This window comes from Miscanthus floridulus, chromosome 1, assembly GCF_019320115.1.
Source record: "Miscanthus floridulus cultivar M001 chromosome 1, ASM1932011v1, whole genome shotgun sequence".
Lineage (NCBI taxonomy): Eukaryota > Viridiplantae > Streptophyta > Magnoliopsida > Poales > Poaceae > Miscanthus > Miscanthus floridulus.
The window spans coordinates 8,436,411-8,508,499 of record NC_089580.1 but is presented as its reverse complement, the minus strand read 5'-3'; the positions used below and the strand labels follow the sequence as shown (position 1 = coordinate 8,508,499).

The following is a 72,089-nucleotide window of genomic DNA, read 5'->3' as shown; positions in this document are numbered from 1 at the left end:
ACCACTACCTAACAAGAGGGCTATATAAACGAAAAGACAGCTTGCAAGTTGTAATGTAGGAGAGTGATCTCCACTAATGGTGTGTTCCATCAAATATGTTGGCGTACGGTACTTGCCACTTGGCTAATATTGCCCACCAAACTCACAAGAACAGGATCATGTTGAAAAGGCAGCTGATACTGTATGTCTGCAATTAAAAAAGGTTATGGTTGCTTCTCCACACTAATGCAGATTCTATTAGAGATCACTTTTTATTATTTTATCATTTTTATTGTGGATATGGCTTGGCATTTGGCGAGATGTATGGCCCATGTGGCCATGCAGTGGCGGCTTTTGAGCTTTTCTGTACTTGCTGTGGCAAGTGCTCAGTGCACAAGTATCAGATGTGTGGACTACTTGTGTTTTCACTTAATAAAATTAAGTTGCATATAAAATTTAAAGTACTTGTGGTTCCTAATGGTTTTATGACACGGCGAGTTTGTATTATATGGGGGAATTTTTTTAATGTGTTCTTATCCGACCCATGGGAAAGATGCAGCTTGGTGTCAATGGTTTCAGGTGACTCTTTTGTCACAATGTCCATGCAAATGGGTCAAGACTAAAAAAAGTGGCTCTTAGTGGAGATTTATATTAATTTCTCTTAATTTTAATGCTTGGTTACACATTTATTTGTCTGGTCGTCCCGTTTTTACCACAAGTTGGTACATCTTTGAAAGAAAGGAGAATGAATAATATTTTACATACAAACATACATACTTCGGAAAAGAGAAGACAAAACTCCCCCTGTCAGGATATCGAGAGTATAACTGTTTCAGTATTGCCACTATATTGGCCCTAATTAAATGCTTTCAAAACCGGAGAAATAGTTGTATCATGTTACTCCTATCTCAAAATGCAGGGGATATTTGAAATTTTGAATTCAAAAAGGTAAAAAATATTAATTGTGATGGTCAAATAGTCAAAATGTGTGTGGAACCATCCAAATTACTCCAATTAAACCGGATTACCATCCTCTAACATGTGCCTCATACAATTCCATGAATAATAACACGCATCTCACTTGTACAATTAAATAATCAATATAGTGATACATGAGAGAGAGAGAGAGAGAGAGCAAATTTTAAAGGTTTATTATGTCTCACATTGCAAGTCAAAAATTAGATCTATACAACTCTAAGGCTAAGGTTTCATGTCCCTATTTTTGAGACGTGGCGTCTTGCAAACTGGCACTAGTACCCAAACAAATTTCACAAACGGCAAGAAACGATTATTAGAGATGGGTGTTGCTTCCGCCTCCATTCTATGGTCATTGTTAATCACAAACTCCAGTGGCAGCTACATTGCCTGCCTCTGTAAATCAGAGGAAAAATAAAAAAATCACGAGCTCATATGCCAGCCCACCGCAGATCGCCAAGCCCGCCTGCGCCACCGCAACTACTGTCGAGCCACGTGCGCTGCTGCACCCGGTGCTGAGCCCCTACACCGCCACACCCGTCGTTGAGGCTCTGCGAGCCCCTACACCGCCACACCCGTTGTTGAGGCTACTGCACTGGCGCAGAGCCCCTACGCCGCCGCGTCACAGAACCTCAACCCACATGTCCACCATCGCCTCGTCCGGTCATGGGGCCGTAACCTGTGGGAGATCCGCTCGTGGAGCCCACGGGCGGTGCCAGAAAGAAGGTGGGAAGCCCACGCACGCAGTCGGGAGCGACATCGGAAGCCCCACTCGCGTCGCCGTCGTTGGAACTTGGGAGAGAGAAGTGAGATTGAGGGGGGTTTAAGTTGTGGGTGTGAGGGAGAGAAGTGAGCTGAGTTAGGGTTTTGCTCGTTTATATAGTACAAGATCCGAAATAGGCTGAGATGGACCATGAGTATTCATAAAGAGGTCTGCCTCTAAAAATAGTGACCTTTTCAGAGACGGGCCTCTTGTTAATTTATTTTAAGAGACGAACTTCTCCATAAATAGTCGGACTGCTTTTGAAAATCGTTGTGTATTTTAGGAGAAAGCCATATTTTTTTGACTGGCTTTGTAAATCAAATTGCACGTCTCTTAAAATCGTTTTTTAGTAGTATGGGATATGAAACAACCTCCCTTAATTCACAGTTTCATTTCACTGTTTTATAGGCTAGTTGCAACATTTAATTCTTACACGGTGTAATGATCAAATGTGACATATGAATAATATAGCCACTTGCAATACTATCAAAATTAAATACTAGTACAAAAATGCAATTAAAGTAGTTTAATTGACTTCAACATTCATATGATATAAAAATGATAGTCACATATATAAAATAAATTGCATATGGCACATGGTAAACATGAGAGGCGCGGTGCACAGCGTGCGAGCCGCGCAAGATCGGACAAAACACCTAGGTATGAAGTTGTAAGCTCTCAATAATGTAGGCTTGGTTGGAGTTTCATTCACTAGAAATATTACCAAGTGGATTTTATGGTGATGAAACTCAACTTCTCTCTCTCTCTCTCTCTCTTAATTTCCCTACCACCTCATCACTTTTGCCGAAGTGACGTTATAATTAATGAGTATGAAACCTCTATTGAGACTAATCTAAATTGAGACTCTTATCTGATCTAAATATGACATGTGAATTGTATGGCTATCAAACCTTATTTCACCTAGGTAAAGAATCCTACTACACGGATTAACACTCAACTAAGTAGCGGGGGCGCCATTGCTTGAGGGCATCAATAACCAGCCTGTTCGTTGGTTAGTTTCTGGGCTGATAAACCCGGCTGGTGCTGATTTGTTGTGAGAGGAAAACACTGTTGGCTGACTGATAAGTTCTCGCTGAAATCAACAAGCGAACAGGCTGAACATACGAGAATGTACATGCATGGGCACATGGCTGCCACTTAATGACAAACACTCTTGAGTAAGAGAATGTACTTCGTAGGTCTTACCCAAATAGTATATAACAAAGGAGAATGCTTTACATTTGCATAAACAAACATTTGAAAATATATAAATTTGAGCCAATGACTCATTCTATTGACATTAAGGTGAGAACATGAATTAAAACTAGCACATCATGATGTACAAGCTGAATCTTTCATGAGCCATCATCTTTGATAATTCTATATTGAGGCCAACAAGATAAGAGTGTGCTCATAAGCCATAACCAAGAATTCGAATTGAGGCTAACAAGATAAGAGCGAGCAAGTATTATTGTTTTCAAGAAATATAAGATTTTGCAACTCCAAACTAAGTGAGTGACGAACTAACAGCCTGTTCGGCAGCTCGTATCTGGCTTATAAGCCTTGGCTTATCAGCCAACGAACAGTATTTTTCTCTCACACCAAACCAGCCAGCAGTACTTTCAGTCATGGCTTATAAACCAATCTAGCCGAAACGAACAGGCTGTAAACGATGGAAGAAGAGGAGTGCCAGCGATAAGGATCAAAGTGAGTGACGGAATAAGAACGATGAAAGTGAGGGACCGAGGGAAGAAATTTTTGTACTTTCATATTATGTATGTATGTAAATAGATAAGGTTAGACCAACACAATTAAATTTAACAAAGCTAGCGTGACCGTTTAACAAGTTGTATCTTTAAATTATGAGATGTTTGTGACTTTTAGATACATTGTCTTTACTATGTATCTAAACAGTAAAATCAATGTCTATAGGACAGCCAAAATATCTTTATAATTGGAACGGAGAGAGCAACAGAGTTTAGCTAGATATAGGTTAAATCCCTCGTGTAACATGCTTCGTCATACAGCAACCGATGATATCAATGAACGGTTCACACGCATCAGCCAATCGTGGCGTCATGTAAACGTGTTGCCGCCGCCATGTAAAAAGGATCCAATAATCCAGCATACAAGGTACAGACACAGATAAACAAAACGAGAGCTCTTCCATGGTTCCTGGGGGGACAGGAGCAGTAACGGCGTAACGCCAACCTCGCCCCCGTCGAACTGCTAGTACATACTCCGTACATGGGGACGGCGACCGCGCGCGCCGCGTGTCGTAGTCCTCTCCCCTGCTGCCGCCCCTCCTTTCCGCGAGCGCGCGAGGGGAGCGTAGGGAAGCAAACAGTCGGCAGGTAGGGCGACCGATTTGGCAAGCGAGCTGCGTCCGGCCCGTCGTGTTCCTGGGAATCTTTACCCAGGTTAGTAGTGTACGGTGGTGACTACAGTGGGCATGGAAATATGGAATCAAGCGTACCACATGCTGCTGCCCTTAAACAAGCAAGGAGAGCCGCCATGGCGACTTCAGAAATAGAAAGAGGGCGGCGCGCAGGATCTTTTTTAAGGACGCTTAAAAAATACGACTCACAAGGACGCTTGTATCTTGCACTCAAGCAGTTCTAGCTAGTGGCGACCTCCATCTTTTTCTCTCTTTTTTTTTCTCAAGTTGGGAGGGGAGGGGAGGGGGGAGAGATGTGAGACGGGAGGGAGACTTTTCCAAGCTTAGCTTGGAGGACCTTCACTCTCTAGTCTGTAGCTGTGTGTGCCCACACTACCATTTGCATTTATTTATATATATTTATATAAATAAAACCTTCTCTCCCTCCCTCTCCTCGCTGTTGTCCTCTTGCGTCCATTATTAGGAGAGGCGGCCTCCTGGTCCCTGGCGCTGCTGGGCTTCCTCGTTCGCTTCGCTCGCTGCCTGCCTGCCTGCCTCCCCTCCTCTCCCCTCTCTCCGCTCATGTGCTGGTCCATCTCCTGCCTCCTCGGTTTGTCCTGAATCCTTGGACTGACCACGCATACACAACCTCAGCTCAGGTAAGGTACCGCCGCCGCGCGCTGCCTTTCCCCGTTGCAAAATCTTTTCGCCCTCTGCACCATCTGGGCTCACCGTCACTACGACGACCGATCTCGCTCGCCACTCGCCAGCGACAGCGAGCGACCCCTCCCTCCCTCTCTTCTTTCCATGCTGATCTCGGCGTGCTTCTTCTCTTCCTCCTCCTCCCCCAGAGCCGGGCCTCGTTGGAAACCGAACTGATTTCCCTTGGTACTTGCTGTTCCTATCCAATCATTCTATTTCCCGTTTTTTTTTCTTTCCTTATTCCTTCCTTGGTTTTGTTTTCTCCATCGACTCTATATTTTCTTGCCTCGCCACTCTCCTCTCTTTGGTTGGTTTGATTGATGGTGCATGTTTCTGTAGCGAGCTTACCTGGTGCCTGACTGATTCTCAGCTCTCCTTTTTGTTTATTTTATTTTTTTCATCCGAATCATGTTCTTCAGTTCTTGTTTCCTTGTGCCCTGTGAGATTCCGCTCTTGCGGATTCTCCAACTTGTGTTTTATGTCCCCGCCTACATTTTCTTGTCTGTTGCCGCCAACTCACCTAGCAAAGTAGCAATCATTTTAATAATAGCATTTCCACATCAAGCTCTCTAATTAATCTGCTGTTTAATTAACTATTCGCCCACTGCCCACAGGCTGTGGCTGGATTCTTTGGTGTTCCATCCGGCCAAGAATCCTGCAAGAGCTTTGGAGCCAGTCAAGCCTGCTGCCGTCGTCGTCGTCGTCTCGGGTGAGGCAGCCTTCAGCGTCAGTCTCCTTGACGAGGCAAGCAGAAGCAGGCCGCCGCCGCCGTCGCCGCCATGATGAGCTTCAAGGGCCACGAGGGGTTTGGTCAGGTGGCCGCCGCCGCCACCACAGGTGCCGGGAGCCAGGCGGTCTCCCATGGCGCTGCGCCTGCCTGGAGCAGCCCCACTTCCGTGGTGGGCGGGGCCCCAGCTGCTGTTCGGCGAGCCGGCGCCCCTGTCGACCGAGGAAGACGCGCCGGGACGCCCAGTTCCAGGTCGTGCCGGGGGCTCAGGGCACGCCGGATCCAGCTCCAGCGCCGCCCAAGAGAGGGACACCTGAGGTCCTCAAATTCTCTGTCTTCCAAGGTGACTTCTAGTTTATTTATTTATTTCTTTATCTTCTGCTGCTCCACTAACTAAAGAGAATTTCTTTCCCTTTTTTCTGAACACAAAAAATGATTGAATGCGAGAATTTGGCACGTTAATATTGGATCTGTGCATGCTAGTACTATATATTCTAACGAAACATCGTCACGTTCGCTTGACTTATAAGTCATATTTTTTCGGCCAACAAATAGTATTTTTTTCTTACGCTAAATCAACCGACAATACCTTCAGTCATGACTTATTAACCAAGCGACATATATATATATATATATATATATATATATATATATATATATATATATATATATATATATATATATATATATATATATATATATATATATATATATATATAAGCGAATGTCAAAAGGTTTAGTAATCATCAAATATCGCCTAAGTGCAAGACGATGTGGTGGTCGATCTGGAGAATAAGCTTCAGGAATTAATCTCTCTTTGTAGCCCTGCTGCTGTAGAACACTAGAACTTGATGGGTATTTTTCTTTCTATATATTTTTTTCCTCCAAGAACTGCAGGCGCCACTTTTTTTTAGGCAAGGACGGCAGAATAGCATGTTCCTTCCCTGTGTTGCTACCTGTATACACTACATAAGATATGTAGGTGAATTTTAATCTAAGATTTTTTTTTATAACTATTTAAGCTTGTATCGATGCAAGTAGCTGGCACGAAGTAGATGTACCTATTTGCATAAACAAAGACAATCTATATGGGGATGTCTGCCAGAGGGTGCAATTAGTTGGATTGTCCATTTGTCCGTCGTTTTGGGCCCATGCCATAGTACCAATTCTCCCCAGTGCTGCCTCCTCTACTTTTGATGCCGCTGCTGCCGACTGTTCTATTATTGGCGCCTCCATTATGATAGCTGCCGCTGTCACTCTCACTACTGCAACACTTTTCTTCTGATGAACAAGAAGAAACCCCACTCTATTTAGATGCAACGAAAATACACAGAAATATGAAGACTGCTGATGGCTGCAGGCTTAACTTAACTGTGGGCATTCTCTGAGAAATAACTTAAGAGTGAATAAACTAATCCCATGAATATGTCGAGGAACAGACAAAATCGGGTAAGCTGTGCTATGCATTGGAGTAGTTAGCGATTGGATTGAGTCCATCTGTGGGTAGATACTAGAATATGCTGCATAGTGCCTCTTGTGTTTGTGGGCTATGCTGCATGACACAATCATTAGGATGGTCTATTTTCATGAAACATAAAAGCATGCTCTACAGGTCTAGCAAAACATATGCATAAACTGCAAGAGATAATATGGGACATAGCACATACTTTATGGTTACTAGAGTCAACAACTATCCACCATGGAATGGCTATTTGCGTGTGTATTACTTAGTAATCATACAGTAGACTAGCGGGGTAGCTTGTGATGGAATTCATAAGTAAAATACATGTCTTTCCAACCATAGGAGTTCATTATATAATTTCTAGCTTGCCATCTACTAGCTCTTTAAACTAAAACTAGACACTAGGATGTGTTGGTATTTTATTAAGGCATAATATTTTTGTCTTTTTTATCGAATACTCTACCACGGAGCCTAGTTCTAAATCAGCTGTGATTTCTTGATCTACGTCATTTGGGATATATGTCATCTTTTAGTGATCGGGAAAAGTACACTGCATGAATGCCAAACTTTTAAGGTTGGGTGACTGGCCACCGGACTTAAAAAATAGGAGTCAAAAGAAAATGGTACTTCTTCAGCTTTTCAGAACTCGGATATACTCTTTGAAGTCTTCAAAATGCAACTCATGTGTTATCTATGATGGGAGTTGGTAATATTTCAATTTTGTTGTGGGTGGGATTTCCAAGCACTCATGAAGAATTTCTACTGTCTAGTATTTTGAAAATGGAAGACTTCTAATGGTTTTCTGATCCTGTGATGTCCAGGGAATTTGGAGTCGGGTGGTAAAGGAGAGAAAAAACCCAAAGAATTCTACCACGATTGCTCTGCAGTCACCATTCCCAGAATACAATGGTCGTTTCGAGATCGGTCTTGGTCAATCTATGGTAATATAAGTTTGTCCTTTTATACTTTCTATTTTGAAATTATTACAGTTCAAAATCATTTCTTTGAATTTCTTCAATGTTGATTTGCCAACTGATTTCTTTGCAAAAGGAGAAAAAATAACTGACCAAGTTTCTTTCCAGATGGCCCCTTCCAATTATTCTTGTGCTGACCAGTGCTATGGCATGCTTACGACTTATGGAATGAGATCGATGGTATGGTTTATTTGTTTTGAGAAAACAGTCTTCTATTTTGTTGCATTATAAGTATTTGCATGAACTTCGTAGTTCCTAGCAAGCTTTTGCACCAAAATTTTCTCGCATCAAATTGCTTAGATCACATGTATTCTGGCTAGAATCACTACTGAATTTGCAATAACATGATGTGTTCTGCTGACCAAACATGCAAAGACAAAGTTCGCCTACTTAATATGCTCTAACTCTTTTGTTCAGTGCTCTCATGCCTTAAGCATTAACCTGAATTGGCGAAAACATTTGACTAATTCAAGGAATTCAGAAATACTATATATTGTACTTTACCTTATATTATTATAGCTTCATTGAGTAAAAGAGCAAGTACAGATTATGAAGCATGATACTGACAGCATCGCTGAAATTTCTAATGATAATGTCAGATCTCTAATGGCCTTGTTTTTTTCCCGTGTAACATAGTCTGGTGGGAGAATGCTGTTGCCACTAAATGCGCCTGCTGATGCACCCATCTATGTGAACCCGAAGCAGTACGAAGGCATCCTCCGTCGTCGCCGTGCTCGCGCTAAGGCGGAGAGCGAGAACAGGCTCGCCAAAGGCAGAAAGGTGACACTCTTCTTGTAGCTGGGCGACCCCTTAACTTTCCCTACGTCCATGGCAGTTGGCAGCTGCCATCTCAAGCAGCATTTGCGATGCTCACATACTTTACTCCCACCATTTTGACCGGTTTCGCTGTGCTGTTCATGCTGTAGCCCTATCTCCATGAGTCGCGCCACCTCCATGCGATGCGTCGGGTGAGAGGCTCCTGCGGGCGCTTCCTCAACACGAAGAAAGAAGGAGGGCATGGCACGGACGTTGCTGCGAACGGGGGCAGCAAGATGGCAGCAGCGGCACCATCACGCCTCGCTATGCCCCCTAGCTCCGAGCCTCCACGGCCACCAGGGCTCAGCAACATTAGCAACCCGCGCTGCCACTCCCAGAGTAGCGTGTCCAGTTTGTCTGGCTCCGATGTGTCAAACATCTACGGAGGTTTGGAGCAGCCCCCTCGAGCGCCGCCCTTCTTCACCGCGCTGCCACCCATCATGGACGGCGACCATGGCGGCGCCACCCACATCTCTTCCTTCAAGTGGGCAGCCAGCGACGGCTGCTGCGAGCTCCTCAAGGCATGAACCGAGGAGGAGGGGATGGCTACTCAGACGAACGGTCTTCTCTCCCGATGGCTGGTTGTCTGTAGGCAAATCATTCTTGGCTGTTCTGCATTGAGGTGCAACCTCCACATCATCTACCTACCTACCTACCTACCTACCCACTCCCTGTCCCTGAAATTCCACAGTGCTTGGGTTACAGGGGTGTTGTGTGATGATGTGGCTCACCCATATGCCTTTGCTGTAACATAGTGTACCCAAACCACTGCTGCTTGGTACTTTCTCGCTATCATTGTCTCAGTATGGACTCTCCGTTGTCACAGTGTCTGAATAATCGAGGAGTCAGACTTCACGGTCTCTCCAGTTCTTGGAGATGTGTCTGGGTCTGGGTCTATTTGAAGCTTGCTTGGAGGTCTGAAACTTTGTGATGGTGAAGGTGCTGTGTTATTGTAGTATGAATATGTAAGTTTTGGACCAACATTCAGTTCTTGCAGTTGACGCATGGCTTGTATTTTAGGTAGCATCTGTCTGTGCTCTGGTGACAAGGTGTTCGTTCTGAATATTTGGGTCAATTCAAAATCTTCGGCTAAGTTACTACTGGGACACAGAAAGTTTAGTTTTTTTTCCTTTCGCAATATTTTCAATACACAGAAAGTTTAGTTTTTCCTTTTGCAATATTTTCAAATGTTTTTTTGAAACATACAATATTTTCAAATGTCGCAGTATCCGAAAGCACTGCAACTTAGTACTGCTCCAGCTCCACCAGTGTGGCAATATGAATCCTGTGCTGTTTTGGTCGGTGCATGTCTGAATTATATGAATTGTCAAACTTCAGTATTTGTAAGTTCGGGGTCGCTTATCTTTGCGTTGTCGTAAATGTTGTAGCTGATGCATGGCTTGCAAATTTGTAGTGATGGTGGCTGGTGATTGGCGTTCAGGTAGCATTCTATGTTTAGGTGACACCGTGTTGGTTCTGAAGATTTGTAGGGTTAGGCTTTTAGAGTTGTGAGTTCTTATCAAGTTTTGGTCACTATCTATCAAATACATCTCCGCTGCCTGAAAACACATAATGTTACGAATTCAAAAACATGAATTGAGATTTTATGACAATTGGAAAACACATCCTTGCAAGTTAGGGGTTTGAGTCAGATTACCCATGGTTGGTCAGCCAACATGAAACTTGTCTAGCCCCTACTCCCTCCATCCCTAAATAACTGTCACCTGTTGGTATGCGTGCCGCAAGTTTGACTCGATTTGTATAAAATAGTGCAACAATTGTATCTCCAAATAAATTTATTAAAAAAATTAGATTCAAATATCTTTCCAATGATACTAATTATTTAACATAAATATTAATATTTTTAATATATATTTAGTCAAAGTTGTTTCTCGGAAAAACAAAAACGAAAGATATTTAGGGACAAAAGGAGTAGGTGTTAAGTGGGACCAATATTTGACTGTAGTACTCCAGTTTTCTTGATTTATTTGCAACCGTAGCAATTCATTTAGTAATTTGCCTGATAGTAACTCGTAGTTCTCAATTTGTAGATGCAAAATTGCACTACCGTCCCTCAGTCCCTACCTCTTGTTAGTCAAGCTTATGTCTGCGTTGCCATGCTGAGCTTTTCATTCTTTTTTTTATTAAGAAAAGGCTATATCTCTAAAGATCTAATGACCGATTTCAATATTCTCCCCTCATAAGCAAATCATTTTGGTCAATCTGTATAGCTAGCATTGATTTGAAGTAATACCAATATACCATGTAGCTATTACAGTTGCAATGCTAGATATTCAGAAAAAAAAATCGTACATAAAGTTCCATCAGATGAATAGATGCTCTTTTTTGGGTACCAATTTTCTAATTGTTTTGCATTGGCTTGCTAGAACCACCAATGCCTTCTCTGCTAGGCAGTTGGCATCCCTGTTTCAAAGGAAGGTGTCGCCTAGACGTCCAGGCGTAGCCAGCTCGCCTTGGGAAAGTGGCGCCAGTTGAAACCATGGTTGGCATCCCCTTTTTTGTGTATAGCTAGCATTGATTTGAAGTAATACCAATATACCATGTAGCTCCCCTCACAAAGGAGGCCAACACAGGGTTTAACCAATGCAGTACGAGTACATGAATGACGAATTCCAAATCCAAGAAAATATAAAACATAGAATGCAAAGCATTCGATTAAAACATGGCAACAACCTGATCGTTGTAGACAGTTGCAATTGAAAGTTTCAACAACACAGCTAATCCAAACAAGCTTTGCCCTCGTGCTCAAATCTGATCATAGAACAGGTGAAGTTGCCAAAGGAAAACAGCTGAAATAAAAAAAATGGCCAGAACAACACCAAGAACGTTAGACAATTACAATTGAAAGTTTCAAAAACACAGCTAATCCAAACAGTATTTGCCCTCATGCTCACAAAACAGGTGAAGTTTTGCCATCACGATGACAGACAAGATGAACGGAATGTTCAGAAACACAGTTAATTCAAACAGTATTTGCCCTCATGCTCACAAAACAGGTGAAGTTTTGCCAGTCATGATGAACAGACAAGATGAAGGGAATGTATAACAATTGGATGTAGCGAGCTAGCGATTGGCAATTATCACTCATCGCTGGCCTCAGCCACTGGCCATCATTATCTAAGCAGAAGCTTTCGTTTCAGCATCGATGCATAGCGAGCAGTTAGTAATTTAGGGTCATCAATTCATCAGACTGTTGAAGAATGAGATGTCTGTATGATTAGCCAGAGTTCAAAGTCATCTGGCAACATGTGTATAATTTGATTTCAATCAAAAGAATCACATGTTCATGTAGACAGAAGAGGGACAGAAATCTATCTCCCTCACTAGTCACCAATCTCTCCTGTCACAACATGTTAATTGATGCTCGAAAGAAGAAAAGGAATTCATATCCTCAAATCCCTCACAAAAAATGAAGATGCCGCTGCCTCTTCGTCTTCGCCCAATCAGGCTGCAGGATCTCTGCTCTCCCCCGAAACTGCCGCCTCAGACACCTGCTTATTCTGGCCTTCGTCTGACGGCGGCTCCGCTGCCTCGGCCGCTGCCTCCTTCTGGCCTTCCTCGGACGCCGACGCTGTGGAGGCGGAGGCAGCTTCTTCAGCCTGAAAGGCCTCGAGGTCCGCAGCCATGGCGCGCTCGGCCCGGAGGATAGGCTCGTAGTAGCCAGCGTGCGCGTCCATGCACTTCCGCAGTGCGGCCGTGACGTCTTGGCACCGCTCCACGACGTCGACGCTGGCACAGGCGGCCTCCGCCTCCTCCACGCACTTCTCCCACGCGACGAACTCGTCCTTGCAGCCGCCGCCCTTCATGAAGAGGCAGAACCCGCACTCCCCTTGCTCCTCCTCCTCCCCCTCCCCTGCTCCGCCGGCCTCCGCGGAGGCATCGATGACCACCGTCTCCGCGGCATCTTCCGCGATGCCTCCACCAGCAGGAGCCGCCGCCGCATCGTCCGCGACGACCGCCGGCGGCGGCGGCGGAGTGCTGGTGATCTTCTTTGGCTGGTGTAGCTGCGGCCTCCGGGGGAGGAGGATGAGGACCGGAGGCGGCGGCGGCGGCTGTCTCTAGAGAAGGCGGGGGAGAAGAAGAAGCGGCGGCTCCCATGGAGCTAGGGTTTTGGGGCTAGCCGATCGCGGCGGCTGCGCGACTGCGACAGTGTGAGGAAGAAAGCAGTATTGTGATTTGTAAAACCCTGCACCGAGGGGGTAAAAAACCGAGCCGTCGACAGGGGTGGGCCTAGATGAGTACAAGAAGGATACCGACCCTATACCCCATCTATTGAAGAAACAAAGCCCAGCCCATATCCATTTGTAACGATCACCACTTTTTTTTTTCTTTTTGCGAATAACGATCACCACGTTCTGATGGAATTGTAAAGGGGCGATTGGTTCATTTTATGCCGGTGTTTGGTTTGCACACGAGGATAAGACGATCCAACTAGAGAAGGTTCCTTTTAAAGGCATGATCAAACCGCTGCCTAGAAATTGGTGGAACGAAGTAGGATGAAGGTCCTATGTTTGGATCTCATTGTCTAAAGATTAGCTCTTGGGGCTCCAAACAATTTGTTTAAAGTTCTATTTAAATTTTATCAGCCAACTTTCACAAAAAAAATCCTTTAGTTCACTAGATCGCACAGATGTCCTAAAATGCTCTAAAGCTAACTAAACTTTACCATGAGATCCAAATAGAGCGTGCGGGAGGGGGGCGCAAGGCAACGACGAGCTACCAAGCGAGGTCAGAGAGAGAGAGCAAGAAGAAGAGGAGTGGACTACCATGCTCGATGGGTCACAAGCATGTCTACCGCGCGGGGGAAGAGGGTGGAGATGTCTACCACACGAGGACCACCTCATGGTGGGCGACTCGGTGCCTCATGGAGGCGATCGAGGTTGAAGGGACAAGTGGTGGTTAGAGCCATGGTGGAGTATATCAATTTTGATGGTGACCAGCCTTGACGATGGTGCCGAAGTAGGTATATACGATGTCCATGGTGCTCGAGACTCAGTGTTCCCAGTTTGTTCCTTTTTCTTCCTCCTTCTATGTTCCCAGTTTGTTCTTGTTCTTCTCATCTGTTATCGGCAAATTAGAGAGTTACTCTCGAACTCAGTGTAGAACTTCTTGATTCCGAGTCACTCTTGCTTCGGTTGTTGAGAACCTTAGAGAGAGCAATATTGTTGATAACATGTTCAATGTAAAGAGAACCAGAACAAAAAAATGCATGAGCTACATGCACTCTTGATCCATGGATGAAACCACTCCAATCTAACTGGTTCTTAACAGTTATGTGTTGATTAAGGGCGCGTTCGCATGCCAGGTCAGTTTTGTCAAGCCTCACTTGCACAAATGTGGCTCACCTCACTAGCCCGAGCGAGCTAAAATCGCTCTTGCTCCCATCATATCAAGCGAAAAGCTTGCCTAGCCTCGCCTGCCACAAGCGAGGCTCACCTATATCTATGGGAGTCAGGGAGGCGAAGCTACACTATATATATGGGTGCACCAAAAACCAAAATCAGTAGATTTAATTAAAATTCCACCATATATGCACTCCCTATAAGACATATTTATGCACTTACAAGACAAGCGCATCCTACTCTAATTTGCTCTAGCTTTGTCACGGGATGGAGGCACAACTGCTGCCCAGCGAAGCAATGGAACTTGGAAGCCAAAAGATGCACAAAGATTGGGCACTGCATGCAAACACTAGATGAGAGCCCAATTGCCCGGCCGACAGCATGTTTTTCCTCCATACAAAATAAGTACTCTAAACTACTATGATAGTTTGCTTAGACATCCGTATCCATACGAAGATTCAACCTAGATAGCTTAATTTAGAGCATCCATATAGTATTTCATAATATATGCGCTGATCACCCGATTGACCGAAGCCGAATCAATGGTCATCAGATTCGTCATCTTCTTCTTCGTCGTCGACTTCTTTGTGGTCCTCGTCTTCGTCCTCGTCATCACCGTCCTTGTCTTCGTCCTCGTCCTCAACTTCTTCTTCGCCGTCCTCATCGTAGTCTTTGTCCTCGTCCTCGTCGTTGGGTGGGTGCGGCCTCACCTGTTAGTTCTATAGGATCATAGGGATCATAGATCTAGCCATAGGGTGATTCTATACTGTATAAGAGACGTAGAACTTCCTAATGCATGTAGAACTAGAGAGAAGGGAGAGGTAGAAGGCGGTCGTGTCAGACCAGAGACCACAGTGGAAGAAGATCCGCTTGTGTCCGCCATGGGGTCAACGTCTGCGCTAAGGCAGCGACGGTCGGTGAAGACGTGTCGAAGATGCGGTGCCGGCGGTGAAGATGACGGCGGCGCAGTGCTGTGGCGGAGGTACTTCCCGTCATAGGCTGCGCCCCTCACTTAGATCGGGTTTAGGGTTTGTCGGTGGGGAGGTCGGCTCAGGTCAACCTCGTGATGAGAGCCGCTGACCCCCACCTCTTTTTATAGCGCAGGGTGACAGGAGCCCTCCAGCCATGGTGGGCTGGGCGCCCCCGATCAGGGCGCAAATCAAAGGCCCAACTGGGCCGTTGGGTCCAGTTAGGTTAGAGATCAATCTAACAATCTCCCCCTTGATCTCTTTTCATCTTTCACTTTCATATCATTTACTTTTGTTCATTCCATTATAGATTAGCGCACAGAGCATGTCTCATCATCACGGTCCATTGCCGATAGATTTAATAGCTACAACACACTACTCTGTTCTGAAATAGATACTTATCTTTGGGCCTTCTTTTGTCTAGGAATTATAGGCTTTTCCTTAAACCCATGTCAGCTACATGTTCTCTGAACACGTTGGGTGGTAAGCCTTTTGTAAGCGGATCCGCGAGCATCTTTACTGTACTTATATGCTCAAGACTTATAACTTGATCCCGGACTTTATCTTTCATAACATAATACTTTATGTCAATGTGTTTGGCAGCACCACTTGACTTATTATTGTGAGCATACTGTACCGCCGGATTATTATCGCAGTATAACTTTAGTGGTCTATAGATGTCGTCAACCACCTTCAAACCAGGTATGAACTTCTTTAGCCAGTTCACCTACCCCGTTGCCTCACAACACGCTACAAACTCGACATACATTGTGGACGATGTAGTGACGGTTTGTTTTGAGCTTTTCCATGAAATAGCTCCCCCTGCAAGAGTGAATACATATCCAGACGTGGATTTTCTATCATCTCCTGCATAATCAGAATCTAAATACCCCACTATATGGAGTGAATCAGATCTTCTATACGTCATCATGAGGCCTTTCGTTTCTTGCAAATAACACAAGACTTTCTTTACTAATTTCTAGTGTTCTATTCCAGGATTACCCTGGAATCTGCCAAGTAACCCGGTAACAAATGTCAAGTCAGGGCGCGTACATACTTGAGCATATTGCAAGCTTCCGACAGCTAAAGCATATGGAACCACTTTCATTTGATCGATCTCATATTGATTCCTGGGGCATTGAAAATCCCCATATCTGTCGCCCTTGACTATAGGAGCAGGTGAGAGACTATATTTGTGCATACTGAATTTCTTTAAGATCTTTTCTATGTATGCCTTTTGTGACAGTCCTAATACCCCTTTACTTCTATCTCGGTGAATCTCGATCCCTAGAACGAACGAAGCTTCACCAAGATCTTTCATATCAAATTTTGAGGATAAAAACTTCTTTGTCTCCAGTAGTAGACTGACATCACTACTAGCAAGTAAGATATCATCCACATACAGGACAAGGAAGATGAACTTCCCATTCTTAAACTTTGTATAGACACAATTGTCCTCTACATTCTCTTTAAACCTAAAATTCTTTATTGTCTGATCAAACTTCAAGTACCACTGTCTTGAAGCTTGTTTTAATCCATAAATGGATTTCTTTAGGCGGCATCCCATTCGTTCTTTTCGTTGCATGACAAAACCTTTCGATTGTGCCATGTAAACATTTTCCTCCAAGTCTCCGTTGAGAAATGCCGTCTTTACATCCATCTGAAGTAATTCTAGATTGTAATGTGCCACTAATGCCATTATGATTCTGAAGGAATCCTTACATGAGACTGGAGAAAAGGTCTCATTGTAATCAATCCCTTCTATTTGTGCAAAGCCTTTTGCCACAAGTTGGGCTTTGTATCTCTCTATATTTCCTTGAGAGTCAAGTTTTGTTTTGTAGACCCATTTACAGCCTACTGTTTTAGCTCCTTTAGGAATTATCTCCAAATCTCAAACTTTATTGGCATTCATAGATTTCATTTCATCTTTCATGGCCTCAAGCCACTTTGATGAATGATCACTTCTCATGGCTTCTTCAAATGAGGTGGAATCATCCTCCATTTGAAATTCCTCATACACTTCATAATCAGCAGGAATAGCTGATTTTCTAACTCTTTGAGACCTTCTAAGGGCCTCCACATTTGGCACATCTTTTGTTTGAGGCTGTTGTTGCTCCCCCTCATTTGTGGCAATAGATTCTACAGGATCCTGAAGAACAGGTTCCTCATCATCATTCATTGTTGCCACAGGCGGGATAACAACAGGTGCTGGCACCACAGTGTCTTGCACTGTCGGTGCAGCGACAGTAGGTAGTGAGAAAATGGCTCATGAATCATCGGAGTGGGTGCATACACCCGCTTCTCTTCAAGGTCAATTTCTCGAGCTACCATGCTCCCCCTCATCATTTCATCCTCTAGGAAGACAGTGTGTCTCGTTTTCACAAACTTTGTATGTCTATCTGGATAGTAGAAACGAAAACCTTTTGACTTTTCTAGGTAGCCAATGAAATGGCAACTTACTGTTTTAGGATCTAGCTTCCCAATGTTTGGGTTAAATACTTTAGCCTCAGCAGGGCTCCCCCACACACGCAAGTAGTTTAGTGAGGGTACTCTTCCTATCCATAACTCATACGGTGTTTTGGGCACCGACTTACTTGGTACTCTATTGAGAATATGAATGGCGGTTTTTAACGCCTCTATCCACAGACTCAAAGGTAAGGTGGAGTAACTCATCATACTGCGCACCATATCTATCAGGGTACGATTGCGTCTTTCAGCTACTCCATTCTGTTGAGGTTCGCCCGGTGTTGAATACTGGACAACTATGTCATTCTCCTGTAAAAACCTTGCAAAAGGTCTAGGAACTTGGCCATATAGGGTATGCCGACCGTAGTATTCCCCCCACGGTCGAACCTGACTATCTTAATCTTTAAATTGTGTTGGTTTTCAACTTTTGCCTTAAATATCTTAAATTTATCCAATGCTTTTGTTCTTTCTTTGATTGGATAAATATAGCCATAACAGGAGTAATCATTTATGAATGTTATGAACTAATCATAACCATCCACACTCTTTACAGGAAATGGACCACAAATGTCTGTGTGAATAATCTATAGAATTCATGTGCTTCATTTAGCATCTTTCTTAATTTTCTTTACATACTTTTCTTTTATGCAATCTCTGCATTGTTCTAAATCTAAGAGCTCTAATGGAGGAAGAATATCATTCTTAACTAGTATTTCTATTCTCCCCCTCGAAATATGGCCTAAACGACAGTGCCATAATTTTGACAACGCATCGTGAGCTCTCTTTCGTTTTCTATTTACATCGGCAGACGAGGATACATTCACATTGTCACACGCAACATTCCCATTATCGCATACAACATTCACATCATTGCGTAGTGATAACAAATATAGCTCATTTTGTAAGATAGCATGACCAACACATGCATCATTATATGTTATCTTACATTTGCCATTTTCAAAATGGCAATCATAACCATCGTTGTCTAAACATAAAACACTAATCAAATTCCTCTGTAGGGAGGGAACATAAAGAACATCTCTAAGTATAAGTTTGAAACCATCAGCAAGCTCTAGAGAAAGATCGCCAATGGCTTCAACTTCTGCTTGGACTCCATTTGCGACTTTAACGTGTCTTTCGCTTCTTTACGTAGTCCTCGTCGAACAGAATCCCTATAAAGAATTAGCAACATGAAATGTTGCACCTGAGTCAATCCACCAAGTAGATTTCGAATATTGTACATACAGGGATTCATTTATGAACATAATAACGTTCTCACCATTCTTTGCCATGATCATCTTTAGGTAATCAGAACAATCTTTCTTATAATGTCCCATCTTCTTATAGTGGAGACATTGATCTTTCTCTACTGTGAACTTGTTTTACTCAGGCTGATGCAGCATGGGACCCTTTCCCTTTGACTTTAAGAAGAAGTTAGCATTAGTATTCTTTTTCTTGTAATCTTTCAGATAATTGATAGTGCCACCATTGGCAGCTTTCATTCTCTCCTCCTCTTGCACACACATAGCCATGAGCCTGTCCATGTCCTATTTTTCGGGCTGTATGTTATAGTTGACAACAAAAGTGTCAAACTCTTTTAGCAAGGAAACAAAAACCAGATGGATAAGGAACTCATCCTTGAGAGCCAGATCCATTGATTTTAGCTTGGATGCCAAATGGCTCATCCTTAGTATGTGCTCTCTTATGCCACCATTGCCTGAGTATCTCTCTGTCACCAGCTGCTTTATCAGTTGGGTTGCATATGTCTTTGAAGAGCCAGTGAACTGACTCTTTATTCTTTCGAGATACTCAGTGACGGTGTCACACTCTGGGATTGAGCACACAATTGCAGGCTCAATCGTGTTCTTTATCACAGCCAAACACTTCTTATTGGTAGTGACCCATTTCCTATACTCAAGGTCATAGGACATTCTTTGGAATACAAAATCCCTCCCTCTGGTTGCCCAAGCGGCATCAGCCTCGTTTGTCTCCCTCACCGGTGCCACAGGCTTTGTGGGACACGATGTGGTGACTACCCAGTCCACCTCAGCGAGGATAAAAGCTAGGTCGATCTTTTTCTTCCACTCAATGTAGTTATCACATTTTAGAGTGGGGATCTCTTTGATACAACTCATCAAGTTGTATCCGCCTGAAACCACAATTCAAATAGAGTGAGAACATAAATATAATAATAACAATTGCATGCCTTAGTTCCAACGTTGGTCAAAATTAAAACATACAATTTTCCTCTACACTAATTCTACATCACCGTTGGGTAGAAATAGAATTAATGCAAGACAAAACATCATAATATTGCCATTAATCAACGTTGGTCAGAATAATAACAATATTATAATCAATTAAAACATATCTATTTTTTTCAAAATTAAATTCTCCCGTTGGTTCAAATTTAATAACGAAAATAACATCTTTAAATACGCAGCGGAAAATAATACAATTTGATGGATTTTACCCACAGGAAAATCCTCTTTTCTATTTTCTTTTTAGCCAATTTCTATTTTCAATTTTCTGGAAAAAAGAAAAAATGAAAACGGGCTCATTCTTTACTGTTTCGGCCCAAAACCAGCAAAAGCCTGCTCGGCCCATCACTCCGCGCGCGCGCAGGCCGCACCCAGGCCGCAACCTGGGCCTGGGCCGACAAAGTCACACCCCGCGCGCTCCCGCCTAGGCCGCGAGTTGGCCCGCTCTATCTCGGCCATTCATCCAGCATCGGACGGTCGCGCGTCGACTTCGGGTGGATAAAAACCGTCGACGCCGGCCTCCAACCAAAACCCTAACTCATTTTCCACTCTGCTCTCTCTCTCTCTTCGCCGCTCACACTTCTCTCCTCAGCGCACCACAGCGGCAACCGAGCAATGGCGACCGAGAGCAAGCAGCCACGGCGACCGAGCGTCTGGTGCCGTTGCCGGCCCCTTCGCCGGCGCGCGCGCTCCCCACGTGGGTGAGCGCGCCGCCGTCAAGAGGACTAGCGGCGACACCCTTTTCCCCTCGGTGAGGATCTCCTGAAACCCCGAAACCCTAGATCTCCCGTCCTCTTCTCCACCTTCTTTCTCTCAGCCTCGCGAGCATGTGACGGCGGCGGTACAGTGGTGAAGATTGCCATTTCCCCTTCCCCTTTTTTATTTGATTGGATTTCTTTCGTCTTTTCTTATCGGATCTATCCGATTTCTACCTTTTCTTTTCGGATCTATCTGATTTCAGGGTTGAGGATGGGGATGGAAGTTAGGGTTAGGGTTAGGGTTCATTGTTAGGGTATCACTGTTGTTCTTTTCCCGAATCGATTGCGGGTTTTAGGGTTTGGTTTAAATGTGAAAACCGAGCCCTTCTTCTTTCTTTAGCCTAGTTAGGGTTAGGGTTCATCCGAACCCTCTTTCCTTTTCTCAGATCCGAAAGGATCTAAACTGATAAGCTAGATCTATACTCAAACGAGGCTCTGGTACCAATGTTAGTTCTGTAGGATCATAGGGATCATAGATCTAGCCATAGGGTGATTCTATACTGTATAAGAGACGTAGAACTTCCTAATGCATGTAGAACTAGAGAGAAGGGAGAGGTAGAAGACGGTCGTGTCAGACCTGAGACCACAGTGGAAGAAGATCCGCTTGTGTCCGCCATGGGGTTGACGTCTACGCTAAGGCAGCGACAGTCGGTGAAGACATGTTGAAGATGCGGTGCCGGCGGTGAAGATGACGGCGACGCAGTGCTGTGGCAGAGGTACTTCCCATCACTGGCTGCGCCCCTCACTTAGATCGAGTTTAGGGTTTGTCGGTGGGGAGGTCGGCTTAGGTCAACCTCGTGATGAGAGCCACCGGCCCCCACCTCTTTTTATAGCGCAGGGTGACAGGGGCCCTTGAAAGGATCTAACAATGCCTAGAGGGGGGGGTGAATAGGCGTATCTAAAAATTTACTGCAAATGCTAAGTTCAAATCTGTCAGCCACTGTCGGAAGTCCCGACGTTTGGGTCGGAACTCCCGACGTTGTCAGAAGTTCCGGCGCAAACGTCAGCAGTTCCGACTCCTACGTGAACTACAAAAGCAGTGCCAAATTTAACTTTGCGGATAAATAAACTTACAACCTCACTTCCTAGTGGTTTGGTGAAGATGTTGGGTCACTCCCTTGACGCCGTAAAGCCTCCAAACCGTAGATCGAGTCCAAACCCTAAAATGGAGATTTTGGAGACAAGGAGACAAACACAAACAAGTAATCTCAAGCAATCACAACAACAACAAGCACGCGGGACACAAGGATTTATCCCGAGGTTCGGCAACCCCACAAAGGAGCTCCTACGTCCTCGTTGTTGAGGTGACCACTAAGGTCGGAGTCTTTTCCACCTCCTTGCCTCTCTCAAAGCGACCACAAAGGTCACTTGAGCTTTCCACTAAGAAATCGAAGGGTGATACAAACTTCCCAAGGCTCTTCCACAAGATGGAAGCTCTAGGGCAACGCCTAGCCGGCTAGGGGCAAAGCCCCAAGAGTAATAGACGCAAAATCAACCGGCTTGACGAAGAAATCAAGTGCTCAAGCTTTCCAAAGTGATGCTCTCACTTAATCCACTCTCCTTTCACTCAAAACCTAAGGGAATCGAAGATTAGAGCAAGGGAGGAAGGAGAGGGGTGCTTTAGTTGCTTGGGAGCTGTTCAGCACGAAGTGAGTCAACTGTGAAATGAGTCCGTAACGGTTAGAAGTGAAGAGAGGAGTATTTATACTCCAAGTGAAAATCCAACCGTTCAGATCTACGTCGGAAGTCCCGACGCAGATCCCGGGAGTTCCGACTACAACAGAAAACACTGTTCACAACGAGTCAGAAGTCCACGGGTGAAAGTCAGTGTCGGAACTCCCGGCAAACGTCGGGACTTCCGACGGTCGGAACTCCCGACGATCGTCGGGACTTCCGACGTGCACAGTTAAACAAACAGCCAGCACTGCTGAGGCCGGGACTCCCGGCTTGGGTCAGGTCAGTGTCGGGAACTCCCGGCAAACGTCGGGACTTCCGACGGTCGGAACTCCCGACGATCGTCGGGACTTCCGACGTGCACAGACAGCGAGCAGTCAGAAGCACAGGTGCCGGGACCCCGGACTTAGGTCGGGACTTCCGACTGTCGGGAGTTCCAACTTACGTCGGGACTTCCGACACCGAAAGTCACAGAAATTTATTCTATGTGCTCGTGAAGTGCAAGAGTGTCACTCTTTAGATTTTATTTAAATGCTTGAGCACTCTATCTTCCTCAGACCAATTAAATTTGCATCCCTCTTAATAGTGCGGCGGATCCTAAACTCAAACTTAAAATTAAAACCTTTGAAGATCGTTTTGAGTTCGTCCGCCTTTGCAACTTGAAGAATTGAGGGATACCATTTCATCTTTATCAACTCTTTGAATCTTTCATGGGACTAATAGCTGCAACATATCTCATTAAGATCACATTAGTCCCTAATTTGGATGTCATTAATACACCAAAACCCACATAGGGGGCAAATACACTTTCAATCTCCCCCTTTTTGGTAATTGATGACAACCAACTTAGGCTTTTATAGGAATGAAAGAATTTAAGCTTTTGAACCCCAAAATTTATGAAGAGCTCCCCCTTGATGTATGCAAGAATTTGAATTTCATTAGAGTCATCTATACATGATTTGCATACATCAAGACAAAAGCTCCCCCTAAATTTTGCAATCCGTGGGGTGCAACAAGTGTGTGTGAACAAGTATGTATACGTGAAAAGAGATGCAATATGACATGATATTTCACACAACAAGTAAATATGATGGCCAAGATTTCAAAGTAGAAACTTGAAGCAATACATGGCCATATAAAAAACATCCATCATGACAAGTAGAGATAAGCACAAGCAAATAAGATAGATTAAAACATTACTTATCCTACAATCATCCATCACACACATATAAATAGATAGTTGTCCATCACACGGTTGCCACCACACGACATAGTTCATACACGCTAAAGGTTTTAAAGTTCCCAAACATAAAGACCAACTAACTTATTACAATAAATCAAAGCCTAACACTCCCCCTTTGTCAACAAGTGCCAAAAGGGGTAGGCCGCATGAGAAACCAACTACTCGTCGTCGTAGTCATCATCGTCGCCTTGGTCACCTTCCTCACCATCGTCGTCGTCGTCATCATCTTCTTCCTCTTGATATTCCTCATCCTCTTCAGTTGCTTTCCCCTTGCCATGTGGGCGAGAAGAAGCATCATCGTCGTACGCCGCACAAGCCTCATCATATAAAGCCAACGGATCACGAGGAGGCACAAATGGCGGCGGAGAAGATACAATTCCTGCTTGCTGCTCCAATCGATATAGCCTCTCTTGCATGTCATGCTCACGCTGAGCACTAGCACAACACTGTCCAAACATGTAGGTCATTAGAAACTTGAACTTGCTGGGCTTCTTTCCGGAGGAGGACGAAGAGAGGGGCTCGTCACTGGATGACCGAGCAGCAGCAGCAGCAGCAGCAGTGGTGGCAGCACCACGGCGAGAGCGAGAGCCCGAAGGACCTTTCCCTGGGGCACGGGCTGCCTCAGCTTTTTCTTTTAGTTCTCTAGCAGCAATGATAGAGGTCTTGTTGGATATCTTGAGGACCTTATGCTCAGAATCATAGGGAAAACGGATGCCAGATACATGCTCTATGATATGCATGATGTACGGTGCATAGGGCAGGTGCTTCACCGGATCCTCAGAAGCATCATGAATCTTATACCATATATAGCGGCTGATGGAGAACTTCTCAAACTCATCTCCAAATCGCTGAAGCACCTTCTGTGAATCATCACGAAGAAAGGTGGAGTCACCTACCTTCGGATACAATATCTGTCTCAGGATGTTGTTCAGAACATAGTAATATGGCTTCAGAAAAGCAGTCTGTCCATCAGCCCTGTGGCCCTCAAGATACATATGTTGATATTCCTCCAAAGCAAGATCCTCATACTCAGTCAACTGATTTGCAGTCCGGTCGCTGTGACCCAAACCAAGAAGGCGAGAGAAATTGACAAAGTCCACCTTATAGTGCTTGCCTTCCGTGGTCCAGTGAATAATGTCCACAGCACCGGTCTGGTCTCTCTCATGATGATAAGAAGCATAAAACTGACAAATCAGCTCATTGTTCCAATTCTTCCGAAACGCTAGCAGGTAAGACAGCCCCATTGATTGTATATCTCGAACCATCTGCTCCAGCTCGGGTTCCTTGTACTTGCCAAGATAATATGCATCAATGCACTTCATCTGAAGAACAGGTGGCTCCTTCTTCTTCAAAAACTTCCGATAAAGAATGGAATCATAGAAATCATAATGGAAGGGGTGCCAGAAACGATACTCAAGGCGGAGATCTTTCTCATCCTCTGCATACAGATTCCTTGCCCTGTTGTACCGGATGTCCTTGACTCGGTGACGATAATCCACTGGAAGGGGAGGCGTCCATCCATCAGCCGGATTCGGAGCCATGGAGGGCTCCCTCATGACCGGCGACACATCGGTGAATGGAACAAGCTGAAATGTCCCCGGCGGACCACGAGTCGGGGTGCGAAGCGGTGGAACAGCAATGGTGCGTCCGGCACGATCCAGCGCTTCCTCTTCTTCATCAACCATCGGCTCAGCCCCAACGGGAGCAGGAGCTGGAGGAGGGGCAGCAACAGGAGGAGCGGCAGCCGATGACCCCTGGTCACCATGGCCACGGCCACGGCCACGGCCACGGGAACCACCAGCACCACCACGCGAGTAAGACGCCTTAGTGCGGCCGGGCGGCTTAGGAACAGCAGCACGATCTTGATTCTTCTTGGAACGCTTTTCCCGATGGCGCGAGGGACTGCCACCACCCTCCATGGCTGCGAAGAATACGAAGGGGAACTAAGAAACAATACACGGGGACGCGAACGAGCATTGAGAAGTGAAGAAACATGAATGGAGAGGTCATCCTAGGGTCGGGAGTTCCGGCTAAGGTCGGGACTTCCGACAGTCGGAAGTCCCGGCCTGACGTCGGGAGTACCGACGGTCAGAACCACCGACGGCCACCGGGACCTCCGACGCCCAAATTGACAATCCCATTCATGAAGCTTCAAAGCACAACACACATCCAAACAAGGGAGATAGAGGAGTAGAGAGGAAGAAAGAATAGAGGCAAAACAAAAGGTACATTGGATTTAGGGTTAGAACACCATGGAAGTACCTTGAGACGAGAACGGAAGAGATGAAGCGAACCAAATCGCAGTCGTCGACGAACAAATCCACGGGCACAGACACCTCCACCAATGGAATCTCCTCCACCAACGACAAGAACACCCCAATCCGAAGAAAAACGAGGGCACGGGCGGTGGAAGGAGGGAGGAAGGGAGGGAAGCCGGTCGGCACTACCGGCAAGACCTCCGGCGGCGGTGGAAGAAAGAAGGAGGCCGGAGGACGAGGTGGGGCGGCGGTGGAAGGGGAGGGCGCGAGGAGGAGCCAAGGCGGCGTCGGCGTCGGTAGAGGAAAAGAAACCGCAGTAAAACAAAACGGGGGCCGGTTATAAAAGAGGTGGAGTAACAAATCGGCGCAGTCAGATCTGCGTCGGAACTCCCGGCGTCACGCCGGGACGTCCGGCGGTCGGGGACTTCCGGCGCGAGCCGGGACTCCCGGCAGTCGGGACTTCCGACGAATGTCGGGACTTCCGACGCAGAGAAACAGAAAAACACCTTAACCTGCACGCGCTCTGCCATGTGGGGCAACAATATGATGGACACACATATTTTCACAGGTGACTAGATTTCATTTATCCAATACAAACAATAGTCACTCATGAAAATTACAAAGTAGTTTTTGAAAGTGGCACACAATGTTTTCACAATCCTTTTCTCCTAACTAGATCAAACAAAATTTGTGTGCAAGGGATCAAGCCACGTTACGAGAATCAATGATATTTAGTTCACTCCTCAAAGCACAAAATCTTGACTCATCTAGGGGCTTTGTGAAGATATCGGCTAATTGTTTTTCGGTGCTCACATGATGAATGGCGATATCTCCTTTGGCTTCGTGGTCTCTCAAAAAATGATGCCGGATGTCTATGTGCTTTGTTCGAGAGTGGTTTACGGGGTTGTTTGCCAACTTAATGGCACTCTCGTTGTCACACAAAAGTGGAATCTTGGTTAACTCACATCCAAAGTCCTTTAGTGTTTGCTTCATCCAAAGTAGTTGGGCACAGCAAGCGCCGGCCGCCACATACTCGGCTTCGGCCGGTGGATAAAGCAACGGAATTTTTGCTTCTTAGAGCTCCAAGACACCAAGGAACGACCAATAAATTGGCAAGTTCCGGTAGTACTCTTTCGGGTTACTTTGCAACCGGCATAATCCGAATCGGAATAGCCAAGTAACTCAAAAGTGGAGCCCTTAGGATACCACAAGCCAAGATTAGGAGTGTGCACTAAATACCGAAAAATTCTCTTAACGGCCATCAAATGACATTCTTTCGGATTAGCTTGAAATCTTGCACACATGCATACGCTAAGCATAATATCGGGCCTAGATGCACAAAGGTAAAGGAGTGATCCAATCATGGAGCGATATACCTTTTGATCAACATCCTTTCCTCCTTGATCAAGATCAAGATGTCCATTGGTTGGCATGGGTGTCTTGATGGGCTTGGCCTTGTCCAAGTTAACTTGTTCAACATGTCATTGGTGTACTTGGTTTTGACTTATGAACGTGCCATCCTTGAGTTGCTTGATTTGAAATCCAAGAAAGAACTTCAACTCTCCCATCATGGACATCTCGAACCTATTTGTCATAATCCTACTAATTCCTCACAAAAAGCCACATTAGTACTACCAAATATTATGTCATCGACATATATTTGGCAAACAAAGATATCATTATTGACTTTGCGAGTAAACAAAGTAGCATCGGCCTTTCCTATCTCAAAACCTTGTTTGAGTAGGAAATCCTTTAAGCAATCATACCAAGCTCTAGGGGCTTGTTTGAGCCCATAGAGCGCCTTGTCGAGCTTGTAGACGTGGTTTGGATACTTGGGGTCTTCAAAGCCCGGTGGTTGCTCCACATACACCAACTCGGATAGGGGGCCATTGAGGGAATGCGCTCTTCACGTCCATTTGAGTAACTTGAAATCATGATGGGCGGCATAGGCAAGTAGACTACGAATTGATTTCTAGCCTAGGCCCACCGGTGCATAGGTCTCCCCAAAATCCAAGCCTTCAATTTGAGTGAATCCTTGAGCCACCAAACCTTGCCTGTTCCTTGTTACCACGCCATGCTCATCTTGCTTGTTGCGGGAAAAACCACTTGGTTCCAATCACATTTTGCTTGGGCCTTTCCCCACCAAGGACCGACTTCATTCCTAGTGAAGTTATTCAACTCCTATTTTTCGGGCTGTATGTTATAGTTGACAACAAAAGTGTCAAACTCTTTTAGCAAGGAAACAAAAACCAGATGGATAAGGAACTCATCCTTGAGAGCCAGATCCATTGATTTTAGCTTGGATGCCAAATGGCTCATCCTTAGTATGTGCTCTCTTATGCCACCATTGCCTGAGTATCTCTCTGTCACCAGCTGCTTTATCAGTTGGGTTGCATATGTCTTTGAAGAGCCAGTGAACTGACTCTTTATTCTTTCGAGATACTCAGTGACGGTGTCACACTCTGGGATTGAGCACACAATTGCAGGCTCAATCGTGTTCTTTATCACAGCCAAACACTTCTTATTGGTAGTGACCCATTTCCTATACTCAAGGTCATAGGACATTCTTTGGAATACAAAATCCCTCCCTCTGGTTGCCCAAGCGGCATCAGCCTCGTTTGTCTCCCTCACCGGTGCCACAGGCTTTGTGGGACACGATGTGGTGACTACCCAGTCCACCTCAGCGAGGATAAAAGCTAGGTCGATCTTTTTCTTCCACTCAATGTAGTTATCACATTTTAGAGTGGGGATCTCTTTGATACAACTCATCAAGTTGTATCCGCCTGAAACCACAATTCAAATAGAGTGAGAACATAAATATAATAATAACAATTGCATGCCTTAGTTCCAACGTTGGTCAAAATTAAAACATACAATTTTCCTCTACACTAATTCTACATCACCGTTGGGTAGAAATAGAATTAATGCAAGACAAAACATCATAATATTGCCATTAATCAACGTTGGTCAGAATAATAACAATATTATAATCAATTAAAACATATCTATTTTTTTCAAAATTAAATTCTCCCGTTGGTTCAAATTTAATAACGAAAATAACATCTTTAAATACGCAGCGGAAAATAATACAATTTGATGGATTTTACCCACAGGAAAATCCTCTTTTCTATTTTCTTTTTAGCCAATTTCTATTTTCAATTTTCTGGAAAAAAGAAAAAATGAAAACGGGCTCATTCTTTACTGTTTCGGCCCAAAACCAGCAAAAGCCTGCTCGGCCCATCACTCCGCGCGCGCGCAGGCCGCACCCAGGCCGCAACCTGGGCCTGGGCCGACAAAGTCACACCCCGCGCGCTCCCGCCTAGGCCGCGAGTTGGCCCGCTCTATCTCGGCCATTCATCCAGCATCGGACGGTCGCGCGTCGACTTCGGGTGGATAAAAACCGTCGACGCCGGCCTCCAACCAAAACCCTAACTCATTTTCCACTCTGCTCTCTCTCTCTCTTCGCCGCTCACACTTCTCTCCTCAGCGCACCACAGCGGCAACCGAGCAATGGCGACCGAGAGCAAGCAGCCACGGCGACCGAGCGTCTGGTGCCGTTGCCGGCCCCTTCGCCGGCGCGCGCGCTCCCCACGTGGGTGAGCGCGCCGCCGTCAAGAGGACTAGCGGCGACACCCTTTTCCCCTCGGTGAGGATCTCCTGAAACCCCGAAACCCTAGATCTCCCGTCCTCTTCTCCACCTTCTTTCTCTCAGCCTCGCGAGCATGTGACGGCGGCGGTACAGTGGTGAAGATTGCCATTTCCCCTTCCCCTTTTTTTATTTGATTGGATTTCTTTCGTCTTTTCTTATCGGATCTATCCGATTTCTACCTTTTCTTTTCGGATCTATCTGATTTCAGGGTTGAGGATGGGGATGGAAGTTAGGGTTAGGGTTAGGGTTCATTGTTAGGGTATCACTGTTGTTCTTTTCCCGAATCGATTGCGGGTTTTAGGGTTTGGTTTAAATGTGAAAACCGAGCCCTTCTTCTTTCTTTAGCCTAGTTAGGGTTAGGGTTCATCCGAACCCTCTTTCCTTTTCTCAGATCCGAAAGGATCTAAACTGATAAGCTAGATCTATACTCAAACGAGGCTCTGGTACCAATGTTAGTTCTGTAGGATCATAGGGATCATAGATCTAGCCATAGGGTGATTCTATACTGTATAAGAGACGTAGAACTTCCTAATGCATGTAGAACTAGAGAGAAGGGAGAGGTAGAAGACGGTCGTGTCAGACCTGAGACCACAGTGGAAGAAGATCCGCTTGTGTCCGCCATGGGGTTGACGTCTACGCTAAGGCAGCGACAGTCGGTGAAGACATGTTGAAGATGCGGTGCCGGCGGTGAAGATGACGGCGACGCAGTGCTGTGGCAGAGGTACTTCCCATCACTGGCTGCGCCCCTCACTTAGATCGAGTTTAGGGTTTGTCGGTGGGGAGGTCGGCTTAGGTCAACCTCGTGATGAGAGCCACCGGCCCCCACCTCTTTTTATAGCGCAGGGTGACAGGGGCCCTTGAAAGGATCTAACAATGCCTAGAGGGGGGGGTGAATAGGCGTATCTAAAAATTTACTGCAAATGCTAAGTTCAAATCTGTCAGCCACTGTCGGAAGTCCCGACGTTTGGGTCGGAACTCCCGACGTTGTCAGAAGTTCCGGCGCAAACGTCAGCAGTTCCGACTCCTACGTGAACTACAAAAGCAGTGCCAAATTTAACTTTGCGGATAAATAAACTTACAACCTCACTTCCTAGTGGTTTGGTGAAGATGTTGGGTCACTCCCTTGACGCCGTAAAGCCTCCAAACCGTAGATCGAGTCCAAACCCTAAAATGGAGATTTTGGAGACAAGGAGACAAACACAAACAAGTAATCTCAAGCAATCACAACAACAACAAGCACGCGGGACACAAGGATTTATCCCGAGGTTCGGCAACCCCACAAAGGAGCTCCTACGTCCTCGTTGTTGAGGTGACCACTAAGGTCGGAGTCTTTTCCACCTCCTTGCCTCTCTCAAAGCGACCACAAAGGTCACTTGAGCTTTCCACTAAGAAATCGAAGGGTGATACAAACTTCCCAAGGCTCTTCCACAAGATGGAAGCTCTAGGGCAACGCCTAGCCGGCTAGGGGCAAAGCCCCAAGAGTAATAGACGCAAAATCAACCGGCTTGACGAAGAAATCAAGTGCTCAAGCTTTCCAAAGTGATGCTCTCACTTAATCCACTCTCCTTTCACTCAAAACCCAAGGGAATCGAAGATTAGAGCAAGGGAGGAAGGAGAGGGGTGCTTTAGTTGCTTGGGAGCTGTTCAGCACGAAGTGAGTCAACTGTGAAATGAGTCCGTAACGGTTAGAAGTGAAGAGAGGAGTATTTATACTCCAAGTGAAAATCCAACCGTTCAGATCTACGTCGGAAGTCCCGACGCAGATCCCGGGAGTTCCGACTACAACAGAAAACACTGTTCACAACGAGTCAGAAGTCCACGGGTGAAAGTCAGTGTCGGAACTCCCGGCAAACGTCGGGACTTCCGACGGTCGGAACTCCCGACGATCGTCGGGACTTCCGACGTGCACAGTTAAACAAACAGCCAGCACTGCTGAGGCCGGGACTCCCGGCTTGGGTCAGGTCAGTGTCGGGACTCCCGGCAAACGTCGGGACTTCCGACGGTCGGAACTCCCGACGATCGTCGGGACTTCCGACGTGCACAGACAGCGAGCAGTCAGAAGCACAGGTGCCGGGACCCCGGACTTAGGTCGGGACTTCCGACTGTCGGGAGTTCCAACTTACGTCGGGACTTCCGACACCGAAAGTCACAGAAATTTATTCTATGTGCTCGTGAAGTGCAAGAGTGTCACTCTTTAGATTTTATTTAAATGCTTGAGCACTCTATCTTCCTCAGACCAATTAAATTTGCATCCCTCTTAATAGTGCGGCGGATCCTAAACTCAAACTTAAAATTAAAACCTTTGAAGATCGTTTTGAGTTCGTCCGCCTTTGCAACTTGAAGAATTGAGGGATACCATTTCATCTTTATCAACTCTTTGAATCTTTCATGGGACTAATAGCTGCAACATATCTCATTAAGATCACATTAGTCCCTAATTTGGATGTCATTAATACACCAAAACCCACATAGGGGGCAAATACACTTTCAATCTCCCCCTTTTTGGTAATTGATGACAACCAACTTAGGCTTTTATAGGAATGAAAGAATTTAAGCTTTTGAACCCCAAAATTTATGAAGAGCTCCCCCTTGATGTATGCAAGAATTTGAATTTCATTTAGAGTCATCTATACATGATTTGCATACATCAAGACAAAAGCTCCCCCTAAATTTTGCAATCCGTGGGGTGCAACAAGTGTGTGTGAACAAGTATGTATACGTGAAAAGAGATGCAATATGACATGATATTTCACACAACAAGTAAATATGATGGCCAAGATTTCAAAGTAGAAACTTGAAGCAATACATGGCCATATAAAAAACATCCATCATGACAAGTAGAGATAAGCACAAGCAAATAAGATAGATTAAAACATTACTTATCCTACAATCATCCATCACACACATATAAATAGATAGTTGTCCATCACACGGTTGCCACCACACGACAAAGTTCATACACGCTAAAGGTTTTAAAGTTCCCAAACATAAAGACCAACTAACTTATTACAATAAATCAAAGCCTAACACTCCCCCTTTGTCAACAAGTGCCAAAAGGGGTAGGCCGCATGAGAAACCAACTACTCGTCGTCGTAGTCATCATCGTCGCCTTGGTCACCTTCCTCACCATCGTCGTCGTCGTCATCATCTTCTTCCTCTTGGTATTCCTCATCCTCTTCAGTTGCTTTCCCCTTGCCATGTGGGCGAGAAGAAGCATCATCGTCGTACGCCGCACAAGCCTCATCATATAAAGCCAACGGATCACGAGGAGGCACAAATGGCGGCGGAGAAGATACAATTCCTGCTTGCTGCTCCAATCGATATAGCCTCTCTTGCATGTCATGCTCACGCTGAGCACTAGCACAACACTGTCCAAACATGTAGGTCATTAGAAACTTGAACTTGCTGGGCTTCTTTCCGGAGGAGGACGAAGAGAGGGGCTCGTCACTGGATGACCGAGCAGCAGCAGCAGCAGCAGTGGTGGCAGCACCACGGCGAGAGCGAGAGCCCGAAGGACCTTTCCCTGGGGCACGGGCTGCCTCAGCTTTTTCTTTTAGTTCTCTAGCAGCAATGATAGAGGTCTTGTTGGATATCTTGAGGACCTTATGCTCAGAATCATAGGGAAAACGGATGCCAGATACATGCTCTATGATATGCATGATGTACGGTGCATAGGGCAGGTGCTTCACCGGATCCTCAGAAGCATCATGAATCTTATACCATATATAGTGGCTGATGGAGAACTTCTCAAACTCATCTCCAAATCGCTGAAGCACCTTCTGTGAATCATCACGAAGAAAGGTGGAGTCACCTACCTTCGGATACAATATCTGTCTCAGGATGTTGTTCAGAACATAGTAATATGGCTTCAGAAAAGCAGTCTGTCCATCAGCCCTGTGGCCCTCAAGATACATATGTTGATATTCCTCCAAAGCAAGATCCTCATACTCAGTCAACTGATTTGCAGTCCGGTCGCTGTGACCCAAACCAAGAAGGCGAGAGAAATTGACAAAGTCCACCTTATAGTGCTTGCCTTCCGTGGTCCAGTGAATAATGTCCACAGCACCGGTCTGGTCTCTCTCATGATGATAGGAAGCATAAAACTGACAAATCAGCTCATTGTTCCAATTCTTCCGAAACGCTAGCAGGTAAGACAGCCCCATTGATTGTATATCTCGAACCATCTGCTCCAGCTCGGGTTCCTTGTACTTGCCAAGATAATATGCATCAATGCACTTCATCTGAAGAACAGGTGGCTCCTTCTTCTTCAAAAACTTCCGATAAAGAATGGAATCATAGAAATCATAATGGAAGGGGTGCCAGAAACGATACTCAAGGCGGAGATCTTTCTCATCCTCTGCATACAGATTCCTTGCCCTGTTGTACCGGATGTCCTTGACTCGGTGACGATAATCCACTGGAAGGGGAGGCGTCCATCCATCAGCCGGATTCGGAGCCATGGAGGGCTCCCTCATGACCGGCGACACATCGGTGAATGGAACAAGCTGAAATGTCCCCGGCGGACCACGAGTCGGGGTGCGAAGCGGTGGAACAGCAATGGTGCGTCCGGCACGATCCAGCGCTTCCTCTTCTTCATCAACCATCGGCTCAGCCCCAACGGGAGCAGGAGCTGGAGGAGGGGCAGCAACAGGAGGAGCGGCAGCCGATGACCCCTGGTCACCATGGCCACGGCCACGGCCACGGCCACGGGAACCACCAGCACCACCACGCGAGTAAGACGCCTTAGTGCGGCCGGGCGGCTTAGGAACAGCAGCACGATCTTGATTCTTCTTGGAACGCTTTTCCCGATGGCGCGAGGGACTGCCACCACCCTCCATGGCTGCGAAGAATACGAAGGGGAACTAAGAAACAATACACGGGGACGCGAACGAGCATTGAGAAGTGAAGAAACATGAATGGAGAGGTCATCCTAGGGTCGGGAGTTCCGGCTAAGGTCGGGACTTCCGACAGTCGGAAGTCCCGGCCTGACGTCGGGAGTACCGACGGTCAGAACCACCGACGGCCACCGGGACCTCCGACGCCCAAATTGACAATCCCATTCATGAAGCTTCAAAGCACAACACACATCCAAACAAGGGAGATAGAGGAGTAGAGAGGAAGAAAGAATAGAGGCAAAACAAAAGGTACATTGGATTTAGGGTTAGAACACCATGGAAGTACCTTGAGACGAGAACGGAAGAGATGAAGCGAACCAAATCGCAGTCGTCGACGAACAAATCCACGGGCACAGACACCTCCACCAATGGAATCTCCTCCACCAACGACAAGAACACCCCAATCCGAAGAAAAACGAGGGCACGGGCGGTGGAAGGAGGGAGGAAGGGAGGGAAGCCGGTCGGCACTACCGGCAAGACCTCCGGCGGCGGTGGAAGAAAGAAGGAGGCCGGAGGACGAGGTGGGGCGGCGGTGGAAGGGGAGGGCGCGAGGAGGAGCCAAGGCGGCGTCGGCGTCGGTAGAGGAAAAGAAACCGCAGTAAAACAAAACGGGGCCGGTTATAAAAGAGGTGGGTAACAAATCGGCGCAGTCAGATCTGCGTCGGAACTCCCGGCGCACGCCGGGACGTCCGGCGGTCGGGACTTCCGGCGCGAGCCGGGACTCCCGGCAGTCGGGACTTCCGACGAATGTCGGGACTTCCGACGCAGAGAAACAGAAAAACACCTTAACCTGCACTCGCTCTGCCATGTGGGGCAACAATATGATGGACACACATATTTTCACAGGTGACTAGATTTCATTTATCCAATACAAAACAATAGTCACTCATGAAAATTACAAAGTAGTTTTTGAAAGTGGCACACAATGTTTTCACAATCCTTTTCTCCTAACTAGATCAAACAAAATTTGTGTGCAAGGGATCAAGCCACGTTACGAGAATCAATGATATTTAGTTCACTCCTCAAAGCACAAAATCTTGACTCATCTAGGGGCTTTGTGAAGATATCGGCTAATTGTTTTTCGGTGCTCACATGATGAATGGCGATATCTCCTTTGGCTTCGTGGTCTCTCAAAAAATGATGCCGGATGTCTATGTGCTTTGTTCGAGAGTGGTTTACGGGGTTGTTTGCCAACTTAATGGCACTCTCGTTGTCACACAAAAGTGGAATCTTGGTTAACTCACATCCAAAGTCCTTTAGTGTTTGCTTCATCCAAAGTAGTTGGGCACAGCAAGCGCCGGCCGCCACATACTCGGCTTCGGCGGTGGATAAAGCAACGGAATTTTGCTTCTTAGAGCTCCAAGACACCAAGGAACGACCAATAAATTGGCAAGTTCCGGTAGTACTCTTTCGGGTTACTTTGCAACCGGCATAATCCGAATCGGAATAGCCAAGTAACTCAAAAGTGGAGCCCTTAGGATACCACAAGCCAAGATTAGGAGTGTGCACTAAATACCGAAAAATTCTCTTAACGGCCATCAAATGACATTCTTTCGGATTAGCTTGAAATCTTGCACACATGCATACGCTAAGCATAATATCGGGCCTAGATGCACAAAGGTAAAGGAGTGATCCAATCATGGAGCGATATACCTTTTGATCAACATCCTTTCCTCCTTGATCAAGATCAAGATGTCCATTGGTTGGCATGGGTGTCTTGATGGGCTTGGCCTTGTCCAAGTTAAACTTGTTCAACATGTCATTGGTGTACTTGGTTTGACTTATGAACGTGCCATCCTTGAGTTGCTTGATTTGAAATCCAAGAAAGAACTTCAACTCTCCCATCATGGACATCTCGAACCTATTTGTCATAATCCTACTAAATTCCTCACAAAAAGCCACATTAGTACTACCAAATATTATGTCATCGACATATATTTGGCAAACAAAGATATCATTATTGACTTTGCGAGTAAACAAAGTAGCATCGGCCTTTCCTATCTCAAAACCTTGTTTGAGTAGGAAATCCTTTAAGCAATCATACCAAGCTCTAGGGGCTTGTTTGAGCCCATAGAGCGCCTTGTCGAGCTTGTAGACGTGGTTTGGATACTTGGGGTCTTCAAAGCCCGGTGGTTGCTCCACATACACCAACTCGGATAGGGGGCCATTGAGGAATGCGCTCTTCACGTCCATTTGATATAACTTGAAATCATGATGGGCGGCATAGGCAAGTAGAATACGAATTGATTCTAGCCTAGCCACCGGTGCATAGGTCTCCCCAAAATCCAAGCCTTCAATTTGAGTGAATCCTTGAGCCACCAACCTTGCCTTGTTCCTTGTTACCACGCCATGCTCATCTTGCTTGTTGCGGAAAACCCACTTGGTTCCAATCACATTTTGCTTGGGCCTTTCCACCAAGGACCAGACTTCATTCCTAGTGAAGTTATTCAACTCCTCTTGCATAGCTATCATCCAATCCGGATCATCAAGTGCCTCTTCCACCCTACGAGGTTCCAAAGGAGAAACAAACGAGTAATATTTACAAAAACTTGCTAAACGGGAACGTGTAGTTACCCCTCGTCGAATGCTCCCCAATATGTTATCAACGGGATGATCCCGTTGAATGGATTGATGCACTCTAGGATGTGGCACTTGAGTTGATCTTTGGATAGGGCCATCATCATCATCATCATCATCACAGTCATGATTGATTGGAAGATCACAATCATGAGCTTGCGGAGGGTTGACTTCACTTCTTTCTTCATTGTTGAGTTGTGGTTGAGCTCGCTCATTGTTGACACCATCTTCATGAGATTGACCTTGTGCTTCATTTGATCTCCCATCTTGATTATTTCTTGTTGCGGAGGCTTCACCATGTTCATTTGATGAAACATGATGAATGGTTGGATCAAGATCATTACGCACAACATGGTCTTCATCTTCGTCTTCAACGGGCTTCACTTCACCAATAGCAAGCTTCTTGATTGCTTCATGTGGGGCTTCTTCATTACCTACATTCTCAACATTGACTTGCTCTTTTTGAGAGCCGTCGGTTTCATCAAAAGTCACGTCTACCGCAATTTCAATCAAACCGGTGGTTTTATTGAAAACACGATATCCATGTTCGTTAGTACCATAACCAAGCATGAAACCTTCATCAACCTTTGGTGCAAACTTAGAACTTTTGGATTTCTTGTTAAGTATGAAACACTTGGATCCAAAAACTCTAAAGTATTGCACCTTAGGCTTTTTACCGGTTAGAAGTTCGTAGGCGGTCTTCTCTCTTATCTTGTGAAGATATAAGCGGTTGATAGCATGACATGCCGTGTTGACCGCTTCCGCCCAATAATTAGTTGGGGTCTTGTACTCATCCAACATTGCTCTTGCGGCTTCTATGAGCGTTCGGTTCTTCCTCTCCACAACACCATTTTGTTGTGGAGTGTATGGAACCGAAAACTCATGCTTGACTCCTTCTTCATCAAGAAACTCTTCAATGTTGGTGTTCTTGAACTCCGTCCCGTTGTCACTTCTAACTCTCTTGATTTTGACATCAAACTCATTTTGGGCTCTTTTAGCAAACTTCTTGAAGATTCCTTGGACTTCACTCTTTTCACGCAAAAAGAATACCCAAGTGAAATGAGAATAATCATCAACAATTACAAAGCCATATTTGTTACCACCAATGCTTATATAAGCGACGGGTCCAAATATGTCCATGTGAAGCAACTCCAATGGCCTTTCGGTTGTCACAACATTCTTGACGGGATGTTTAGCTCCAACTTGTTTTCCCGCTTGGCATGCGCTACAAATCCTATCTTTCTCAAAAGAAACATTTGTTAGTCCAAGGATGTGTTCGCCTTTTTGAAGTTTGGCCAAGTTCCTCATCCCAACATGGGCAAGTCAGCGATGCCATAACCAACCCATGCTAGATTTTGCCATTAAACAAGTCTCAGGATTTACTCTATTTGATGTGAAATCAACTAGATAGAGTTTCCCCTTCAAATGACCCGTAAATGCAATAGAGGAATCCTCCCTTCTATAGACTTCCACACCCTTATCCGTAAAGAGACAATTGTAACCCATCTCACAAAGTTGTGAAACGGACAACAAATTGTATCTCAACGAATTCACAAGTAAGACATTGGAAATGGAATTATCATTTGATATTGCAATTTTACCCAAACCGAGTACTTCACCTTTTCCATTGTCACCAAACACAATATTTCCACTTTGATCATGACTTGGTTGAAATGATGTGAACATGTTCTTCTCTCCGGTCATATGATTTGTGCATCCACTATCCAACACCCAACTTGTTCCACCGGAGGAATATTCCTATAAAAACAAATTATGCTTTTGTTTTAGGTACCCAAAAAGATTTGGGTCCTAAGGGGTTAGTCACATAAAACTTGGGCACCCAAACACTCCTCATAATTTCCTTTCTCTTTTGGGCACCAACATACTTAACCACAATCTTGCCATCCTTGCCCCAACAACACATATAGTCACTAGCATAGCACCGTGGAAGTGGTGCTTGTGGCTTGAGGACATCGGATTGCTTTGTCTTGATTGTCTTGGTATTTGTAGGTTGAATCTTTGGAATGTATACCTTGTTGTTGGCCTTGCATATAAGCTCATCAAGAGCAACGCCCTTGTTGAACTTCACACAAGGCACACCATTTATTATATTCCTTCCATTTGCCTTTCCATCATACCTATTGTAGCCAATGCCTTCCTTGATTGATGGGTGCCTTGATGACTTGTATATAGTCTTGTTAGATTGCTCTTGACACTTACACCCATTCTTCAATATCATCTCCAACCTATGAATCTCCTTGTTTTTCTTCTCTAACTCAACAAGGTTAGTTGCATATGCATTTACATCAATTTTATAGCATCTTTTACAACCATCACTAGTGGAGACATTAGAGACTTCGGTTGCCTTAGGAGAAGTTGAAGTGCTAGCCCAAAGAGTACTATAGTTTAGCTCAAGATTTTGATATTTTTCTTTCAAGCTTGTGAGGCTTTCTTGAGCTATACTCTTTTCATTCTTAAGGCTAGCTATTTGATCATTAACCGAGGAATGTTCCTTAGTCAATTTCCCAATTGAGTCATTGGCTAAAGACAATTCAACGGTTAACTTCTCAACCTTCATCTTTTCCTCGGCGATAGATGCTTCAAGTGCAAGGTTTTTCTCTCTCTCTTGAGTAATTATATCTCCTTGCAACTCTAAGCATCTATCCCTCTTCTCTAATTTCTTCATTAGCATTTTTATTTTAGTGAATGCCTTTTTACCAAATTTCTTTATCATGGTTGCTTCAATTTCTTCTATGTTATCATCACAACTATCATACTCATCACTAGAGGAAACGGGTGTAGTATGTACCTTCTCCCCTTTTGCCATGAGACAAGTTGGAGTGTAGTAGTCGTTGTCGATGAGGTTGGAGAAGAGCCTCGGTGGTGAAGATAGGTTGGCGAAGAGCTTTGGTGGTGAAGTTGAGTCGGGGAAGATCATGGTCGGTGAAGAAGAGTGGTGGATGGCGATGTTTGCGGCACCCTTCTTCTTCTTCTCATCATCACTTGAGTTACTATCACTTGACTCCCATTCTTCCCCAATATGAGCTTCACCTCTCTTCTTGCTTTTGTTCTTCTTATCTTCATCCTTGTCATGCTTGTGCTTCTTTTTCTCATTAGGACAATCGGCTATGAAGTGACCAACTTGACCACATCCATAGCAAAATCTCTTTTTGAACCTTCTCTTACCATCACCATAGGTCTTGCGATTGCTTTTCTTCTTCATAAACTTTCTAAGATTTCTAATCACAAATGCAACCTCCGCATCGGAATCTTCTTCTCCACTTGAGGAATCATCCTTCACTTTCTTCTTCTTTTCTTGACTTGAAACTTGACCTTCATGTTGTTGAGTTGCTTTAAGGGCGGCACTCTTGTTGAATCCCATTGCATTAGGATTTTGATTGTGAGCATTGATTGCATCTTCATCTAGACACTCATGATGCTTGAGCTTTGAAAGAACTTCTTGAGGTGTCATCTCATCATAGCCGGGCCTTTCCATGATCACGGACGCTAGCATGTTGTTCTTGGCTCTATAAGTTCTCAACATCTTTCTAGCAACTTTGTTGTCATCCCATTCGTTGCTACCAAGAGCTCTTATGCGGTTGACCAATGCCATGAGCCTATCAAACATGGATTGTGTTGTTTCATTTTGCAAGAATACAAATCTTTCCAATTCACCATGAAGTAACTCTATGTTGCCTTTCCTCACACTAATATCTCCTTCAAATGATACTTTCAAAGTATCCCAAATTTGCTTTGCACTTTCCATTCCATTTACTTTTCTAAACTCATCCGGAGCTAAGCTTGACACAAGCAATGCTACGGCTTGTGCATTTTGATGGAGGTTGTGCACTTCTTCCGGAGTTATCTCTCTATCTTCATCGGTAGGAATCATCACACCAACATCCACAACTTCCCAAAGTCTTGCGGCTATTAGATGCATCTTCATCTTGTAAGACCAATCGGTGTATCTTGTTCCATCAAAGTGAGGTGGCTTGCCAATATTGACGGACGGAGTATGTAGTGTTGAACCTTTCATGATTTGTCCATAGTCAAAACTCATGTGTGAATATATTCCTTTTCCATGAGCATGCTCACCGGCTCCAATATCACTAGCGGCATCTTTGTTTGCTTCATTCTTGTCACTAATATCATTCTTGCCACTTATTGCATCATCAACCTTCTTGCTCAATTCTTCCTTCAACTTGCTCATCTCATCTTGCATCTTTTTCATTTCATCTTGAAAGAGCTTGACTTGAGTACTCATCAACTCTTCAGCTATTTTCTTGGCCATTTCGACGGCAACGGCTTGCATCTTGTCGGTCTCCGACATTGTTTCTTCTCACGTGGTGAAACGCAAAGAGAAGACCTCGCTCTGATACCAATTGAAAGGATCTAACAATGCCTAGAGGGGGGGGTGAATAGGCGTATCTAAAAATTTACTGCAAATGCTAAGTTCAAATCTGTCAGCCACTGTCGGAAGTCCCGACGTTTGGGTCGGAACTCCCGACGTTGTCAGAAGTTCCGGCGCAAACGTCAGCAGTTCCGACTCCTACGTGAACTACAAAAGCAGTGCCAAATTTAACTTTGCGGATAAATAAACTTACAACCTTACTTCCTAGTGGTTTGGTGAAGATGTTGGGTCACTCCCTTGACGCCGTAAAGCCTCCAAACCGTAGATCGAGTCCAAACCCTAAAATGGAGATTTTGGAGACAAGGAGACAAACACAAACAAGTAATCTCAAGCAATCACAACAACAACAAGCACGCGGGACACAAGGATTTATCCCGAGGTTCGGCAACCCCACAAAGGAGCTCCTACGTCCTCGTTGTTGAGGTGACCACTAAGGTCGGAGTCTTTTCCACCTCCTTGCCTCTCTCAAAGCGACCACAAAGGTCACTTGAGCTTTCCACTAAGAAATCGAAGGGTGATACAAACTTCCCAAGGCTCTTCCACAAGATGGAAGCTCTAGGGCAACGCCTAGCCGGCTAGGGGCAAAGCCCCAAGAGTAATAGACGCAAAATCAACCGGCTTGACGAAGAAATCAAGTGCTCAAGCTTTCCAAAGTGATGCTCTCACTTAATCCACTCTCCTTTCACTCAAAACCCAAGGGAATCGAAGATTAGAGCAAGGGAGGAAGGAGAGGGGTGCTTTAGTTGCTTGGGAGCTGTTCAGCACGAAGTGAGTCAACTGTGAAATGAGTCCGTAACGGTTAGAAGTGAAGAGAGGAGTATTTATACTCCAAGTGAAAATCCAACCGTTCAGATCTACGTCGGAAGTCCCGACGCAGATCCTGGGAGTTCCGACTACAACAGAAAACACTGTTCACAACGAGTCAGAAGTCCACGGGTGAAAGTCAGTGTCGGAACTCCCGGCAAACGTCGGGACTTTCGACGGTCGGAACTCCCGACGATCGTCGGGACTTCCGACGTGCACAGTTAAACAAACAGCCAGCACTGCTGAGGCCGGGACTCCCGGCTTGGGTCAGGTCAGTGTCGGGACTCCCGGCAAACGTCGGGACTTCCGACGGTCGGAACTCCCGACGATCGTCGGGACTTCCGACGTGCACAGACAGCGAGCAGTCAGAAGCACAGGTGCCGGGACCCCGGACTTAGGTCGGGACTTCCGACTGTCGGGAGTTCCGACTTACGTCGGGACTTCCGACACCGAAAGTCACAGAAATTTATTCTATGTGCTCGTGAAGTGCAAGAGTGTCACTCTTTAGATTTTATTTAAATGCTTGAGCACTCTATCTTCCTCAGACCAATTAAATTTGCATCCCTCTTAATAGTGCGGCGGATCCTAAACTCAAACTTAAAATTAAAACCTTTGAAGATCGTTTTGAGTTCGTCCGCCTTTGCAACTTGAAGAATTGAGGGATACCATTTCATCTTTATCAACTCTTTGAATCTTTCATGGGACTAATAGCTGCAACATATCTCATTAAGATCACATTAGTCCCTAATTTGGATGTCATTAATACACCAAAACCCACATAGGGGGCAAATACACTTTCAGCCCTCCAGCCATGGTGGGTTGGGTGCCCCCGATCAGGGCGCAAATCAAAGGCCCAACTAGGCCATTGGGTCCAGTTAGGTTAGAGACCAATCTAACAAACTCCCCCTTGATCTCTTTTCATCCCACCGTGGTCCACGTAGCTCCACCCCTGCCACCTCATAGTTCTCGTCTTCGTTGTCATCGTCCTCCAGCTCCTCATCATCGAATGCCAGTTCCATATCTATGGTGATATTGACGACGGCATGGTCGTCTCTAGATGCCCTGGGCACGAAGTAGACGACATCCTTTGGCAGACCATCGGCCAGCGACGAGCTCATCACGTCTTCCATCCTCAAGACCTGGTGGTGGCCCATGAAGCACGAGAACATCAAAGACAAACCGAACATGGACTTGTTGGCGTCTGTGGAGACCACCGGCTGGACGAAGACGAGGGAGATGGCGTGCCCGAGGGGTTCCGCCGCTGGCACCACATTCACAAGGAAGATGCTGCTGCCGTCCTTGGCATGGAGCACGTGTGGGCCCGGCTAGAGGCGGAGGTCGAACTGTGCGTAGTACTCGAAAGCCGTGGACAACCACTTGTGGTGGTCGGTGAAATGGTCCCGCAGCTCCGCTGCTGGCCCCGTGAAGCCGCAGTCGGCCGGGCTCTAGGCAGAAGCATGGCCCGTGCTGGCACGCCTTCTCATGCTTTCCCCTGTTGAAGTAGGGCATCTTCTCGGTGCATCTGTTCTTGGCGAAGCAACAGGGAACCTCAATGGCTTCGACAATGCGCTCCATGCCAAAGCAGCGCGTGAAGACGGTTCTGGGGCATAGTGGGGAAGGGCACTTCTTGCGCTTGATACAGCAGCATGATTTGTAGAGCAAGTGCCCCATGGCACACTGCGGTACGTATTGGAATAAACACTGAGCCTTAGATCTTGTGTCTGACAGAAACAACACTTAATTTTGATGATGATGATGTGTGTACCTGGTGTTAGGCTCTAAAGCAGGATATCTAGGCATAGAACTAGCATGTCTACATGCTTTTGAATAAAACCATGAGTCCTAGAACATCTACTAGTACAGTAGCAGTAGATAGAACGAGAGAAAAAGAGAGGTGAAGGGTGCAAACCTTTGGTCGCCTTGGATGAAGAAGGGCTCGCCATCGCAGTGCTTGGCGATAACCCAATGGCGGTGTCGAGTCGAAGGGCGGTGGTGCAGTAGCGGTTGTAGGGCAGCCCGGCGACGTAGCAGCCCCTCGGTGTAGATGCAGAGGCGGTGGCGACGCGACTGGTGGCTTCCCGTCACTGGCTGCGCCCCTCTAGATCGAATTAGGGATTTCGGTGGGGAACTATAGCTCAGGCGAACCTCGTGCTTAGAGTCGTCGGTCCCACCTCTATTTATTGCGCAGTGTGACAAGGGCCCTCCAGGTATAGTGGGTTGGGCGCCCCCGATCAGGGCGCGGATCAAAGGCCCAACTGGGCCGTTAGGCCCAGTTTGGGATTAGAGATCAATCTAACAATCTCCCCATTGATCTACCATCTTTCAATTTTATATCATTTACTTTTGTTCATTCCATTACAGATTAACGCATAGAGCATGTTTCATCGTCACGGTCAATTATCGATAGATTTAACAGCTACAACACACCACTCTGTCCAGTGTTTTGTTCCAGGATTGCTCTAGAATCTGCCAAGTAATCTGGTAACAAATGCCAAGTCAGGCGTGTACATACTTGAGAATATTGCAAGCTTCCGACAGCTGAAGCATATGGAATCGTTTTCATTTGATCGATCTCATACTGGTTCCTAGAGCATTGAAAATCCACATATCTGTCACCCTTGACTATAGGAGCAGGTAAGGGACTATATTTGTGCATACTGAATTTCTTTAAGATCTTTACTATGTATGCCTTTTGTGACAGTCATAATACCCGTTTACTTTTATCTCGGTGAATCTCGATCCCTAGAACGAACGAAGCTTCACCAAGATCTTTCATATCAAATTTTGAGGACAAAAACTTCTTTGTCTCCAGTATAGACTGACATCACTACTAGCAAGTAAGATACCATCCACATACAGGACAAGGAAGATAAACTTCCCATTCTTAAACTTTGCATAGACACAATTGTCCTCTATAATTTCTTTAAACTCAAAATTCTTTATTGTCTAATCAAACTTCAAATACCACTATCTTGAAGCTTGTTTTAATCCATAAATGGATTCCTTTAGGCGGCATCACATTCGTTCTTTTCCTTCAATGACAAAACCTTTCGGTTGTGCCATGTAAACATTTTCCGCCAAGTCCCCATTGAGAAATGTCGTCTTTACATCCATCTGATGTAATTCTAGATCGTAATGTGCCACTAATGCCATTATGATTTTGAAGGAATACTTACATGAGACTGGAGAAAATGTCACATTGTAATCAATCCCTTCTCTTTGCGTAAAGCCTTTTGCCACAAGCCGCGCTTTATATCTCTCCATATTTCCTTGAGAGTCAAGTTTTATTTTGTAGACCCATTTACAGCCTACTGTTTTGGCTCCTTTAGAAATTATTTCCAAGTCCCAAACTTTATTGGCATTCATAGATTTCATTTCATCTTCCATGGCCTCAAGCCACTTTGATGAATGATCACTTCTCATGGCTTCTTCAAATGAGGTGGGATCATCCTACATTTGAAATTCCTCAGTATTGTATACTTTATAGTCAGCAGGAATAGCTGATTTTCTAACTCTGAGACCTTCTAGGGGCCTCCATATTTGGCACATCTTCTGTTTGAGGCTGTTGTTGCTCCCCCTCATGTGTGGCAATATGTTCTGCAGGATCCTGAAGATCAGGTTCTTTATCGTCATTCATTGTTGCCACAGGCGGAATAACAACAGGTGTTGGCACCACAGTATCTTGCATTGTCGGTGCAGCGACAGCAGATAGTGAGAAAAATGGCTCATGAATCATCGGAGTGGGCGCATACACCCGTTTCTCTTCAAGGTCAATTTCTCGAGCTACCATGCTCTCCCTTATCATTTCATCCTCTAGGAAGACAGCGTGTCTCGTTTTCACAAACTTTGTATGTCTGTCTAGATAATAGAAACGAAAACCTTTTTACTTTTCTAGGTAACTAATGAAATGACAACTTACTGTTTTAGGATCTAGCTTCCCAATGTTTGGGTTAAATACTTTAGCCTCAGCAAGACTCCTCCACACACGTAAGTGGTTTAGTGAGGATACTCTTCATGTCCACAACTCATATGGTGTTTTGGGCACCAACTTACTTGGTACTCTATTAAGAGTATGAATGACAGTTTTTAACGCCTCCGTCCACAGTCTCAACGGTAAGCTGGAGTAACTTATCATACTACGCACCATATCCATCAGTGTATGATTGTGTTTTTTAGCTACTCCATTATGCTGAGGTTCATCCGGTGTAGAATACTGGGCTACTATACCATTCTCCTGTAATGGCCATATGGGGTATGCCGACCGTAGTATCCCCCTACGGTCGGACCTGACTATCTTAATCTTTAAATTGTGTTGGTTTTCAACTTTTGCCTTAAATATCTTAAATTTATCCAATGCTTTTGTTCTTTCTTTGATTGGATAAATATAGCCATAACGGGTGTAATCATCTATGAATGTTATGAACGAATCATAACCATCCACACTCTTTACAAGAAACATACCACAGATGTCTGTGTGAATAATCCGTAAAATTTCTACACTTCGTTTGTCATCTTTTTTAATTTTCTTTATATACTTTCCATTTATGCATTCTCTGCATTGTTCTAAATCTAAAAAGTCTAATGGAGGAAGAACATTATTCTTAACTAGTCTTTCTATTCTTCCCCTCGAAATATGACCTTAACGATAGTGACATAATTTCGACAACGCATCGTGAGCTCTCTTTCATTTTCTGTTTACATTCGCAGACGAGAATACATTCTTATTGTCACACGCAACGTTCTCATCATCGCATACATCATTCACATCATCACGTAGTAATAACAAATAAAGCTCATTTTATAAGATAGCAAGACCAACACATGCATTATTAAATGTTATCTTACATTTGCCATTTTTAAAATGGCAATCATATCCATCATTGTCCAAGCATGAAACACTAATCAAGTTTCTCTGTAGGGAGGGAACATAAAATACATCTCTACGTAAAAGTGTGAAACCATCAGCAAGCTCTAGAGAAATATCGCCAACGGCTTCAACATCTGCTCAGACTCCATTTACAACTTTAATGTGTCTTTCTCTTCTTTGCGTAGACCTCGTCAAACGAAATCCCTGTAAAGAATTAACAACATGAACAGTTGCACCTAAGTCAATCCACCAAGTAGATTTCGAATATTGTACATATAGGGATTTATTTATGAACGTAATAATGTTCTCACCTTTCTTTGCCATGATTATCTTTAAGTAATCGGGACAATCTTTCTTATAATGTCCCGTCTTCTTGCAATAGACACTAGTCTTTCTCTACTGTGAACTTATTCTGCTGAGGCTGATGTAGCAAGGGACCCTTTTCCTTTACTTTGAGGAGTTAGCATTATTATTCTTTTTCTTGTAATCTTTTAGATAATTGATAGTGCCACCATTGGCAGCTTTCATTCTCTCCTCTTGCACACACATAGCCATGAGCCTGTCCATGTCCTATTTTTCGGGCTGTATGTTATAGTTGACAACAAAAGTGTCAAACTCTTTTAGCAAGGAAACAAAAACCAGATGGATAAGGAACTTATCCTTGAAAGCCAGATCCATTGGTTTTAGCTTGGATGCCAAATGGCTCATCCTTAGTATGTGCTCTCTTATGCCACCATTGCCTGAGTATCTCTCTGTCACCAGCTGTTTTATCAGTTGGGTTGCATATGTCTTTGAAGAGCCAGTGAACTGACTCTTTATTCTTTTGAGATACTCAGTGACGGTGTCACACTCTAGGATTGAGCACACAATTACAGGCTCAATCGTGTTCTTTATCACAGCCAAACACTTTTTATTGGTAGTGACCCATTTCCTATACTCAAGGTCATAGGACATTCTTTGGAATACAAAATCCCTCTCTCTGGTTGCCCAAGCGGCATCAGCCTTGTTTATCTCCCTCACCGGTGCCACAGGCTCAATGGAACACGGTGAGGTAACTACCTAGTCTATCTCAGTCAAGATGAAGGCTAGGTCAATCTTTTTCTTCCACTTCGTGTAGTTGTCAACTTTGAGATTAGGGATCTCTTTGATACAACCCATCAAGTTGTATCCACCTGAAAACACAATTCATATAGAGTGAGAACATAAATTATAACAACAATTGCATGTCTTGATTCCAGCGTTGGTCAAAATTAAAACATACAATTGTTCTTATACATTAATTCTACATCACCGTTGGGCAGAAATAGAATTAATGGATGAAAAACTTATTATTAAACCTTATAATATTGCTATTATCAACGTTGGTCAGAAAAATAACAATATTATAAAATTTACTGATTAGAATTGACTGCTCTTCAAATTAAATTCTTCCGTTAGTTCGAATTTAATTAGAAGATCATTAACTTTAACATTGCAGTGAAAAAATAATTCAATTTAATGAATTTTACCCACAGAAAATTTCTCTTTTCTATTTACTTTAAGCCATTTATCCATTTTCCAGAAAATAAATATTTACTGGAAAAAGAAAAACAAAAAATTGATTCAAAATCAACACTATTCTTCAGCCCAGCCGAAAAAACGGCCTGGCCAACTCTGCTTGCGCGCGCGCTGTGCCTCCCAGGCCGCAACCTAGGCCTGGGCCGCTAAAGCCGCGCGGCCGCCTGGGCCGATCGTTGGCCCAAACTATTTGCACCGTCCATCTTAATCCGACGGCCACGCGCGCGTTTCACTCAAAATAAAAGCCGACGCCGCGCGTCCCTGGGGAAAACCCAAACCCATTCTTTGCTGCTCTCTCTCTCTCTTCGCCGCTCTCCTTCCTCACACAGCCCCACAGCGCAGAGAGCGAGCGCAGAGAGCGAGCGCAAAGAGCAAACGACCATGGTGGCCGAAGGAAGTGGCGACGGCGCCGCGCGCCCCTTCGCCGGTGCGTGCGTCCACCCGAGGGTGAGCGCACCGCCGTCGAAGGGCTACGCTGCGGTGCCCTTGACACCTGAGCCCGAGGCGGAGCCACCACGTGGCGTGACCTACTCGATCAACGCCTTTGGTTCTTCTCGCGCGCCAGCCATGGAGATGGTCGGCGGCGAAGACGGGACGACCGAGCCCCAGGTAGGAAGCCCCTTCTCTACCGTCCCCTCTCTTTCTAGGGTTAGGGTTTCTTTTCCCGATTCGATTTTTCTTTCGGTTTTGATTCGAGATCGACGAGATAAGCTCCTTAACCTCTTCCCCTTTCCCTCTCCTGTCTTTGGATCTTGCTGTGTTCTTCTCGGTTCTTTGCCGATTGAGGATTAGGATTAGGGTTAGGGTTAGGGTTTTGTTCACTGTTGTTCTTCCTTGTGACTGATTCGTGGGTTAGGTTTCGGCTTTGAGATCCGAGACCCTTTCTTTTCTCTGTTCTTCACCCGATTAGGGTTAGGGTTCGGTGACCCTCTTCTTTTCTCAGATCTGAACGAATCTACTCTGTTTTTTACCTCTGACATGATCTACATCTAGACATAGGGTTCTGATAGGCTAGATCTACACCTAGTTAGGCTCTGATACCATTGTTAGGCTCTAAAGCAAGATCTCTAGACATAGAACTAGCATGTCTACTTGCTTTTGAATAAAACCGTAAATCCTAGAACATCTACTAGTACAGTAGCAGTAGATAGAACGAGAGAAAGAGATGTGAAGGGTGCAAACCTTCGGCCACTTTAGATGAAGATTGGCTCGCCATCGCAGTGCTTGGCGATAACCCGATGGCGGTGTCGAGTCGAAGGGCGACGGTGTAGTAGCGGTTGCAGGGCAGCCCGACGACATAGCAGCCCCTCGATGTAGATGCAGAGGCAGTGGTGGCACGGCTAGTGGCTTCCCGTCACTGGTTGTGCCCCTCTAGATCGGATTAGGGATTTCGATGGGAAACTGTAGCTCAGGCGAACCTCGTGCTTAGAGCCGCCGGCCCCCACCTCTATTTATTGCGCAGTGTGACAGGGGGCCTCCAGCCATAGTTGGCTAGGCGCCCCCGATCAGAGCGTGGATCAAAGGCCCAACTGGGTCGTTGGGCCCAGTTTGGGATTAGAGATCAATCTAACACCTGGTAGATCTGAGGCCCGAGGGGCTTATGGCAGATGGGGCAGTCCAAGGCACCCATCGTCATTCGTACTCCCTCCATCATAGTTGTTTCCCCTTTCAGCTCCATCACCTAAAATACACTAGCGCGACAAAGGGTTAAGCGTACTGAGCACAATATATAGTTCCATCTCTTAATCCCAATTTATACCGGCAAAAAGGCAAGTAATGCTTTGGTGTATATTCGAAAAATAAAGCAATGATTTGTTAGGTAGATTCATAGATGGGCCATTCTAATTAGCATATCCATTCCTGATTGATCTGATCACTTGCATTGGATGGAAGGACCAGGAATCAGAATTCAGAACAGGATATATTATAATTCCAAACAAGGCCTTGTTTAGATCGCAAGTTTTTTCACTCTCTCTCCATCACATCAAATCTTTGGACACATGCATAGAGTATTAAATGTAGATAAAAAAATAACTAATTACACAATTTGATTGTAAATTACGAGACGAATCTTTTGAGCCTAGTTAGGCCATGATTGGACAACAATTGTCAAATACAAACGAAAGTGCTACAATGCCAAATACTGATTCCTAACCCCAATCTAAACAAGGCCCAACACAACTTTGTAATCTATAAATAGAATAACAGAAATGGGATTGCCTAATATATACATTTTGAATACATTATTCCTTACTAATCAAGACTTCCAATCAGCACAAATCTCACTAGCTTAGTCAACAGTCATCAACCCATCATTTTAAAGCAGTTTTGCTAGGCAAGGTTAGCTGTGGCAAGAAGGTAGTTTGGTAGTTTTGTCAGGATGAGCAAGAATATTTGGCAAGCTGTTCGGTAATGTGGCTACAGACTTGCCTTTGCTAGCAAGGTTACTGTCCCGCTTGCTTGGAACCCTTGCCACGATACATGCCACTCAGCATTGTACCCTTTAGGTGATGTTACCATCATCCATCAAATATACAAGAAGACTTCAGCTGTAGCACTGAATATTTGCAAAGTTAATTGTTCAAGAGTCAACAGTACAAGAACGTTTCACAGCAAACGAAAGTAGCAACTCCATTGCAATCTTTACCGACAAACCTACCATTTATAGTTTGATAAGACCACATACATTATCTGCCATATACAGTTTCATATGGCCAAAATATGATATCTGCCATACCTACACAGTGTCGCAAGTGTAGTTTCATACTACAAAAATATATACTTTGCCATATATATTTATATAAGGCCAAAGTATGCAACTTGTCGTATATTTATATAAGGCCAAAATATGGGTTCCATCGTTAGCACCAATGCAATCCTAATTTGTGTAAATCAGAAGTTAGCACTTATATGAATGGATTTGTTACTTAACCAATCGTGTGTGTTTGTATTTTATTAGAAATGGTGAAGCATACCTCAAATATGGGTAGAATCCTGTGTTGTTTCGGATTTTGGAGGGTACATCTGTTGATCTATGTCTAAGCATCTCAGGTCCAAGTTGGCCAATAGCATACAGAACTTCATTGAAATATCTACTGACAGTTTCAGTACATCTTGAAAAATTGAACTTTATGTCCCTGTTCTTTTTCTTATGACCAACTGCTTGAAGAAACATGGAGCAGTGCCAAGTGTCACGAAGTGCATGCATAGAACGTAACTTTGTGCATAGCTTGAAGAAGACATCTGTTATGACCGGCATCCCCTACAGCCGTCGCAGTCCAGCTAGGGGCTAGGAGGGGAGCCGGCCATCAAAGGGCTATGGCCCATATAATTGTCGCAATTATAGTATTTCTAGAGGATTATTTTATAATTATCGCTATTAGAGAGACATATAAATATTTGTAAGACTCTATTTGGGAAATTAAGCAGAAACATATTATTGTTTCCGGCTTCCTCAGGGAGCCGGGAGAAACCCTAGCCGCCTCTACTGTTCACGTGTGAACAGTACCGCTGTTACTGTAGCTGCACGAGGGTTAGGGCTACAGCCGCCGCCGCCCATCCTCCACCACGGCGTCCAGCCGCCAGCAGCGAGGTTCCCAGCCTGCTCCACCTCCCTCTCACCCCTACAGACTCCGTGATCTACGCGGTAGAATCCGTAATCCTATCAACATCTTTGCTCATTCTAAGAAGATTAATAGTGTCTGAATCTTGGTCGCAATATAATTTCTTTAGGTAAGCCATTCTGTCCCTATTTTTCTCCAAAATAGAGTACCTAACAGGACTACATTTATTGTGTAGGTAACAAATGACTGCCCAATATGCTGTCCATCCAAATGAACAATACAAAGTCAGCTCTTTTTAGTTGCTCTTGCATGGGAAATAAAAAAGCATGAAGAGCATCAATTCGTCCTAAAAGCTAATAGTCTCAAAGGAGGAATACCATTGGTGTCTCCTATTTCGTCCAAAAATTAAGCCTCTAGTACAGAATGAACTGCTACTACTTGCAGGCTTTTCCAGAAAAAGATAAGTTCCCACCCCCAAATCTACTAGATGGGAAAATGAATCTGTGCATCAAATCGCCAAAAAACAATAGAGGAGAAATGCAACTCGAGTTACCTCTCAGTTAGGGCAGCCGGCCCTAATCGAGATTGTGCAGAGATGCCCCCCAAATCCTAGATGCGGAGGACGGAGTGGACCAATCCAATCAACCTGATCAGTGATTTTACAGAGAAAGATGGGATTAGAAGGGAAGAACAGATGGGGTCATGGGGAGAACGCAGGGGGAGCAGAGACCCGAGAGGGAGCACCTGTGTCTGCGAGTTGAGGAATGGAGGTGGAGAGCAGTGAGCAGACGCGTCCCGCCTTTTCTTCTTAGCTCGCGCGCTTTTTTTTTCGCTCGACGCCCTCGCCCGCGCGCTCGCCTCGCCCACACGATTCGGCTCGCCCGGGCTCGCGAGGATTTTGGGCGTGTTTGGATCCTTTGGGATAGGACTATAGGAGACACAAGAAAACGCATTTGGTTGTCTCGCTCGAGCTCCTCGGAGATTGCGCTGGCGAGGTTTGGCTCGCTCCTGAGAGAGAGCCGGATCGGCTCGCCCGAGAGGGCGAGATTCTTAGTTCCTGCGCCGCCGCAGGGTAGGAATATTTAACATCGTTTGTTTGCTTGTTTTGTAGTAGTAAGTTTGTTCTTTGCTTAAAAAATTTCAATTTCTGTAAATGTTACTTCATATTAATCAAAATGGCCCTTTCTCAATATTTTGCTGTATCACGTCTACACTAACACGCAGGAGGAGGTTGGACCTTCATGCATTGCACTCTGTTACTACAAAGAGTGTCATCCGTATTTTTCGAGAAGTCTAACATTTTTAACCTTAACCAAATATATAAAATAAATTATTAATATTTATGGTGCATGATAAGTATCATTAGATTAATAGTTGAATATATTTTTCTAATAAACTTATTTAGAGATACAAATATTGTTAATATTTTTATAAATTTAGTTAAACTATATCGAACTCTAAGTGACACTCTCTTGGAGACAGAAGGAGTAAAAAAGAACCGATGTGGCATAAAAGTTAACAAAAAAAAAGAGGAGAACATGAGAATAACCATTTTCCAGGGAGGAAACGAAGACCTTGTTTTACACGACTTCCAACAGCTTCGTCTCCTTACTATAATATGTTGAAGAGTCCGAGTCGATGGATTTTAAAAAAATGGCTTAATTGGCTTTTATAGCTTATTTTAAGAGGAGAAAGAAAAACACCTCTTAACTGTGATACACGGACGAGCGAGAGTGTGAGCCGCCGAAAGCCTATCAAACGGATGGGGCGAAGTTGACCCTGCTTCCAACGTGTAAAGAAACTGTTAGATTAATTTGAGCCAGGCCCATTATTTATTCTAATTAATCAAATAAACTTCAAAGACCCACAATTATTGTTAAGTGGAAAAGTGATTAAGTACCACATGGGAAATTCACTAAAAAGGTTCTCAACTTAAATAGTGAGTCTTAGGACTCTCACATAGAAGTTGAGAGGGAGAACCGGAGGCCACACGCGCGCGCCGCCGCCGCCGAGCCGGGCCGGGCCGCCCGCGCCGCGGCCGTGCCCCCCCCCCCCCCCGACAGGGCCTAACGGACAGATGGGGAACGGCGCGGCTATATGGGGGGGCGCCCCTGTCCGGCAGGGGACAGACCCGACTCTTCCTCTTCCTCCTCTCCGCAACATCTGAGCGCTGAGCTGTTCATCTGCATCTCCGACCGGAGTTCCCTACGCGCACACCGAGCTTCGGTAGCAGGCCTCCGGAACTTCCCCCGTCAAACGTACCTGCTCCCTACGCGCACACCGAGCTTCGGTAGCAGGCCTCCGGAACTTCCCCCGTCAAGCGTACCTGCACGGGTAGGCGGGGAATCAAGTTTTTGGGGAGCGCCAGCTTCCCGGCGCGACTGCTGCCCCGTCTCCGCTTCTGCAGGTTCCTGTTCGAGGGCTTCTGCTTCCTGACGGGAGAGCCCCGTGCTACTGCTCCAACACCGCACCTGCAGGAGCTTCCCGTGCCACTGCTCCCACACCGCACCTGCAGGAGTCTCCCGGTGCAACCTCCTCTGCAACATGGTGGACACGAGGAGGACTGGTGGCCGCACCAACACCACCAACGGAGAAGATGGTGGCTCACTGTCCGCGGGTACCGGCAGTCCCACCCTAGGGTATAAATCTAATCCCACTGTGCGCTATTGTTCATATGCTATTCTGTTAGCGTACTTGGTCGCTGCACTGTTAAATACTATCTGCAGTAATGGTGGTGTTACAGTATGGTTAGTGGTACTGTTACTATTGTTTAAGTCGTTTTTATGGATTAATATAAGTCGTAAATTGACCGAATGTTCAACAGAAACACGGTTTTTTTCCCGTTAGGGACAGGGACACAGGGTGTCGTGTCTTCACTGCATTTTGTGCGTCACATGACAGGAACAGGAGCCCTGTTCGCGCACCGGCCTCGCTCGCTCTTTGCCGCCCGCAACCGCGAGTGGGTGCGTCGCCGGCTCGCCGCCGCGACCACACACCCCCAAGCCCCGACCCGAGCCTGCGCCTGCAGAACCCGTCACCGCGCTCGCGCCGATTTGGAGGGGTTAATGCACTAGAAACTGACCTTTCCCGCCACGACTACAAATCAAACCCTGAATACGAGAGCCAAATTGCCTGCCCGGGCGGCAAGGATGTTTCCCAATACTGATAGCATGTTTTCCTATACTGATAAAAGTAAATTTTTACCATGGTTGATTAGATGTCGACGTGCCCGTAAGAAGGATCCAACCTAAATAAATACTTTAATTTAGAGCACTCGTAATATATGCGCTGGTCACTCGATCGATCGAACCAAATCTTGATCAGAGTTCCTCGTCGTAGCTCTCGTCCTCGTCCCCCAGCTCGATATCATACCTCCGCACTTCATATATGTTGGTCTTGAGCACGACATCATGGATGCCTCCAGATGCCTTGGGCACGATGCAGAAGCCGTCCTTTGGCAGACCATCAGCCAGCGTCGAGCACCTCACGGGGTCCAGCGTCGAGATCTGGTGGTGGCCTGTGAAGCACGAGAACACCAAAGAGCACCCGAACGGGGAGGAGCCCGTGGCCGGCCGGACACAGACGAGGGAGATGGCGTGCCCGAGGGGTTCCGCTGCCACCACGTTCATGAGGAAGACGGTGCCATCCTGGGCACGGAGGACGTGCGGGCCCGGCTGGAGGCGGAGGCCGAACTGCGTGTAGTACTTGAACGCCGTATTTGGCCACATGTGGCAGTCGGTGAAATGGTCTGGCAGCGTCGCCGCCGGCCCTGAGAAGCCACAGCCAGGCTCCGGGCAGAAGCATGGCCCGTGTCGGCACGCCTTCTCGTGCTTTTTCTTGTTGAAGTAGGTGATCTTCTTGGTGCATCCGTTCTCGGCGAAGCAACAAGGAACCTCAATGGATTCAACAACGCGCTCCATGCCAAAGCAGCGCTCGAAGGCAGACCTTGGGCATAGGGGGCATTTGTTGAGCCTGATGCAGCATGAATTGCAGATCAGGTGCCCCACACCACACTGTCGAATCGGAATCGGAAAAACAAGTCCTTGTGAGAGAATATCTTGGACAGACATACATGGAATTTAATAAAAAAACATAGGTACTGATAGTGCCCCTCATTAGAACACTACCTTAGTTACTCTGTGTTTGGTAGATCGATTCATGAAACATACTGATGTGCCCCTCATCAGAAATTAACAAACTGCTTTTGGAAGATTTATTTAAGGTTTTAGTTGTTGGATGAAAACGATATAATGATTTTGCCTATCTGGTGTTCTTCAGAAATTAACTCGATGCTATTCATATACACATGTACTGTGTCTACCTGCCTACCTGGTAAATGGGAGGCACAAGGGGCTCATAGCAGATGGGGCAGTCCAAGGCACCCATTGCCATTGTCACTCCATCCAACTTAGTTTCCCCTTTTGGCTCCATCACCTGCAAAACACTAGCTTGCTTAATCTCACAAGCTCAACAACGGGTAGTTCCATCCCTTCTTTCATTTTGTATATTCGCAAAAGAAAAGTGATGAGTTGGTAGATAGAAGGGTAGTTTCGATTAACATTTATTCCTTATTAATGTGCTCGCGTGGATGGAAGGGCCAGGAATCAGAATTTAGAACAGGATAATTCAAAACGATAGAACTTATAATGGGTAAATAAATAACAGAAAATGAAACTGCCTAATATATTCATTCTTACTAGTACTAATGAAAACTTCCTATTGGCCTAAATCTTACTAGCTTAACATCTAAACAGTTTGCGCTACTGTACCACGTGGCCATGTCAGACTACCAACAAGACAACATGGTTATTTTGTTAAGACAATGACAGATCACCACAAATCCCGAGAACAAGTACTTTACCCCAAGAACAACACAAATGCACCTTGCACATAAATGATTCCATTGGTATAGTAACTCCTGTAGCCTACAGGTCAGTCGGCTGGACTAAAAATGGTGAAGGCACACATAAATGATTTATTGGACAGCAAGGCGTGCAACATGTTTTCCTCGAATGTCTTATCCCTTTGCTAGTAAAGCTGGTAAGATTTGTTTGTACCCCTCCTGAACTCCTAGCTCCAGACAAACTAAAATAGTATCTTTTTGTGAAGCTACGGCAAGTCTGATGCAGGAATTTAGTTTTTGGCATATTTTTCCAATGGTCGCCAACAAAGACAACAGAGAATGATTCCCCTAATGGTATTACACTATCAAGTGAGTGCTAGAAGTATTCCTGTTTTTTCGATACGAAAACAATTTTGCCTTATTCATACCAGAGTATCTAAACTTCTTTTGCTCCTTAACTGAATGACAGAGATCCTGCCCTTTTTGTTCAAAAAAACCAAACATATCAGAGTATCTAGAAAAACAGGAACGGGTCCAGTTTGATTCGATGCTTTATCAACGGTTAGTTCAAAAATAGTGGCGATGCAAGCATATGGTTCCGTGGCATAACAAATTGCACTACCAACAAGTACTCGCATTTTATCCTGCTTATTAAAACAGTACTTGTAACAGGACGATTTGGGGTTCCTTTGCGCCATTTACCGATTCCTTCACAATGCACATCTTTTGAAAATACAAGTGCGCGACAATAGGGGCATAAGCGATGCTTACGGTAGAAATTCGACACAGAAGTACCCAAGAAAAACCAACGTTAGTTCAGTACAGCATAAACCCTAGTACTAGCAGCCTAGCGGCACGGCGGCATTACTCCTGAAGAGGAGGGAGCCAAAATGTCGAGAATCGAAAGGGATGTAGCCCTACCTGAAACACCTTGTAGCCTCAAAGGCTTAGGCTCTGCTGGGAGTGCGGCGTCGCCGGCGACCCCTCCTCGATCGACTGCTCGACCGCGCGTCGCCCTTCTCTGGCGTTGATCAGAGCCCCCGTCCAGAGTCCCAGACTTGGGAGTTGGGAGGGCGGAGAGGGGAGGGGAACAAACGGGCAGGGCTACGGCCTACAGGCAACAACGGGAGTGAAGAGTGGGCTGAGAAATGGGCTTATTTCCGAGGGCGCTTCAATGGGCCGCAGCAGACGCACTTGCCGCATATAGTGATGAAGAGTCTGTTTTTTTTTAGAGAGAATTCCATGAGTCGTTCCATTTTTTGTGTTACTCCATTTTTTGTGTTACTTTAGTAGATTTTACTCTGTTTAGCCAAAGCCAGCCGAAGAATTTTTTGGTTGTGTCCCCATGGGTAGTGTCCCTTAGTTTTGAGTATAGCCGGAATTACAAACTTTCAATTAGAATAAATCCGCCTAGAAAAAGTAATTCCTTTTATCGGCTCACCTATTTGCTGATGAATCTTACTTGCTTGTTGGTAGCGGAGGGTTGGTTTTTTCAGTTCCTTGCTTCTGGTTGATGACAGCTACATCCTTAGCTGGTTTGTCAAAGCAAGGAGTGTTCTTTCTGTCTTTCCTATCTTATTAGCTGATAAGCACTAGAGCGTACCGCCCTGCCATAGTCGCGAGGATCTTAATAGTCGGTCGTGACTGTTGTCATAGTCAACGACGGTTGAAACTTCTAGGAAAAAACTTCGAATTGGGAGGGCGATCCTCCCGGCTCAAACCAGCAAGATGTGGTGGAGAATGCGCGTTAGCGCAATGGCTTTCGTGCTAGTTGCTCAAAAAATCGTATAAAAATCAAGCAAGAAAAAGGTTCTGGCAGGTGCCAATTGAATCAATGTTATTAGCTGTCAATTTGAACTTTTTGGGCCTTAGCTTGGAATCTCCTGACTTACCTGAGCACTATTTTATCACTGCCTGCTTGAGTTGAGGGAAGACATCAAAGACCTTGTCATGGCAATGAAGGCAGTAAGCTTGATGCATTTTATCCAAAGACATGGAGAATTTCTTATCAAATCAAAAGAAAACATGAGTTTAAAATGTAAAAAAAGGTCTGAAAGACTTATTCTTTTTTAAAAGGAGGATAAGATAATTTTTAGATTCTTTTTTTATGTTATTATGTGTTATTTACTACCTTTGGCTTTGGGCTCTCTGAAATTTTCTTCGTTCCCTATTTGACACTCACTTCAACTTTCATCCCTAATTTGACACTACCGTCAAATCCGTTAGTTAACTGTGTTAACTGACTGTTAAAAAGACGTTTTTGCCCCTAGAAAAAAAAAAGCAAATTTTAGAGGAAAAAAAACCTGCGCCCGCCTCTGATGCATGCGCCCAGTTGCAAAAAAAAGGCGTAGGTTTTTTTTCCTCTCAAATTTGTTTCGTCGCTTTTTTTCTAGGGGCAAAAACGTCTTTTTAACAGCCAGTTAACACCGTTAGCTAACGGATTTGACGGTAGTGTCAAATTAGGGATGAAAGTTGAAGTGAGTGTCAAATAGGGAACGAAGAAAATTTCAGGGCCAACAAAGGAACGACTCATTTTTCCAGTGTCAAATAAGGGATTCTCTCGTTTTTTTAGGGCGCTTCAGTTTGCATCTCGATGTACAACTGTACATAACGCAGCCTTAGGTCTCGCGTCTCGCGAGGACTGCCGCCGCCGCATCCGGCGTCCACCGCCGCTGGTCCCCTCACTCCCCCTCTGGCATATCGTCGGAGGCCGGAGGGAGTGGGAATCCATCATTTTTAAATAAGTTTTTTTAGTAGATCAAGTCCTTAGGGTTAGAGTTTCTGAATGCTAAGTTTTTTGGTTTTGGAGATTTATCTCCTCCTCCTCCTCTCGGGCGACGGCGAGAGTGCAGGGTGTAATCGTTTTCTCCATAGTGACTCTGTTTAAGATGAGAGCGACAACTACGACGTCAGCGTCCTCACCGGTATGACATGGAGACTTCTATTTCCGGAGGACGACATCAAGGCAGAGATGGTGTCGCCGTCATGGAATAATTTTCTCCGGTCTCTTTTTCGTTTTATCGTGGTTAAATCTGGCCATGATGAAGGACTAGATAGAATAAGTTTCAGATCGGTCTTCCTCATCCTTCGGTGGCAGAAAGAAGAAGATGTTTCTCAACTCCGCCTACATGAATGTTGGTCGTCATTTGTTGGACATCTGTTCTCAGGGCTTTTGCAGAGTGTTTGCTTGTGCGATCATCCATAACTGCAAAGCGTCGTACAAGTTTGGTTTTGATTTCTGGAGCTATTCATAGCATGTGTATAATTTAGATAAAAATCAGTTAGTATATACTTGTGTAATCCAGAGTGCACGTAATGTGTTGATGTGCCCAAGTATTATCAATTGTACAAATATGTATGCACTATGGATCTATTAAGTTTCAAAAAAGATTAAATAACCGAAATACATTTTTTAATTAGTTTCCATATCTTCTTCAAGACGAATCTTGCACCATGGTCCCTGGCATCTCATCTTGCCACGCGTCCGATTTTGATCGTGCAACGCAAAAGCTGAGCACGGCAACCAGTTTCTTGGGCCTTCTAGCGCGCACACGCCCGGCCGTGTGGTAGCGTCTGCCTCGCCGCAGCCCAGTCCAGACTACTTCCCTGCAGTATGAAACAGGCCCATGGTATACCCGCCCGCTAGCCGCTATTGATCCTCTCTCTCGCAGGTCCAAGGCCACCGGAGATGGACCCCACCGTCGGCCATATGGACGCCGGAGCCTCGCTCTCTCTCTCTCGAAGGTACCTAGGTCCGCAGATGGACCCCGCCATCGGCCATGGACGCGCGGAGCCTCACTCTCTCTCTCAGGTGCTCAGGTCACCACAGATGGACACACGCTATCAGCCATGGACGCCGGAGGCTCTCTCTCAATCTCGCAGGTGCCCACTGTCCAGGCCACCGCAGATGAACTCTGTCATCGGCCACGGCTCAACTGTTCGCCCTGTCCGTCCGAGATTGCGACCCCATGGTTCGACCTGCGCGCGACTCCACGCGCCGCCGGCAGACCAGAGGAGATCGACTTGCAATCTGGATACTGTAGCACGTTTCGTTTGTATTTGACAAATTTTGTCTGATCATAGACTAACTAGGCTTAAAAGATTCGTCTCGTGATTTACAACCAAACTGTGCAATTAGTTATTTTTTTACCTATATTTAATGCTTCATACATACGTCTAAAAATTAATGTGATGGAGAGAATGAAAAAACTTAGAATTTTGAGGTGATCTAAGCAAGGTCTAAGTGGATTCCACCTAGTCACGATCCGGCAGCCATGTTCAGAGCTGGCGAGCGAGCCCCTTGCGTAGCCTGGCTGCTTGGGCGGTCCCTGTTGCTGGCTGCCATCGACCTCAATAACGGGTCGATGCTTCCATGGATGATGCTCTCAATGTGTTGGAACAAATTAAATGAATGCAAAATATACATTTTCTTTTTTCTTTTATTTTTTTTCTTCCAGAATTTGTACAGTCCCATCTCTACCCGTTGTACTTGGCATTTTCACATCCGATGTCTACATCTGTGCAATTGATGAACGAGGGAACTATTTGTCATTTCCTTTTTCTCTTCTTTTATCCATTTTAATTTGTTCGTAGTCAACCTCAATTTTTCATGCTCCGAAGAAAATGCAGGGTATTTGCCGAGTGCCCCTAGCACTCGGCGAAGTCCCCAAAACAATCGGCAAAGGGTTTGCCGAATGTTACACTGGACAAACGACACTTAGCAAACTTGTTAACGGCAAACGTTAGTTTGCTGAGTGTTTTCTGTCGGGCACTGTGCTAAAAAAACACTCGGCAAACTTTTTTTCAAAAAAAAAGCATGCCGGGGAAGAAGGGAGGGCCCCACCACGCCGCACCACCACCGCGCCACCAGCAAAGCCGCCTCCTCGAGCCGCTCTCCACAGCGACGTCGTCATCCGCGACCATCGCGGGCTCCTACTCCGCCACGCCGCTGAGCTGCGACGCCCTCGCCGCGGCCACCTCTGCTCGCCGTCACCAGGAAGCCGCGGTGTCGAGCCTCCACCGCCGTGCCATCCACCTCGACGAGCCTCGCCTAAGCCCGTCCTCGCCAGCGTCGCGCGTCGCCCGTTCCTTCCTCGTGGAGCTGCGAACGCCGACGAGCACGCCACCGGATCCGCCGCTCCTCCCTCCGCCACCACCACCACACCCGTCACCGCCGGATCTGGAGAGGGAGGGCCAGGAGGGGGGCGGCGCAGCCGGATCCGGGAGAGGGAGGGCGGGCCACGCCGGCGAGGGAGGAGGGGAGGGCGGGCCGCGCCGACGCCGGAGAGGGAGGAGGGGAGGGCGGGGCCACGCCGGCGCCGAGAGGGAGGAGGGGGCGGCGCGTGCGCGTGCGCAGAGAAGGGGAGGGGGCGCTGGGGGCGGGAGGAGAGAGAAGGGGTGGGGACGGGAGGGCGGGTGAGGTGCTGGACGAGTTAGGTTAAGTAGATATTTTTGTTGTTTGCCGAGTGTCTCAGATGGGGCACTCGACAAAGTTTTTTTTTTCATTTTTTTCTTCTCCTACTTTTTTTTGCCGAGTGTTTTAGATCTGAGCACTCGGCAAAGTTTTTTTTTATTTTTTTTTCTTCTCCTTCTTTTTGAGAAAAAAGATTTTATTTTTGTTTGCCGAGTGTATTTTTTTAACACTCGGCAAACAACCTCTTTTCCAAGTGTTTTTGTTTTGACACTCGGCAAAACGTCCTGTTTGCCGAGTGTTTTGGCACTCGATAAAGAACTTGTTCGCCGAGTGCTCGAGGGAATATACTCGGCAAACATAAAAACACTCAGTAAATTTAAGGATTTCGGTAGCGGTGCTGCTTCCTCGTATGACCCGAGAGAGAGAGAGGATGCTAACAAAGTGGTGAATGCCAACCACAACAAGCACACGCTTCCTATAGTATGTGACCTTTCTAGTCTTGCACCGTCTAGGTGGAATTGTCATAAATTGAACAATATACCGGACTTGCAATTATGAACTATGCTCCTCTATTTGATAAACTGTCAAGTGACTTTTGTGTTTGCCGATGTCAAAACAGTGAAGCCTCCCTATCTTGATAAGAAACAACATCTACAACATCTTGATGCTTATGCAATAAGTAATGTTGCAGGCTGCAAAAGAGGAGGAAGAAGAAGGTGGTGCATAATCCATGTTGAATAATTTAGATGGTACCAATCTTTCTATCCGAGGGACACTGTGACTTCTCTAATCATGTGATGTTTGGTTAAAGCCTTAAATTCCACCCTTGCAAAGATACACTGTAATCTCTTTGTGAATTCATCTGTTGATAATATAAAGATGATATAAAATTTGGACATTATATGTGCATTTGCATTAGCGTCTAAGAAGAAAAATCTTGCACATGTATCTACAGCCAACAGCGTCAACACGGACAAACAACAGACGGCGCGGCAACGCGGCGCCATGGTTTTCTAGTTTCCAACTAATATGTGGTTTCCACCATATATTTTGCCGAGTGGGATAACTTCCTTCCCTAGGAGTTGCTACACTGACAGAGTGACAACAAGTCCAATTCTACGACTGAACCTACACCTGCTTGACTTGGGGTACAAAACAAGAATTATTACTGCGTTCAATTTACGGGAAGATAAATATTTATGGCATTGCATATTAGAGCAGTATTCTCTTCGTCCAAAAATAGACGACACTTTGACTATGAATCTCAACAAACATGTCCAGATTCATAATCAAAGTCTTATCTATTTTGGGACGGAGAGAATACGCCAGAGATCAAGAGAAAAAAAAGAGTTGACGCCTATTGTTGTGCCCATATGATCATTGCAAAGTCGGACCCATTAACACTTGTACTGACGCATGGAAAATAGGCTTTTGACCTATGTTTGTCTTTTAAAAAAAAACACAACCTAGGGTTTCATATGCTCATTTGAATCTTAATTTCGTATATAGGCTAACGCTTGCAAGCTTTTTTATATCTTCACATATACAACATGCACATTGACCAACCAATATAGTGTTACTCTCCCTCCATTTCAAACCGTGAGTCGTTTTGGCTTTTCTATGTACATAGTTTTTCTATGCATTTAGATGTATATTATGTCTAGTTTAGATGCATAGTAAAATCTATGAACTTAGAAAAGCCAAAAACGACTTACAATTTCAGTTCATAGCTAACCTAATCCATGATCTGGCTTATCACAAGTATCTCAAAACGAGTTTTTCGGACTTGAACATCTACCGTCGAGATCGACTCCATTTTATTTGAGTTTGGGAAGAGCATTGGATCCCATGAATAATATGAATTACGTAGTGACGATGAAAACATGATAAAATGAGTTGCCATGCTAATAATGAGTGATTGTCAACAAAATTGTGTTTTAGCTAGTATGGTAACCGGTGGTTTGAGTGTGTTTGTGCTACGTGTCTCTTGGCTTGTGATGTGCATGTGTTGAGCAATGACGAAGGTCAAGCGCGGGGTTCAAGTCGATGGCCTATGACGGTGAAGGATGAACACCAAGGCTTGGATCAAGGGACAAAAGACAGAAGGACCAACCAGGACAACTAGCATTTGGGCACTACGATAAGCAGGAGTACATGCGAGAAAGAGACGAAGACAATGTCGAACGGAGCCAAGGCAACGATTTGACCAAGTCAAGGCGGGTGTGGAGTACTTGGTGATGGACCGAGCCGAGGACAAGCGGGACACGCATCAATATTCACGGAGGTTGCGTACAGGCTACACAATTTTGAAAGATTTAACAGTTTCGGCCTTAAAACCGCGTGCACAAAGGATTTCCCGGTTTTGGCATCAAAATCGGGGGTAGGGAATTGGAGGATACATGGTAGCATCATGAAGTTTACATCGAGGCGAAGCGAAGTCATGAAGATGTCAAGTCCATCCAGTAGATGAAGAAAAATTGAACTGCTTTGCCCTCAGAGATATGTATCTAGTATTAGATGTTAAACGCATTTGCGCTTTTGTCATGGTCCTATATACGTGGATATGGTTGGTTGAGAGACGAGACATCTTGCTAACACTGGTATTCTCACTGTTTTGTGGTCAGATTTTTCATGGGCAAAATAAGTTGATTGCTGTGCATTTCGTCAGGCCTTGCGCTGCTACTTTGTTCCCTCGCGATTTTTCTTTTGAAGGAAATCTATTGACAGCGGCAGTTTTTCTTGAGCGACAACAACCCAGTTATGTGTTTCTCCACCCGCCACTACAGTTGGGAAAAGCTTCAATTTTCAATTACTTGCTATCCTATCTTGAGTGAGCACTAGTAGAGAACGGACTTTCGGTTTTTGACTTTAGTCCCAGCCGAAATTTGACCCGAGAGTAATAGAAGATTTAGTTCCGGTTGGAACCACCAACCAGGACTAGAATCCCCTGGCCAATGGATAGTGCAGAATCCCCTGGCCAATGGATAGTGCAGCAGGCTTTTACAGCAGGAACCTTTAGTCCCGGTCTATGGTTCAAACCGGGACTAAAGGTTGCCTTTTAATCTCGGTTGGAACCACCAACCGGGACCAAAGGTCCCGCTGACCTTTTATCCCGGGTTTAGGCTCCAACTGGGACTATAGGTTGATCCTTTAGTCCCGGTAGGTTCCACCAACCGGGACTAATGATCCCCACCTATATATACCTGCTTCCATTGTTTTCCAAGCCCGAGACACACAGGTCAAATCTTGGTCTTTGCTTATTATTCATCCGTGTTCATCCGTGTTCTTGCTTGGGGGAGCAAGTTCTTCCTCTCAACCGTCGGCTTCATCTTCAATCTTCTAAAGGTTAGCAACTTCTTCTTCTAATCTTTCATGACTAATAATGTAGATCGTTTCATGCTTTAGTAATAAGCATAGAAATATTCAAATATATGGTTTTTTAATTAGAAATAAAAATGGTGGATTTTATTTTTATTTATACATCATTTCTACATAACCTTAAATATTTATTGTCTTCTAGATCTTTGTTAGCAACATTATTTCTTGATGAGAGTTAATAATCGTTAAACAAAATTATGTGCAAAATGTTTAAGTTTACTTGGTGTCGGTGCGAAAAGTGACCAACAAGTAAATATTTGTCGTTTTGACGTACGTTGTGATCGGATGTGGCCTAGCACTCAATGACACATGGTTTATACTGGTTTAGGCAATATGCCCTACATCCAGTTTGAGTCGGTCGGTGACTTTATTCCTGAGCCTAGGTGCTCAAAGTTTGTTGTGGGGTTACAAACAAGTGGGAATAAGATGTGGGGTGTAAGAGATCTGGTCGAACTCTGGACTGAAGGGCCGAGAGTGACTGGAGCTCATACGTACGCTAAGTATTGGAATGTATGCTCTGTGTAGCTTTAGAGTTCTAGAGCTGTGAAGCTGTTCGAGTGCTTAGAATGTCTAAAGCTAGCACAGAGAGAGTCGGAATGAACCGTCCTCTTTTGGGAGAGAGTGCATCCCCTTTTATAGATGAAGGGAACGGCCTTACAAGTTTAAGAGAGAGAGAGTGTGTGCCCTAGTCTTGTTGCCCACGCCGTCGGATACAAGATAGTTTGTCGGCGCCCACAATACTGTTGACTCCCATATGCATGTGGCAGACTCCATCATGTTCTTCTGGTATGGCAAATGTCGGCGTCTACCATACTATAGAACAAATGTCGACGCCTACAACACTGTTTGTGTTCTGACATATCTAAAAGGCTACAAAGTACCCTTCTGGCATGGTCTGACAGTACTGTCCTACAGGTTTGTAGGGTACGGTCCTCGGTATTATGGTTGACTTGAGCGCCTTACCTTATCTGCTCCGCCTGATTTCTTGAGTCCTCACCGAGCGGGCATCCCCGGCCGGTCGTTCCCAGTTGGCTCCGACCGCGTCGGTCGAAGAAGTGTCGTAAGCAAAGGTTCGGTGTATTCCTGGTCGGAGAAGCGGGTCGAAGTCGGAAACGAGCGTCGTCCCCTTCTTGGCTAGGCCTTCTGGTCAGAGAAGTGGGTCGAAGTCGGAAGCGAGAGTTGTCCCCTCCTTGGTCAGACCTTCTGGTCGGAGAAGCGGGTCGGAGTCAGAAGCGAGCATCGTCCCCTCCTTGGCCATGCCTTTCGGTCGGAGAAGTGGGTCGAAGCCAGAAGCGAGCGTCGTCCCCTCCTTGGCTAGGCCTTCCGGTCGGAGACTGGATCGCTCTTCCAGCCTATCGTTAGGTATCTGGGCCGGCCCAGGAGTTGCGCGTCGTTCGTAATGCCGTCTGTCGGGGCGAGCCTTTGCTGGGAAGCAGGCCCATTAGGGACCCCGGGTTTGTGAACCCAACACTTGGCATGCATATATATATATATATTGATGATTTATTGTTTGCATGTTTCTCTAATATATATTGTTGCATGGTATATTTATATGGGGGTTCTATATTTATTGGGATGTTTTTTTAGTTTTTTAATTACGATGAATGGCGGCGGACTTCCCCAGCTACAGGAACTAGGTTTCCACCCTGGCGATCTAGGGCTGTTCCACGTTACCCAGACCCATCAATAGTATGAAATATTTTAAGTTTTGTGTGCTAATATAATTTTTGCATATATACATTCATTCATAATATGATTGTTGCATATGTCACAGACTATAAAACCGGTCAAGGGGCTGAAAGCAGCACTATGGCTGCTCGGGGTGTGGGACATATTCGAGACGATGACAAGTGAGGTCATGAATGATGAAGGAGGCGAGTTATGGACGTGCAGTCTCGCCTTTGACATCCCCATTTAGTACAATAATGAGGTTGAAAGGTCCTAATGGCTAGATGAGGGTGAATAGCCTATTAAAAATTTCTACAACAACACTAAGACAAATGATTAGTCAATAAGATGACGAAGCAAATTTTACGCTAGCACTATACTTGGGGTTGCAAGCCACCTAACCAATTCTATTTTCTATGATCTCTATTATATCATAACAAAGCTATGTCACTAATATACATCTAGGTGATCAACCTAGTGAGAGTAATACAATTAAATGATACACTATCTAGTCTTAACTACCACTAGCTCTATCCAAGTGAATGTATGATGAAATACAAGAGAATGGTAGAGAGGTATACCGTCGTGGCAAGTGACCAATGAGTGAATATCAATGAATACCAAGGAGACAATCAAGACACAATGATTTTTCCTCTGAAGTTCACTTGCTTGCCCGCAAGCTAGTCCCCATTGTGGTGATTCCTCACTTGAAGGTTCACGCGCTAATTGGCATCACACACCACACCCTTAATAGGGTGCCGTACAACCAACATAAGATGAGGATCACACAAGTCATGAGTAATTTACTAGAGTACCTTTTGTCTCTCCACCAGAGAAAGGTCAAGAACCCCTCACAATCACCACGATCAGAGACAGAGACAATCATCAACCTCCGCTCGACGATCCTCGCTGCTCTAAGCCGTCTAGGTGGTGGCAACCACCAAGAGTAACAAGCCAAACCCGTAGCAAAACACGAATATCAAGTGCTTCTAGATGCAAACACTCAAGCAATGCACTTGGATTATCTCCCAATCTTACAAAGATGATGAATCAAAGATGGATATGAGTGGCAGGGCTTTGGCTAAGCTCACAAGGTTGCTATGTCAATGCAAATGGCCAAGTCAGTGAGCTAGAGCCAGCCAAATGATATTTATAGACACTCCCAAACAATAGAGCCATTGGCTTAATTATTGGGTTGACTGCGGGACGACCAGACGCGAAGGTCATGTCCACTAGATTCTAAATGCATATGCAATGAGTTAGAGCATCTAGTGTCACTTTGATAACCACATTTTGATACGAGTTTTACCCCTCTTAATAGTATGGCTATCGATCCTAAATGTCTCGATCACCAAAGCAAAAAAGCTCCTATCAAGTTTCACCTTTGCCTTGACCTTTTTATTTTTCTCTTTCTTCTTTTCCAAGTCTAAGCATTTGATCATCACTATGCCATCACCATCATCATGATTTTTACTATTACTTCATCACTTGGAGTAGTGCTACATATCTCATAATCACTTTGATAAACTAGGTTAGCACTTAGGGTTTCATCAATTCACCAAAACCAAACTAGAGCTTTTCAGAGGTGTGCTAGGACATCGTGCAGATTGGACTACGGTCGCCGACCAAGATAGGCACCCAAATCGATGTCGTGCTGCTTTCTTTGCAGGCAATTAAGCGAATTGGCTATTGTATGCCTGATTTCTCGTCCTTGAAGATAGAAGCTTTACGTCAACACATTTTGGATGTGCCGCGAGTAAGCGAGAGGCATGCGATATTCAACTATATGGATGTGGTACGTCGTGTATGATATGAGAGTAATGTTTATTTATTCTTATTATTATATGAGCGCTTCCTGATATTTTTTGTTTGTCCGTTTGCATGTTTTGCTCTACAATTTTACCTATACTACATGTGGCTTGCAGCCCATTCTCACGCAAGCTCTTAAGCGACTAGGGTACGCCTAGGACTTTGTGGAAGCGATGGGCTAGAGGACGACATTTGGAAACTAGTATTTCATGAGATTTAGGCAGAACCAAACCATCGATAGTCCATCAGTAGGCTACATCTATGGGATGCCATGTCCTCGGCGTTGTGAGGCAATGGAGAGTGTTATAGTGCGGGCTTTGCATTACATAGACAATGGTCGTGGTTACACAATCCGAGACATATACTACTGGCAATGGAGACAGACTAGGGTTGCAGCCGATTTGTAGGATCCATGTGTTAGTTAGGTTTATTCGTACTGTTATGTTTAATCAGGTTTGTTCGAACGGTTATGTACTTTAATTAGGTTTATTTATATGGATATTTTAATTATGTTTGTATGCAAGTTAATTATGTTTCATTAGGTTTATTTGTATGGACATTATAATTATGTTTGTATGAATTATAAGGTTCACTAATATCTTTATTATTGTTTCTCTAATATCTTTATTATTGTTTTAGTCATTTCTTCGTCCGACAAAGACGTAGTCTACATTGTTCACAAATTTACGTCTCTCTCATATAGTTAGAACCACTTTGTCAGACGAAGAAATAACCAAAATAAAAGTTGTAGATCTCAAAAAATTACACAACTTTATAGTTGATAACTTTTTGATTTGAAATTATTTTGTCAAGGAAAACTATGTTTAAATTTCTAAAATTTAAAATTTGAATTTTTAAAATATCCTCAAATGGAGAAATGACAAAAATAAAAGTTGTAGATCTCGAAAAGTTATGCAACTTTATAGTTGATAAGTTTTTCATTTGAAATCATCTTGTCAAGGAAAACTATATTTAAATTTCTAAGATTTGAATTTTGAATTTTTAAATTGTAATTATAATTTATAGCATATGTTATTAAACATTTAAAGCATAAGACAAAAGCATTGTAAATTGTATATGAAAGCAAATTTGTATTGCAAATTTTTGAGCTATATATATTTTTACTACGTAATTTCTAATTTTCAGCCTATTTATGTTAAAGAATATGTTATAAATTGTTGCATGAGCGAGAAACTAAACTGCCGAGTAGGCAGCAGTTTTGTCGCACGTTAAAATTTGGCTTTAGTTCTGGATTAAGTCACAACCAGGACTCTTTTAGTGGCCTGACCTAGGACTAAAGGTCAAAACCTTTCGTCCCGAGTTAGGCTTTCAACGAGAACCCGATTAGTGGCTTACTTGGGACGAGCATCTCTAAGAGTTCCCTATTTGCCTTTCTAATACTTGGTTTTTAGGAAAATCAGAAAAAAATCTCTCTCCAACAGTTCCTAATCCATCATCCTAATATTTTGGCATTTGAAAAAACTGAGCCAGTTCCGCGTAACTTTACACGGCTCTTGTGTCGCGCCGATGCGGGAGCGTTGCCCGTGCGCCTCCGTGCTAGCCCGCACTACCGAGGGAGCCCTGCTCGTGCGCCTCCACGCTGGCCCACGCCGCCGCAGGAGCTCGCCCGACCCGTCGCGCTGGCCTATGCCGCCGCGCCTCCACTAGGGCCACGCTCGCCTTCCACGTGCCATCGTGCAGGCCGCGTGTCCGCCAAAGCCGCGCTCACCCGCCGCGTCGTGCTCGCCGTTCGCAGGATGCGTTGCCATCCGCCCAGGACGTGCCGGCCGCGCTGCGCGTGTGAAAGGATCAAGATGCCCAAGAGGGGGGTGAATTAGGCTAATTCTAAATTTATTTGCAATAATTAAATCCTATGGTTAGCCCAATTAACCCCTTGTGCCTAGAAAGTGTTCCTAATTGTTCTACCGCACAAAAGACTTGCAACCTAAGTTCCAATCCTACTCTAGCATGGCAATTCTAAGAATGTAAAGACATGAAATGAATTGCTCAAAGTAAATGCACAAAGTAAATAGAGAGGAAAAAACGCGGCGATGTTTTGCCGAGGTATCGGAGAGTCGCCACTCCCCACTAGTCCTCGTTGGAGCACCCGTGCAAGGGTGTAGCTCCCCCTTGATCCACGCAAGGATCAAGTGCTCTCTACGGGTTGATTCTTTGACACTCCGTCGCGGTGAATCACCCACAACCGCTCACAACTTAAGTTGGGTCACCCACAAGCTCCGTCGGGTGATCACCGAACTCCCAATCACCACCAAGCCATCTAGGTGATGGCGATCACCAAGAGTAACAAGCATGAACTCTCACTTGACCACGACAAGCCTAATGAGAAGGTGGATGCACACTTTGCTACTCTTGATCTTCACTAATGAGGGCTTTCTTTGGGATTCTCAAATCTCAATCACCTCATTAGGACCTTGCTCTTCTTGGCACTCTCTAAGGTGTTTCTCAGCCGTTGGAATGAGCAAAAGTACCCCCACACACAAGTGGAGGCTCTATTTATAACATGGACTGAAAAACGAACCGTTATGTGCTTCTACGGGGTGATCGGACGCTCCGGTCGTGTTGACCAGACGCTCCGGTCAGTATACCCCGAACTCCAGTGTTTACAGTGTGACTGGACGCGTCCGATCATGATTTTCCCTCTCTAGAACCTTACTAGAGTCGACCGGACGCTGGCTATCAGCGTCCGGTCAAACCAGACGCAATCACCTTGGTCAAATGAACTGACCGGACCCTAAGCCAGCGTCCGGTCGCACCGGAGCCAGCGTTCGGTCAGTATTTGACCCTCCATTCACTTCCAACTCTCGATCATATGTGAATGAAGTTTGCTCCCTTGGATCTAAGGGTTGTTTTGGAGCTACCTAGTGCTAG

At 45.2% G+C, this 72,089-nt stretch overlaps 1 protein-coding gene and 3 pseudogenes across 1 annotated transcript; 1 reads left to right on the top strand and 3 right to left on the bottom strand.

Annotated features, from left to right (window-relative positions):
• The first annotated feature begins 4,423 nt into the window (after positions 1–4,423).
• On the top strand, positions 4,424–9,958 carry LOC136538211 (nuclear transcription factor Y subunit A-10-like; annotated as a pseudogene).
• A 1,967-nt stretch (positions 9,959–11,925) lies between these two features.
• On the bottom strand, positions 11,926–13,041 carry LOC136538296 (dynein axonemal assembly factor 3 homolog; annotated as a pseudogene).
• A 29,936-nt stretch (positions 13,042–42,977) lies between these two features.
• Positions 42,978–52,976, bottom strand: LOC136451787 (E3 ubiquitin-protein ligase SINA-like 2; annotated as a pseudogene).
• Positions 52,977–55,236: 2,260 nt separating this feature from the next.
• Positions 55,237–57,987, bottom strand: LOC136472229 (putative E3 ubiquitin-protein ligase SINA-like 6). Its single transcript, XM_066469960.1, has 3 exons — positions 57,854–57,987; positions 56,419–56,523; positions 55,237–56,102 (listed from the first exon to the last, which is right to left on the bottom strand). The coding sequence occupies exons 2-3, from the start codon at positions 56,518–56,520 to the stop codon at positions 55,410–55,412; spliced, it is 795 nt and encodes a 264-aa protein (XP_066326057.1). The 5' UTR covers positions 56,521–56,523; positions 57,854–57,987; the 3' UTR covers positions 55,237–55,409.
• Positions 57,988–72,089: the final 14,102 nt, after the last annotated feature.

What these genes read in the sequence shown, in the direction of transcription:
- LOC136472229 (XM_066469960.1), bottom strand. Translation starts at nt 56,520, where the DNA reads ATGGAGCCAAAAGGGGAAACTAAGTTGGATGGAGTGACAATGGCAATG. An exon ending in TTGTGCCTCCCATTTACCAG is followed by an intron (nt 56,103 to 56,418) that starts GTAGGCAGGTAG and finishes CCGATTCGACAG; the next exon opens with TGTGGTGTGGGGCACCTGAT.